This window comes from Nannobrachium achirus (genome assembly GCF_963921795.1).
Source record: "Nannobrachium achirus genome assembly, chromosome: 20".
In the NCBI taxonomy this organism is placed as follows: Eukaryota; Metazoa; Chordata; class Actinopteri; order Myctophiformes; family Myctophidae; genus Nannobrachium; species Nannobrachium achirus.
In genome coordinates this window covers 57,515,656-57,586,655 of record NC_137827.1, presented here as the reverse complement: position 1 = coordinate 57,586,655, position 71,000 = coordinate 57,515,656, and the positions used below count along the sequence as shown (strand labels likewise).

General features: G+C 41.5%; 1 protein-coding gene across 1 annotated transcript; it reads right to left on the bottom strand.

Annotated features, from left to right (window-relative positions):
* Positions 1-12,392: 12,392 nt before the first annotated feature.
* On the bottom strand, positions 12,393-15,473 carry LOC308305270 (2-oxoglutarate dehydrogenase complex component E1-like; the record flags this gene model as incomplete). The annotated part of the gene is made up of 1 exon (XM_080750034.1): positions 12,393-15,473. One exon carries the CDS (start codon positions 15,471-15,473, stop codon positions 12,393-12,395), a length of 3,081 nt encoding a protein of 1,026 aa, XP_080606160.1.
* Positions 15,474-71,000: the final 55,527 nt, after the last annotated feature.

The window sequence follows — 71,000 nt, the reverse complement described above, 5'->3', positions numbered from 1 at the left end:
GTCAGTTATGATTTGTGGCATTTTGTGCAAACGAGACGAGTCTTGGAATTGAAGGTGTAAGAAATTGCATGAGGTTTCAACAAAACCTCTTGGACTAGTAGCAAGACATTTTGTTGAGCAAAATGTCTTGCCCCCGAAAAAACTATTTGGGGATAAAAAAAAAAAACTTTATGTTTTACATTTAAAAACAACAAATGTGTAACAACTGCATAATATTGCGTTGTGCGACTTCAATAGCTAATCTATCTATTGATTGTGAACTCAGTGATGTCAAAGCGCAGCTACAGTGAATGCTTTTAAGGACTACATACTGTAGAATGTAGAGGAAGAGGCGTTCCATGCACACTTGTGCCACTATTTATTAACTGTAATATGCTCATCCCATGCAGCCTGGCAGAATGCTAGTGCGACTTTAGTTTGATTAACCCAATAATAACATCACTCCGTTCGTGCATAGGCCTACAGAACGTGTGTTGGCTCGACAGCATGGACCACCGCTCTGGCTCTCAGCCTGTAAGGACTTGGTTGCGAGCGCATCGCGCAGCTGAAAGCACTCAAACCAGAGTGGCACAGCCTCTCATGTCAGATAACCCAGACCCACTTTGGCAGTTGTTGTAACTAAACAGGGGAACTTACTCCAATATTTTTGGTTCATTCAGTTAAGAATGTACTATCCAAAACATGTGTTCACTGTCTGTTATATAATGCATTAATGATTGATGATTGAATATTGACTACATTGTTTAAATTTCTTCTGTCCAAATGAAAAGCACAATACAAGTAACATCATGTGAGACTCCTTATTTAAGCTTGATGAGCTATGTTGTGTTTTCTACACAATATTGAATATAATTGCACCCTTGTCATTTACTTTTAGCCTATGGATACAATTATACACACTTTCAACCCCACTGAAAACATCACGTGCACTGCAAGCGTATTGACACGCAAGCACGTGCGTGCACGCGCATTGACGTGTGTGCATGTGCATGCGTGGGGCGTCCCCCCACTTCCAAATGTAGCACTAGAACACTGGTGTGCCTTCAAAGTTTCTGGCCGATCAGTCCAGCGGTGCTTGTGGCATTTTGTGCAAAGCAGGCCCCTCCAGCAAACTTTGAAAGCCAGTTATAGTCAATTGTAATGGAATCAGAGAAATTTGACAGATACATCCTTTTGATCAAATTACTATAGAATATGGTGTTAAGATAATAAAAACCCCAAAGAATCAGTAAAGTTTCACACGCACACGGGATCCGGCACCTATTCGTTGACAAATTAAGCACAGATTATAACTAAAAGCCAAAGCGGTATAGCAATACCTTCACACATTTCATATAAACACACATTTCCAAATGCAGGAAGGCCTACATTTTAATTGCGACCGAAGGTCGCAGTCTACCATGAGAAATGTCCTTGCTTGTCTGTCAGTACAGGAAGTGAGCTTGTCCGTCTTTCAGTCAGTACAGGAAGTGATGTCACGGGACATCACCTCATCAAAAATCTAACCCTGGATATTCATACTGTCACTGTGACATCACACATATCACTGGCCAGATGGCAAAGGCATGGCCCATATCTGTGTGGCTGGTTCAGATAGGGATCTCCATGTATGGGCATACAATATATTGTATGTATATGGATACATTTTATTATTAATAAAGGATAACATAAAATAGAAAGTCCATATATATTGTAATTCCCAGAAACAAAATCTCTTTTATGCCCATATATGGAGATTTCTGATGTGATCAATCCCAGGCCGAAAATGTTAATATTAAGTCCATATAATGTATATGGATATATATTAATAAAGGATAAAATAAATAAAATGTCCATACAGTATGGGCATTCCCAGATGATTCCCTGTTAGGGTACCCCCTTATGCCCATATATGGAGATCCCCAGGCATCAAACCCAGGCCCTAACTCACCAAGGCCCTGCCTCCATATATGAGTAACTGGTCCCATATACATCACTGGCCAGATGGCCAAGAATTTACATGCGACCTCGCCCTAAACGCATGTCACCCTGAGGTGTCTTACTAGTCATAGGCTTGCCAAAGAATAAACTCAAATGATAAAATGTATGAATGCCACTATGTTTGGACACATTTAAGGGGAACACACACTGGACGCGGAGGCGGCGCGTCAAGAAGCCCCGTTATTTTCAATGAACTAACCCACACCCGTGCGGCTGCGCGCGTCAGACGCCTCGTCTGCTGCGCCGATACGGCGCTGTTCTATTTTTTCAGCGTTGCCGTGCGGTGAACATGTTCTCTCATGGTTCTCCCCACTGGGGGAAATGGATGTGATGTGTGGCAGCGCGCCGCATCCAGTTGGGGTTACCACGCAGCTCTTCACGTGCGTCGATACCACGCCACGACGCTGCACAGCCGTCCGCGTTCAGTGTGTGCTCCCCTTTAGCCTACACTTTAAGATAATATGGACCCCAGGAAGACTAGCGGTTGCCCAGGCGTCAGCTAATGGGGATCCATTCATTAAACAATAAGATCTTACTAAGATCATCTCACAATAGCTTCTCATGTTTCCTGAATGAATTTGAATGTGCACAATTCACATTGATACTCCATTAATTTACTTCTCCCACTTATACTGTAGTGATGCTTTTTGTCCTCATATGTAATATTGATTAAACTGTATCCAACTTGGATGACCGTTTGGTTCACATGTAATCCATATTTTTTGCAGGATTTCTTTTCCAGTCAAGGGATGACTGTGGACAGCCTTGTGTCCCCTAGAGGAACATGTCATTTGTCAGCTCCAGCACCTGGAAGATTACCAGTGACACTTCATTCAACTAGAGAATGATGCAATATCTCAGCTCTCGTTGCTAAAACAGGGTGGGAATAATTAGGCTAGAGAGAAAAAAATCGAAATAAATCAGAACCAATCCAAAGTCTTCAGGGCGGTTCTTCATACTTTGGTGGTGACATGATTGGTGTCTAAAGCAGTGGGTGTGGCTTTGTGTTCTCGCCGGTGTTCTTGCAGCCTCCTTGCATTCAGAAGTGTCCAGACGTATCTGTAGGCGGACATCTCTGAACGTCTGGCAACACCAGACTATACCCAGGTGGGAACCAATTAAACATGAGCTCCAGTGATGACACCTGGCCCAGGGGTGATGAAATAGTGGATCAACAGGTGCAATGTTGGAAAATAATTTTAAGGGCCACGAGTCCCTGGAGCTTGTTTCAAAACATGATAACATTAATTAACGAGGGGTGCTACTGTAGCTATTTTATGTCTGTTGTACAGAGTTCATAATACAGAGAGGGATGGTCAACAATACATCACATTTCTTGATACAAAATACCCTAAATGTAGATATATCAAAATAAACTACAGCATCGTAATGACTCAAAACGTTAAACATAACTTTTTCAAAATGGGAGCATCATACTTAAATCATTTGTGAATATTTATATTTATATTTACATGAACCAGACATAGTGTAGCCTCGGCCGGGAGGTGAACCCGGGATCCCAATAGCCGATGGCGTGTACGTTACCAGTCAGCCAAAGAGCCAGGCTCGCTAGCGAGCAGCAACGCACACACAGTATAGCCTACAGTCACGCGAGCAGCAACAAATACACCGGATAGCCTGTTCCTTGACCTAGTGGGAATGTGCGTGCACAATTTCACGCTGTCTGTGTTCATGATTGTCTCCACCAGCCGAAGGCATGGGGGAGAGTATGTTTTCCTCTCCGTCCGTGCGTCCGTCCGTGCGTCCGTCCGTCCGTGCGTCCGTGCGTCCTCGCAGTTTGTGAGCGCCAAATCTCAGTCGCCGTTGGCCCGGTCGCTGCCAAAGTGAGCACACACATTCCCTGGATGCCAATCTAGAACCTCTGCCCTAAATTTTTCAAATGGGCCTTTTCTAGCGCCAACTAGTGGCCGATGTTTGCTAAACACATTTCTGTGCACTACTCTTACAGATTTTGTCCAAAAATCCTACAAATCGGTAGGCAATATCTCGACAGTCATGTGATCGACACGGATCTGTCCGATTTTGCATATTCCATCCTGATTGGCTAAGATTGGCTTCCAAAGTTTGTGGGATTGAGCCGTTTTGAACAAAATGCCTCAAATCACAAACGCAAAGTGCAATTATCATGAAATCGCGCACACACGTTCCCACTAGGCCGAGGAAGAAATGCCACTTAATTTTTTTTTAATCAGCCTCATGGTGGCGCTATAACAGCCCGATTTGTGGTTTTACCTATAACTCCACCGATCAGTTTCAAACTTTGTAAGCGCACTCCCTAGAGGCTAAGGATAAACCTTTGCCCTGCATTTTTCACATCAGCCTTTTATAGCGCCACCTTTGGGCCGACTTATGTAAAACACATTTTTGGATATTACTCCTTGAGATTTTATCCAAAAATCATGCAAATCGGTACACAGTATCTCTATAGTCATGTGATCAAGTCCGATCCGTCTGATATTTCATATTCCATCCTGATTGGCTTATATTAGCTTCCAAAGTTTGCAGGATTGCTCCGTTTTTGAACAAAATGCCTCAAATCATCAACGCAGCTTGCGATTACCGTGACATTTGCCACACATATTCCCACTAGGTCAAGGAACAAATGCTACCTTTTTAACATTGTCCTGTTATAGCACCACCAGCAGGTAGACTTTAGCAAAACACATTTTTGGAACACAATGCTTGAAATCATGCATGCAGCGTCCGATTGCCATGAAAGATCTAAGGTGAAGAACATATGCCACCCTTTTTACATTGGCCTATTATACAGTAGCACCACCAGGACGCACGGCCTGGTGGAGACCTGTGCTCGTTTGAGATGTTTTTGGCCACTTTATCGCTGCTTGCAGCTATATTTATTAATATTATTATTTATTTTGTGTGCACTTCATAGGCATGTTAGATAAAGGTCCTTAGATTGAGTTTAGAATGTTTCATGTAAATTGCACAAAAAAAATCCCAGGATAAAAACTGGTTTAAGCGTTTTACAAACTGCTCAAAATGATATAGCGCCCGCCTTTGTCCAATTGGGGTAAGATTGGTTTCAGTGATATTTGGACTAACCCTCTACATTATTTCATAATGAAAATGTTACTGTGGGTCAGAGAGAGAGAGAGAGAGAGAGAGAGAGAGAGAGAGAGAGACAGACCTATTCCTGTGTGTGTGTGTGTGTGTGTGTGTGTGTGTGTGTGTGTGTGTGTGTGTGTGTGTGTGTGTGTGTGTGTGTGTGTGTGTGTGTGAGCAGCAACACGTGTAGGCAAGTTGCGTTAACAAGGCTTAACAAGCATCCTTTGTTCTCCCAGCTGGGTGAAAGACACGGCCATCAGTGGCCGTTGCAGTCAGTTGAGCAGCGGGGGGATTTGGGGGAGAGGAGTAAGGAGGATCTTTAGAGGCAGTATGACTTGCCTAACTTGAAACTCCTGGAATGTCCTGGGCCACATTGGACCGCTCCCCGGGCCGCAAACGGCCCGCAGGGTGCGAGTTTGAGAACCCTGTTTTAGAGGCAGAATAAAAATTTGCATATAACTGCAATATTCATTGAATTATTAAAAAAAATAATGTTTCAATTAAAAAGAAAATCCGATCAGACAGATCTTTAGATATTGGTCCAAAGTTGTGTAAAAGTTGTGTAAAAAACGTTAGGGGGATATCCTAGGGGGATATAGTTTTTCATATAATTCAAATTGGTGGGAGAGAAAAAGGTCAAAAGTCAGAGTGGCAAAGTTGTTCGGCCTGAGGAGACGCATATGTGTGTCCAGGTTCCATGGCTGTACATCAAATAGAGCATGAGCTATAGCTGTTCAAAGTTTGCACTTTCAAAGGCTTCCTACAGCGCCGCCCTTTGGCCTATTGTTTTCTCCGTTTGGCATATTGCCGAATTTCATAAAAAGCAACAGCACGGTCAAGCCAGGACAATAAAAGTGGCGGAAGAATAATAAGAAGAAGAGGTACAATCTCAATGGTGGCTTACAAGCCCCTTACAGGGCTTGGCCACTAATAATGGAAACACCAATATCAATGAGTGGCCTCAGCCACTTTGTGGCTTGGCCACTAATAAGTAATAATGACGTAGGAAAGAAAGAGAGTACAAAAGGCAAAAGAGCAAAGAGAATGAAAAAAGCATCCTCAGCTGTAGGGAGCTCTTTTGTCTTCTTGCTGCAGTTACAGTATATAATATAATATGTTTACATGCCAACATAAACAACATTGAAAGCCTCAGGCAGCAGCTGGGTCCATATCACTGATTTAACAGACCACAGGTTGTCCATACTCCATATCACTGATTAAAAGTAATATCTGCATGCATGCTTTTCTTATTTCTTTGTTTAACATCAGAATGTAATCACATGTGTTAAGCATCACTTAACAGCCTTTGATACAAAGCAACACCGTTTATGTTTCCACCGAGACTTGAACTGGGATTGCTGGGAGGTCAACTTGAGAAATCAACTTCAAAACCATCTACTAAGCTATAGTATTGTTTTATTTACAGTACCTGTGTGGATACTGTTGCAGAACCAGTCTATGTGCATGTGCATGTGCATGTGCATGTGCATGCACTCCACCACATAAATACACCTGGAATGCATTTAGTCACCCATCCACAGTCCGTTATAGTTTTTTTCTCTCACAACTCTGGGACGATGAAAGTTATACGTTAGAACAGTACTTCTCAAACTTTTTGCACCAAGTACCACCTCAGAAAATATTTGCCTCTCCAAGTACCACCATAATAACTGATGTTAAACTGCTACACGTACCCTATCCCACGTACCCCAACCAGTGTGAGACCAGTGTTAAACAGACTGACTGTGTGTCAGTGTGTGCGGCAGTGCGCTCAGCCGCTTACTGTGCTGTGTGCAGCAGCATGCATGTTATGTTTCCTGCCTCGGCAAGGGGATGTTTGTGATTGGTTGGCTTCGGCTGTCTGTGTAAGGAAAGGTTTGTGGTTGGATGGCCTTATCTGTACATTTAGGTCAAGCGTAAAAACATATGTTTTCATTGGCTGAGCGGTACATCCGGGGGAAATTTGATATCGTCAACAGTCCCAGTATCAGCCTTTTTCTTCCGGAGGGTACCACCGGTGGTACGCGTACCATAGTTTGACAACCACTGCGTTAGAACAAGCATTGGTGGATTGTGGTAGCATGCTTTTGCCATGCAGTTCAACTGGGTTCAGTTCTCAACCAATGCATCAACCCTTCTATTCTCTCAAGTCAAATTTTAATTTCCATCTTCAGTATGCTTTTTCGGTGACAGAGGTAAGTGGTTTGAAGTCATGATACAACTAGAAGGATGCAATTCTAGGAAAATGCAAGTGTGGTTGCTGTCCGTCCTTGTCCCTGTTATGCCCATATGGAGATCCCTGATGTCATTAATATTAAGCCCATATCTTGGAATAGAGCAGTGAAGTCTGACATCATTTACCCATCCTACCTGGTTCACGTTTTTTTCACCCATTCTGAATTCCTATAGCTTTTTTCATATCGCGTCATATAAGAACTGTGTTCCAAACATAAACAAATCATCTAAGCGGTTTGACTCAGATATGAAGAATCAACTGATGGTGAGAAAACGCTAATGTTACTGTCGCCGAATTAGTTACATTTTCGCGAGAAACAGGCTTTATCAAATATGAGTGAATGACTAATAAACCATACAGAGCCACCTCCCCGACAATATCGCGCCCTCCCCGACAATATCGCGCAAACCGTTTGTTTATTTTTGGACCACAATGCTTATATGAGACGATTTTAAGATGACCCATTGTTATTCTCCATAGAAAAATTAATTCCATGAACCGGGGGATGAGCGAGTCACATCCTGACTTCACTGCTCTATGCCCATAACATTAAGCCCATATCTTGGAATGCCCATATATGGACATACTGTGTCAGTCTCATATGGTCTATGACCTCAGACATCTATTATGTCAGTCATCTCCATATTTGGGAAATGTAAAATGTATGCATTTTCAAGCTTCAAGCTACAATGTTGTGATATGTGACAACATTGTGAGCTTGCTGACCTGATATAAAGTAACAAAACTCAGCCTATAGTTGCTTCTTTTGAGCTTATTTAAGACCTGGCCGCTTGTTTCTTTTGCAAAATCTGAAGTGAAATCTTGTTGAATGAAGCAGCACACATATTTGACAGGTTAAAAGTGATGAAAACATAATGTTACAGCACTTCATATACCATAAGTCGCAACAGTCCTCAACATGTACTGTATATCAATATAAAATTAGATGCTTAATTTTCTTTTTCCCATAAATCAACGGCCCTACTTGATCATACAACACAACAGTGTCACACAAAAGCATCAAAAGTAGCAGATACAAAAGCTCAAAATTTGGTGCGAAGCGGCGCATTTGGAGCTTGTAGATCTGCTGCTTTTACTATATATTTTATTTTATTTATTTCATTTATTTATTAATTTGGAATCCCGGGAAGTAACAGTTTAGGAGTTAGGACCCGGGGCGTCACAAGGGGGGGAAAGTGGGACTGAGTTCCTAGGGCCCAATGTTGAGGGGGCCTTGAAACCCCCTCCCCCTATGAAGAACGTTCATACGGCGGCCCACAGTGAATCCTTGCACCCAGGGCCCAGAATTTGTTGTTCCATCTATATTTGTCTGGGTTGACTATGTGTCTCCAACAGAAAAGAAAGTATACACCAAACTGTGGAATAAACTCCCTGTTGCAGCACCGTGGTCTGATGGTGCAGGTGCACTTACCGTAGCATCTGCCCACCCTCAATGACCATACATGTAATTTAGATAGCATTTTTTATGTTTTATTTATTTCTACAACCCATTGGTCTACCGGTTTTCTTAGATTAGCCTACTATTCCTTTGCATTTGATGTATTGATGTTTATGTATTACCTTGCTTAATTCTATTACCATGCAATGACCCACAACCACCACTAGTGGTCACTAAGGGCATGTTCAGACCAGGGTCCTTTGCTCCGCTTAAAAAGGACCATGGTCCTCTTTCTCCTTTGGTCCGGCTGGTGTGAACGTGCATGCGGACCATGGTCCTCTTGAAAATGCAGGACTCGGTCCCCTTCCAAACGGACCATGGTCCGGTTCTCTGCCGGTGTGAACGGAGCCGGACTTTATAGAGGACCAAACGTAGGTCTGATCAGCCTACAGTACATTCTGCATTGTGTTTTGTTCATTGAAGAATAATATGGAAAAAAGAATAAACGACTACTCGTGAAGCAATTGTAACATCGGCTACAAGAGACTACACTCATCAATCTTTGTTTTGCAGTTGTGAAGCTGGATTAATAATTAGTTCTAAAAGCATGAATTTCTTATGGGAATCATTATTGATATGACCCGACCGCTGATATTTCTTCATACAGCCTACAGTATAGGAATAGATTCCTTAGCACGGCTGTTATGTTTCAGGGCGAAATTAATCCTGTGGTTAGAAAGGACAGATCTGCAAGCTAGCATCCTGTTAGATATGTTCTTTTTAAGCATGCGCCACCACATATAGTCCTTGAGCAAGACTCTGAACCCCTAATTGCTCCCGGTGAGTAGGTTGGTGCCTTGCATGGTTTCCTCCGCCACCGGTGTATGAATGTGTGCGTGAATGGGTGAATGTAATGCACAATCTATGTAAAGCGCCTTGGATAAAAGCGCTATATAAATGAACCATTTACCATTTTACATATAAAGTTATGGCTCACACACATATAGCCTATGCTAGATTCAACATTTGGGACAATTGGGACTTGGGAGTAGGCCTATGCATTATTTTTTTGTTTTTATTTAGGTTATTTATTAATTTAGCTTCACATTTCCATCCTGATAAGGATAGGAAATATCTTTATGGACCCGTTGCTTGCTTGTAAAGAAAGAAAGAGACAGAGAGAGATTATTTGATGTGGAAACGGTGACGCTTATTATGTTTTTATTTGGCCACGCCTTCTTGGGCTATTTATTGTTAAATGAATCAAGTAGGCTTAATAGCTTATAGCCTATATATATATATATATATATATATATATATATGTATTTATTAATTTTATTTTATTTTTGCGAGAAAGAGAGAGAGAGAGAGTCGTCCATCGCTAATTGCTGCCTGGAATGCGTAAGTTTCGCTTCTTTAAAAAATCAAACCTCGGTTCAAAGTGAAGCGGTGAATTTTCATTCTATGTGTTCTAGAGCTATGACATCTGTGTTCTAGATCTATACATTCTATGTTCTAGATCTATACTTTCTATGTGCTTCAGTTCTATGTTTTTATTAATTCCGAATGTATGTATGATTTTATCTGAAGGGCCAAATTGTCATGTGAAGCTTGACCAATCCTCAATCCTGGACGCACGATACACACAAAGCCACTCCTTGGAAGCGGCTTTCACCGCTTCAAAAGCGGCTGTGATTAATAACACAACTTGAATTAGGCCGTGAAGTAATTTTCCATAGGAATCGCCTAGTCTGTCAATAGATCAACAGCCGCCTGTATGACCATGTGTCACTTGTTTACATATTTGGTTCTTTTAACAAAAGTCCCATGTGAACGCTAACCGGACCAAATTCAAAATGCAACAATGTAAACATTTGGTCCCTGATCCGGACTTTCTAAAGTCGGACTTTGGGTGTGAAAGTGGCCTAAGACACCAGACTATATCACCAAATCTCCCATGATCATGATGTGCTTTGTGTCGAGTCAGGCAGAGATAGTGAATCATATTTGCTGACAATATAGACATATTTAATGTAAAATAATAATACAACCGCTAAACCGATGCTCAATAAGGCCATTGAAAGAAGGGAAATTGTGGGTGTGGTTGCAGTTTTTACACTTTCCCATTCAAGTCAATGGGGTTACTATATAACAGTGAGAACCGAGAATGCTGCTTCCTCATTGGCTAAAAGTTTATCTAGAAAGAAATAATAAAGTTGCACTAGTACTAGTACTATAGTGTGTTGCCCTAATAAAATAAAAGAAAAAAGAAAACCTTGGTTCGAAGTGAAGCAGTGAATTTTTGTTCTATGTGTTCTAGAGCTATGAAATCTGTGTTCTACTTCTAGATCTATACATTCTGTGTTCTAGATCTATACTTTCTATGTGCTTTAGTTCTATATTTTTATTAATTCTGAATGAATTAATGATTTTATCTGGAGGGCCAAATTGTCATGTGAAGCTGGACCAATCCTCAATTCTGCATGCACGGGACATGTACGGGACAGACAAAGCCTGTTCATTCTGGACTGGAATGACCATATATGGACATGTACGGGACACACAAAGCCACTGCTTGGAAGCGGCTTTTCACTTCACTTTTCGCTTCAAAAATTGGAATACACAGAAGGCCTATTATCAGTGCTGCATCATTTGGTTGGCACGCGATTAATCCGAAAAAAGATCTGACGGGAATCACGTCCTCTAAAGTTATCTTTCCTCGAGACGTTAATTTCCCTCCGTGTGGAAGGCCTGGTGAAGCGAGGTTCAGTCGGTTTGTGGCAAAATGCTAACATTTTGACTGACTGAACCACAAGACTGGAAGTGCTGAACATGTGAACCAGGGACGTGCTGAGCCCCTGATTCAGCCCGGGAAAAAGAGTTGGAGAGGCCCTCATTGCACGCTATAGAGAGAGATCTCTCTCTATAGCGCTGCTGCTATTCAAAGATTTGCCATTTCAGATCATGACAAGTGACAAGCCAATAGGCCAATTACATGAGTTATATGTCGTCATTGTCGAGTGGAAACCTTGTATGTCCAAAACCATTTAAAAAATGATTTAAACGAGTGAAAACAGCCGATCTACAAGCACACAACGCCTCGCACCGCGAGGCGTTGTTGGCCGCCCAGCCCCCAAAATGGAACAAAGGCCGACATTTTATTTTTATTTTTGTCCTAATGGTCGGCCTGGACCGGCCAGGAATGAACCGGCCGTTCGGGAGTTGTCCCGCTTTTCCCAATGGCCAGCACGTCCCTGATGTGAACGATAACAAAGTGCCATGAATCACTCACTGCAAACGAATCATAATAATTCCCACTATTAGTTCTAGGATTCTAGGGTTGGGTTGAGGAACTGGAGGTACCGAATGCAATATTGACAAACCGGAATTGGTTCCGTCAACATCCGGAACTGGGTTTTATCACATTGTCAAAGCTGTACTTTACATCTGCTACAAGACGCGAAGCGACCGCAGGGTGCGGGGAAACAACAGACTTAAAAAAATAGTCAGTGTAAATCTGACTTTTATTTAAATGCACATTCACACACAATACAGAAATGCAACAGTATAAGTACAACTAAAACATGAAAACTTAAAAGCAAAGGCTCTTCAAAGCACACGTGAGGAGGAAAAAGGAACCGGAATCGTAAAAAAAATCTGTAAGGATCCAAACCCTAAACAGGAATGTCACTATTTTCCTGAGAAAGCTCCCAGGTTGAATGCCGTGTCTATGAAACGCTGCAACTCCTGGAGATGAGTTTGCTTATTACCAGTTGCTGGAGCTGCTGCTGGCCCTCGACCGGCATACCGCACTGGGCGGCTGTGGTCTATGGTGGTGCTGATGCGGGGCTTGATGTAGTCATAGTAACCCTGGTTTTTATGTTCCTCCTGACACCACACTAGCTCAGCGTTCGGAAAGCGATCCGCCTCTGCCTTCACCAAATCAAAGGGGAATGGCGAGAGTTGTTCAATGCGAACGACAGCCACCGTATCCTCCATGCCCCTGTTCTTGCGTTCTCTTGTCAATTCATAGTAGACTTTTCCGGTGCAGAAAATAATTCTCCGCACCTTGTCCGAGTTGGTAGATGCAGGTCCGGCATCTGGTATTACGCGCTGGAAGTTGGTACCTGGTAACATGTCATCAAAGCTGGACTTGGCCTCCGGGTGGCGCAAAAGAGACTTGGGAGTGAAAACAATCAGTGGCTTCCTGAAGGGTAGCAACACCTGCCTGCGGAGCATGTGAAAGTAGTTTGCGGGTGTAGAGCAGTTGACTACGATCCAGTTACAGTCGTACAGCTGGTGTATAGCAAAGTCCTTATCTGAAAGCTCCGGGGAAACATCAGGGTCATCACTGCACATCTGCAGAAACCTCTCAGGCCGGGCTGACGAGTGCTCTGGACCCATTCCCTCCATCCCGTGGGGAAGTAGCAATACAATTCCATTCTGTCTCGCCCACTTTGCCTGACCCGAACTAATGAACTGGTCAATGATACACTGAGCCGTGTTGTTAAAGTCCCCGAACTGAGCTTCCCACAAGACCAGGGCTTTAGGGTCCGCCATTGCGAAGCCCAGTTCAAAACCCAGTACTGCATATTCTGACAGAGAGCTGTTGCAAACGGTATAAGGAGCTTGGTTGGAGGAGATGTGGTTCAGCGGAATGCACATCTGCTTATCAACTTCCTGGTCATGGAGAACATGGTGTCGATGGCTGAAGGTGCCTCTCTCTACGTCCTGTCCACTGAGGCGTACATGGATTCCTTCTTTGAGCAAAGAACCAAAGGCCATGTATTCCCCAAGAGCCCAGTCACAGACACGCTGACTCAACATATCTGCACGTGCCTTCAAGATACGTACTAGACCTGCATGTATAGTAAATCCTTCAACCGGGACTGAGGAAGCGGCATTCCCAATATGAGAGAGGTCCTCCTCACTGATGCCTGTGGAGGGACAGCTCATACTCTTCGGCAGGCCATCTTTTGCAAAGAAATCAGACCAGGGTGAATCTAGCCAGTAGTTAATGCGCAGGATCTTCTCGTCTTTGGAGCGAGCATATGCCTCTTCGCAGATTTTGTCATATTTTGCAACCTCCTCCTCATATTCCTTTGCACTGACGACCCCTTCAGCAATGAGCTTATCAGAGAGTTTCTGTAGAACCCTTTTCTGCTTCTTGATTTGCTTATACATATGTGGCTGGGTGAACATAGGCTCGTCCATCTCATTGTGGCCATTACGCCTGTAGCAAACCAGATCTATGACCACATCTTTGTGGAAGGTGTTCCTCCACTCTGCTGCTACTTTACACACGTACATCACAGCCTCTGGATCATCTGCATTGACATGGAAGATGGGGGCGTTGACCACGCGGGCCACATCCGTAGGGTAAGGAGATGAACGTGCCACCCGTGGGTCTGTGGTGAACCCAATCTGGTTGTTGACCACCACATGTATGGTGCCATGTGTGGTATAGGAGGGCAGGTCTGACAGGTGGAAGGTCTCGTAAACAACACCCTGGCCTGCAAACGCGGCGTCCCCATGGAGCAGAATAGACATGACCTTCTTTCCCTCGTTGTCATTGCGATAGAACTGCTCAGCCTTGGTCTTTCCTTGCACAACCGGATCCACCGCTTCCAGGTGGGAGGGGTTAGCCATAAGCGACAGCGTGATTTCCCTATCAGTGGCATGGTTTATCCTCCTAAGGTACATCCCTAGGTGATATTTAACATCACCGGAACCCTCATCTGCAGCCTCCAGGTTGAGGTTGAACTGACAGAAGATCTGATCCAGGTCCATGCGGATTAGATTAGCTAACACGTTCAGCCTGCCTCTGTGGGGCATGCCCATGACGATACTCTCTACTCCACTCTCACTGGACTTGTCAACAATGGTTTTCAGAGCTGGGATCAGTGATTCACACCCTTCCAGACCAAAGCGCTTCTCCGATGACCACTTTCTCTGGAGGAACTCCTCGAATCTGGTGGACCGGATCGTCCTTGCCAAAAGTCGTCTCTTCTCTTCTGGACTGAACTGCATAACCCCCGGAGACTCAAACCTCTTCCGGATCCATTGGCACTGTTCCAAATTATTAATGAATGTGAACTCTGCTCCTATATGCTGGCAATAAGCATTCTCAAGGCGGCCTACTATCTCTCTGAGGGGCAAAGCACGCTCACTGCCACCGATAAATGTTGTTGTGGGTAGCTGGAACACCGTGTCCAAGTCTGACTCTTCCAGTCCGTAATGACCAATATTCTGTAAACCCACGGTACACGGGGCATCATCAAGGTTTACGCAACCGTTGCCCAGGGGGTCCAACCTTGCGATGTGGTGCCCACGTATCTGATATGCCCGTATAAGTGCTTGTACTGCTAGGTGATCCTTCACCAGCTTCTCCACGTTGGGTTGTGTCGCCACGAGACCCTGGGCATTATTGACCAATCCCTGAACAGTCCCACCCACCAGTGAGGGAGGACTCTGATAGGCTGCCCCAGGCGGTGCCCCGGCATTGACATTCCGGAAGAAAATATCCCACGACTTGTGCACACTTCTGGGATTCTCCAGCCACGCGTGGTACGTCTCCTCTACATAGTTGGAACTGGTGCCATTGAGAAAGGGCTCAGCGGCCACAGACGTATTTAGACGCCGCATGGGAGCCAACATCCTTGGGGTGCCTTCGACAACCAGCATTGGTCCAGGACGTTGTGAGAATCGGTGGGATGACTGAGCAGCTATAATTGGCCGTAGCCGGCCAACTGCTGTCCTAATCCCGTGCATTGTTCTGATATCACCAATAGTCCAGACCAGGGAGATGAAGGCAACAATAAGAACTTTCTAATCGGAGGTTCAGTCTTCAACACAATTGCTCTTTCGCCCCCTTCCCCACTCGTCCTCTGGGCTACTTGAACACAACGTTGTGTTTTGTAATCAGTTGGTGCTTAGGCCGACCTACTTGCCTTTGGAGACGCTGTTGCGTAAAAACCCCATTCTGTTCAGTATATCGATGTTCAACTGAGTGCATAACACTCTTTGCTCTTGGCTGTGAGGGCACTATTGTGATAGCTGGAGCAAATTAACACCTGGGTGCTGATCTGGTGTCCGTGAAGTCAGCTTTTAATCGGCCTTGAATCTTGCATCATCAACATATGACATCAGTCTTGCCAAAATGGAGCTCCAAAAGCTACAGACTGACATGATGTCATATTTATGACATCAGCGATCTCCAGAGACACAGATACAGAGATCCCCATATATGGGCAAAAGGGAAACAGACATTTAGATGGGTAAAATGAGTACTCTATGCCACCCGTTTCGAATGGTATCACGCCATAGGATGGCCGTTTATCATGTTTTATCAGCCCATAGGACTGGGACCAGTATAGCCATGCTTTGCCGACTGAATGTGTCAGCAGGCTTTCATCAGCCGTTCTTTGGGATGATAAACTCCCGTTCTACATAGTCTGGCCATACCACCGTTTTAAACCATGCCGTCTGCAGTTTATCATCCCATGTATCCTTTGATCAGACACGTGACGTCACCATAAGGTCCAATATTGCTCAGAAACATGGCGACCGATCGGATTAAAATGCTTCTTATAAAACAATACGTAAAATATGGTTAATTCTGCCTTAGCGGTCCATATTCTGACATCCGTGAGCCTTCAGTGAACACTTTATTTTAGAAATCTGGGCGTTAGTTAGTATAGTGTGTCAAGATGACATTTCCAGCGAGAAATGTGTATTTTAATGCCACAATCCCGTCCAGTGGTTATTTTTTTATTTTATTTTTTTTTTCACAAAAAAAGTATTGAGCTGTTGGCTATAATGACATCTACTACGGGCAGTGTACCTGTTTGATAGCTCAGTCAGCTAGAGCGCTTGGCCGCTGCGCCAGGGCTGGGGAACAATTGCCTACCTAGGGGGGGAAGGGGGAAAAAAATGGAAGGGGAGAGGGGGAGAAGGGGGAAGAAGGAAAAAAGAGGAGAAAGAGAGAAAGAAAGAGAAAACGAGCGTGGAAGGGATGAAAAATGCAACAGGCCAGTCTTCGTGTGCATCTCCCCAGTGATCTGTCCAAGTGGTTTATGAGTATATATGATAGATTCATGAAAATTGTGACTTTTGTCGATTTTAGGTATGGTTGCTGAGGATCCGAAGGTCGTGGGTTTGATTCCCACCTACGCCGGGTCAGGTGTCGATTCCCACCTACGCCATGCAAAAATAAAACTCAATGAATGAAAGAAACGTCCTCATTGTTTTAACCATCTCTAAATGGACCACAAAATCAATTTTCTCACCATCATCTACCTATTTGTACTATTGTATTACTACAATATAACATGTAGGCCTACGGTACATTGGCACATATTGACAGATGCCTGTTAAGTATAACCCTTGTGAGACTGTACTTCATTCATAGATGTATTGTACATCTATTTATATTCACTGGTGATAGATGTACACAGTATATATGCATTTATATATTCACTGTACATTTTATGTATTGTTATACTTATAATTATTATTATTTTATATAATTATATAACATAATAATTATTTTCTCTTATTCCAGGATCCACTGCAAATGCAGATCAGTATTTATTTCATCTTGGTTTGGAACAAATTCACTTAGAAGTACCTTGTATTTCATTCATTCTAACTAATGCTGCTGACATTTCTTTTAAAATCTTACTCTGTATGAGTTACAACAAACAAACATCAACAATATTATGACATCTGGACTTATTTCCAATGGGGATCAACAAAGTCAACCATTGAGGTAAAAGCATAACATATTTAATTAAGTAAAAAAATGCAACTGCATGAAAGGTAAATATAATTTTAATCTAAAAGATTCAAATACAACAGGGTATTAATCCCACATACAACATAAACATGGTGACAACAAATATATATGAATACATCATCACTCTTGGGTGGAAACCCTGTATGTCCAAAACGTTACTTATCACTTATTTCTTATCACTATTTAAAAAGTATCTAAAATAGTGACAATAACTGATCTACAAGCTGACAACACGTCAGCATCTTGTGGGCCTATAGATCTGCTAACATGGTGAAAATAGACGATCTACAAGCTGACAACACTTTGATGTGTTGTGGGCTTGTAGATCTGCTATTTTCACTACTTTTATGCAACACTCGTGTATGATAAAGTAGGGCATTCATTTACAATAAAATAAAAGGAATGGGACATGGTTTCTGCCCGACAGCGACAATATGTTGATGGCTCTGGTGGCATCACACTTTGCACAAGAATAATAAAACAAGTCTCAGCTACATCACAAATTTAAGTAAGGGAGAGGCAAACATCTGCTCATTTATTTTTTGTTGTCTGCTAGCCACTCCTCTTTTGATATGGTGTCTGTATTTTTGGGCAGTGTACAGTATTATGTCCTGTTTCCTGTGTTCTGAACTGGCCACTTTCTGCATGAATTTGCCTGCACTGTCCGCTTGTTGAATCTGGCCGTGGAGGCGCTTCGCCTTTGGTGAAGAGGTGCAGAGAGAACAGCTGAGGTCTGGGAGACAGCAAAGGAGAAATAGAGAGAAATATGTATAATCAATACAAATTCAGTGTCACACAGGTGACAGTTTATGTTTGCCTATGTGATAATACAGTATGCCCATCACACATCAGATCCCACCATGACGTTATCTTTTTAGCAGCCATCATGCAGGGGTCATCTATGTCTGTACACAGACATTTGTATGTGGCACAGATTTACACACTATTATAATGTTCTTATTTTGATCATAAGATCCAATTACAGAATGTCAAGTCTCCATACAGGTTTTCGTCAGAATATGTATGACACTGATATACTGGTTCTCAAATGTTTTATTTGCACAGACCCTTAACTCTGAGTGTCTTTATGGTTTTGATTGAATAGTTACTTTGTTAGCAGTTCACAAAGGAAAAGCACAGTACAGTTCAGAATCAGATACAATGTCTACTAATAGGATTTAAACCCAAGAAAGCACAATGGCTTGTTTACATGTAGGTCCTTTTGTACTAAATGTATAAGAGAAACACATAGATCTATAAACCACTAATTTGTTTGTTATGCTTTGTTGATGAGCCAAATGTAGTTTTCTCCTTTTCACTTTCATTAACATACTATATGACTCCTTATCTTAATGTTTCAATGACACTGACAATACCTTAAAAAGATATATACATATAATAATAGCCTAATATTGCAATAGCAGGACAGTAACTTAGCTATGTAATCCATAGGATAGGCCTATATTAAAATGTCTTTACAAATAAAGCATTAACTAGATAGTATTTGCCAGCCATGGATCAAATGAAAGACACCATCACCATGCCTATTGCCTACTTGAAGAATGTTATTGTATGTATGGTAATGAATTTCATGCAGATGACCAGACCATTACCATAGTCATTTGTAGAAGTCACGAAACTTACCTTGAGTGTTAGGATAACAAAGCCAGTGTCCAAGTGTCCATTGCATCCAAAGGTCTCTAAGTGACAATTGTTTGTTTTTAAACGTGACAACGTCGGACGCTGCATTAAGAGAATGTGGCTCACTTCACTCTACAGCTGTTCATAGCCCTCCCGTGTGGTTTCTATTTGCTGCTCTGTGCTCAGATCTCGTCTAGAGCCCGCCTACTGTATCCGGTAATGTGTAAGCCCACATTAAAGCAAGTAGCGTTTCCATATCCGCTCTGGCCCCAGACCGGAACAGCAACCCGAAAAGACGGCGCGTGATTGGTTGGAATCCCGCAAGGGACGGTGTGTTTTGATCGGGGAGGGAGGGGAGGGGAGGAGAAATGAAAAAGGAGTCCGGCGATTTTATTGGCAGACACATGGACGTGCGACGGGAGGCGCTTTGATTGGAAAGAAACCACCGCGGGGGAGATCTTCCATTGGCGACAATTGAACCCGCTCTCTTTTTATTTGGATGCGAGGAGCCCCGCGGTTGGCCAGTAAAGGAGGAAGCGAGGTAGGCGAGCGCTCGCCGGGTAGAACTGCAGACCCGTGTTCGACTCCCACCCAGCTTGCTCTTTGAATTTTGTTTTATTGGTTTTAATGTCATTCCAAACCATTATGAAGCAACAAATCGTACTTTAGTGTTAGTTAACGGTTGGTCATAATTATAGGTTAGGCTTAAGGCTTAATAACTTTAATTCTCATGGAATATCCAGTATTTTACCATATTGTAATAGGCCTACATTTTGCCTTATATTGTTTGTCTGCATGATAGTGTGTCATCATAACATTTCCAGTGGGAAATGTGTATTTTAACGCCACAGTCCCGTTCACAATCCTGTCACTGTCTCTCTTTTCTTATTTATTCTTATTTACTATAAGGGTAATAATAATAATAATAACAATAACCTAATTATATTATATAGCCTAATGTTAATAGCCTAATGTTGGTCAGCTCAATCAGCTTCAGTGCTTGATGCCCACGACGTGCCAAAACTGCCAACGCGTCGATCTCCCCGTGCCCACAACGACGCGTCGTACAGTAAACTATATTAATCTGTAGCTACTGTACAAGTCAAGGCTACTGTGGTGAAGAAAATACTTCATTTCCCGAAATGCAACGGGTTATCACGTGACCGGGAACAGGAAGCCCTTCCCCCACCCCCCTCTATGCTCTCTACGTGCTTTTGTGAGCAGCTGACTTGACGTTCAGCTGTGCTTTGAGTGCGTTAACCGGGAGTTAACGCAGAGTTTCTTTCTTGTCATTGATTACTGATCGCATACTTCACCACAGGTAAGACAAAAATTGTTTGATGTAGTTTAATCTACATATATGAATGTAAGACGGAAGTTTTTACTAAACTTTATTAAGGTTACATTAGTGCTAGTAGTAGTCCCCATTGGAAAATTAAGTAGGCCTAGGCCCACTCATGATGTTGATGGTTTTGATGAGTAAACATGAGTTTTATTAGCAGGTTAGCATTAAGTTTTACAGATAAATACCTCCCTTCACCAAGGTATTTTGCGTCAGTTTTACATTTACCCATTGGCTATGTTGGGGAAATCACGCTATTAAGTGTATTAAAAAAAGTTCTTATTATTTATTTGCATGGTTCACAAACCTTGTTGATACTTGTTGATAGACTTGCTTACTTCCCACATCAGTATTAAGTGTTTTTCAGTTGATCCCCAGCTAAATGATGGAGAATTGGTAACCAAATTGACAATTATAAATCCTTAACTCTTTGAGAGTCTAAAATGAAACCAAATGGACCCTTACAGGTCCATTTTGTTTTATTTCAACTTTTAATCTCCACGTATTCATGAAAAAGACTAGAATGTTCAATACCAATTGAAGCATGTAATTTGAGTATCTCTATTTTCTGTCTTAGGCCCAATGGAAGAAAAGGGTAAGCTCCTCAGCTACTGACACTACAAGAGTTGATGAACCCATTTAGAATGTCATTGTCAAGTGTGTAAATGGATAAGCATTACATTATAGTTTTATTGCATGTTACATTTTAATCTTGGCTTCCCCCCATTCTGTTCAAGTCATTATGTGAAAATCAGCATTTGAATGTCAATAGCATATACGTACAGGCTCACAGATCAATTTTCATTGAAGCTATTTGGTGTAAAGAGAGGGAAGGAAAGGAACATCTGTGGGACCCCAGTCATCTATAGGATATGAATTTATTTTCCATTACTGATTTGCTTTGTTTTTACTATTCCATTAGGGAAAAGAGCTCACATTTCTGCTGAGCAGAGGGAGGTACTGATGTCCTCCTTCAGTGAAGGAATGACTTCAACCTCCTCGCCTCTCGTGATTACAGTGGCTGAAGCCACCGGGCTTGAACCGGCTATCGTTAAAGTAAGTTTACTTTGATTTGGAATGTAAATACATATGTCATTTTATTACCTTGTAATATTAACTGTCTTGATGTCTGTTTATAATATTAACTGTCTTGATGTCTGTTTCTGTCTTTGTAGAATTGGATTGGGAATCACAAGAGGGCTCTAAATCCCTCTACATCCATGCCCACCAAAAAAGCAAAGATGAGAACCAGGGCGCTGACAGGATATAACCTGTTTTGTGCACAACAGTATCATGGCAACGGTGGGAGAATACGTCTAGTCTCTGACTCGGGTGTATTGCAGCCAGGGACGTGCTGGGCCCCTGATTCAGCCCGGGAAAAAAGAGTTGTAGAGGCCCTCATTGCGCGCTATAGAGAGATCTCTCTCTATAGCGCTGCTGCTACAAAGATTTGCCATTTCAGATCATGACAAGTGACAAGCCAGTGGGCCAATTACATGAATTAGGCCTATATTTCGTTGTTGTTGGGTGGAAACCTTGTATGTCCAAAACCGTTTGTTTTGTATTTATCATTTAAAAAATGATTTAAACTAGTGAAAACAGCCGATCTACAAGCACACAACGCCTCGCGGTGCGAGGCGTTGTGTGCTTGTAGATCTGCTGTTTTCACTACTTTTGTGCAAACAGTTTAATTTTTACTTTTGTGCAAACAGTTTAATTTTTTCCTAATGGCCTGGACCGGCCCGAGAATGAACCGTCCGTTCGGGAGTTGTCCCGCTTTTCCCAATGGCCAGCACGTCCCTGATTGCAGCATATTGCAAACCATGCCTGGAATTTCGTCATTTTAGGGGCAAGGCCACATGGCCTTTGGTGTTGTCAATTCTTTTAGGGCACAAAGGCCAAATGCCAGGGCAGGAAGGCCATCAAATAAAACAAGATTTTAGTCCATTGAAAGAATTTGTTGAATTTAAATATTAGGGATAATAACCTAATCTGCAGTGAAATAGATTAATGATGGTATTTACAATCTGGTCCATGCTCAGCCCTGCACCAATCAAAGTCACTGGATTGGTTTAAAGACATGACAAGAAAGAGACACCGGTGTCTATACTGTCTACATATTGACAAGAAAGAGACAGAGGAGAAAGTGGTACAGTGAGCTGTGGCATTAAGGCCACTGTGGCCTCAGGTCATGCCATTGATTTGAGGGGCACAAGGCCAAACTCAGGGGCAATGGCCTTCATGGCCTCCATGAAATTCCTGCCCTGTTGCAAACCATTTAAAAAACATATAAAGCTTGTGTCTGCCTTTCAGATATGATCAAAAATCTATTCAAGGCATGCTGCCTGTTCAAGAGCCTTTCTATACATAATGAACTACCTTGCCCTCTGTGTTATTTAAAAAAAAAAACGAAGATAGAACATCTTTCATTCATTCTCTTCTATTGCTGGGCAATATGGCCAAAATCAAATAACACCATAGCTTCACCAAATAATTATATACATTTTAATAGATTTTTATGTCATCATTGGTAATGAGAACATAAATGCATAAAATAAAATGGGCGAAAGCAAACAATATGGACAATTCAGCAGCTTTCAAAACCAGTAAAAGACAGACTTACAATGGTGGAAATAAGTATTGGATACACTGCAGATTTAGCAGGTTTTCCCACTTACAAAAAATGGAGAGGTCTGCAATTTTTTATCGTAGGTATACCTCAACTATGAGAGACATAATCTAAAAAGAAATTCCAGGAAATCACATTGTATGATTTTTAAATAATTAATTTGCATTTCATTGCAAGAAATAAGTATTCGATACTCATGCCAATCAGCAAGAATTCTGGCTCTCACAGAACTTTCAAATATTTTTTAAGCATTCCTCCTATTCGACACTCATTACCTGTATTAAATCATCCTATTGACCCATGTTTTTACATTGTTACCTGTATAAAAGACCCCTGTTCACACACTCAATCAATCAGACTCCAACTTTTCCACTAGGGCAAGACCAAAGAGCTGTCTAAGGACCCAGAGCAGTAAATGGTAAACCTGCACAAGGCTGGGTTGGGCTACAGGAAAATAGGCAAGAAGCTTAGTGAGAAGGCAACAACTGTAGGCACAATTAGTGGAGCATGGAAGAAGCTCAAGATGTCTATTAAGCTCCCTCTGTCTGGGGCTCCATGTAAGATCTCACCTCGTAGGGTATCAATGATCATGAGAAAGGTGAGGGATCAGACCAGAACTACTTGTGAGAACCTGGCCAATGACCTGAAGGGAGCTGGGACCACAGTCTGAAAGATTTCAATATCATTGGTAAGATACTATGCTGCATCGCCGCTATTGATTAAAATTCTGCAGTGGAGTGCAGTAAGGATACATGGCCCCATCCATCCTCCCCTCAATACAGTATCTTACTAATGGTAATCTTTCAGACTGTGGTCCCAGTTCTCTTCTCGTCAGGTCCTCCCGAGTACTTCTGGTCTGATCCCTCATCTTTCTCATGATCATTGATACCCCACAGAGCCCCAGACAGAGGGAGCTTGATAGACATCTTGAGCTTCTTCCATGCTCCAATAATTGTGCCTACAGTTGTTGCCTTCTCACTAAGCCGCTTGCCTATTGTCCTGTAGCCCATCCCAGCCTTGTGTAGGTCTACCATTTTCTGCCCTGGCTCTTTGGTCTTGCCCTAGTGGAAAAGTTGGAGTCTGATTGATTGAGTGTGTGAACAGGGGTCTTTTATACAGGTAACAACATAAAACGTTGGTCAATAGGATAAATTAATACTAACATGGCCATTTCGCGCTATATTACCGGTAGTCTAAAAGCGACACATTTTGCACAGATGTAGCCCAGGGCATGCTCTAATGATTTAACTAGGGCCCCCGAGTCGTCGATCCACAGCGGCCAAATCAAGTTGGGCTCCCATTGACTTTCTATACAGGAGGAAAATAAATACCCATTTTCTTGGGCCATTTATAGCCCAAGGAATTCTTTTTGTGCAAAACAAATGCTTGCACATCCTACTTAAAGCAGATCTTTTTTCTGGGTATTTTCCTCCTGTGTAGAAAGTCGATGGGAGCCCAACTTGATTTAGCCGCTGTGGTGACCCCGAAGGCCGCCGACTCGGGCACCCTAGCTAAATCATTAGAGCATACCCTGGGCTACATCTGTGCAAGATTTGTCACTTTTAGACTATAAAGTGTGAAATATAAAGGGGGGATTAGCGAGATTTGTTTAAAAAAAAAACACAATTTCTTGCAGAAACTTGGCAAATGAAAATATTTTGGTATTAACATATCTACTTTTTAGATTTGCATGAAACATTTGAATTTCAAGCAGGACTTGGAACTCGACCTGTGGTGAGTCAAAGTTGACTTTAATCTTAAGTAATCACGAGTAAACATGAGTCGTCATGCGGCATCATATGATGCAAAATGCATCATCATTCATGCTGAAATATTAAAATATCTCAAAACGCAGATTGAACACAAAAAATAACTCAGGATTGTGTTGATCTTGTCCCAAACGACAATAAAGTAAGATCTGGTTGTCCCAGTGGTGAACTTGCCCTTAAATGGAGTAAAGCTCTTTAATGTAATGAATGTGTCTTTATTGACAACATGAATATGAACATTATGGAAGCTCTTTAATGCAATGCTACCAGGACCAGTGGTGGAAGAAGTACTCACATTTTACTGGAGTAAAAGTACAAATACCTTTTACAAGTACAAGTTACAATTTAGACATTTACACTCTTATCCACAATGATAAAGAAACACTTACAGTACTCAAAAATATCAGATCTACAAGATCATAACATGATGCATTGCAACACATTATGAGCTTGTAGATTTGCTACTTTGGAAGAAACAACTTGTAAAATTGTGCTTAAATGGATAATGTTTTGTAATACTGTCAATCTACAAAGTAAATAATTAACTAAAGCACTTGGATTATTGTAACAGAGTAAAAAGTACAATATTTTCCTCTGAGATGTAATGGATTGTCTAATTTAATATTAATATGTATTTTGTCTGCAGACCCCCATCTGAGAAGATTTAGAGCCAGAGACCCTCATGAGAGAAGATTTGAGATTTTATATTAACACATTGACCACCATCTTAACATTCACTGTAGGCTCCCCTGCCATTTTGTTTAAGCATTTTCTTCATATAATATACCTTTTTCCTAAATTCCCTGTTTGCACGAAAATGTCATACAGTGCCTGAAATGAAAGAGGACATCCTCTAGTCTCTCCGAAAAATATTTTTTTGTATGTACGATTTTTATGTCATCATTGGTAATGAGAACATAAATGCATAAAATAAAATGGGCGAAAGCAAACAATATGGACAATTCAGCAGCTTTCAAAACCAGTAAAAGACAGACTTACAATGGTGGAAATAAGTATTGGATACACTGCAGATTTAGCAGGTTTTCCCACTTACAAAAAATGGAGAGGTCTGCAATTTTTTATCGTAGGTATACCTCAACTATGAGAGACATAATCTAAAAAGAAATTCCAGGAAATCACATTGTATGATTTTTAAATAATTAATTTGCATTTCATTGCAAGAAATAAGTATTCGATACTCATGCCAATCAGCAAGAATTCTGGCTCTCACAGAACTTTCAAATATTTTTTAAGCATTCCTCCTATTCGACACTCATTACCTGTATTAAATCATCCTATTGACCCATGTTTTTACATTGTTACCTGTATAAAAGACCCCTGTTCACACACTCAATCAATCAGACTCCAACTTTTCCACTAGGGCAAGACCAAAGAGCTGTCTAAGGACCCAGAGCAGTAAATGGTAAACCTGCACAAGGCTGGGTTGGGCTACAGGAAAATAGGCAAGAAGCTTAGTGAGAAGGCAACAACTGTAGGCACAATTAGTGGAGCATGGAAGAAGCTCAAGATGTCTATTAAGCTCCCTCTGTCTGGGGCTCCATGTAAGATCTCACCTCGTAGGGTATCAATGATCATGAGAAAGGTGAGGGATCAGACCAGAACTACTTGTGAGAACCTGGCCAATGACCTGAAGGGAGCTGGGACCACAGTCTGAAAGATTTCAATATCATTGGTAAGATACTATGCTGCATCGCCGCTATTGATTAAAATTCTGCAGTGGAGTGCAGTAAGGATACATGGCCCCATCCATCCTCCCCTCAATACAGTATCTTACTAATGGTAATCTTTCAGACTGTGGTCCCAGTTCTCTTCTCGTCAGGTCCTCCCGAGTACTTCTGGTCTGATCCCTCATCTTTCTCATGATCATTGATACCCCACAGAGCCCCAGACAGAGGGAGCTTGATAGACATCTTGAGCTTCTTCCATGCTCCAATAATTGTGCCTACAGTTGTTGCCTTCTCACTAAGCCGCTTGCCTATTGTCCTGTAGCCCATCCCAGCCTTGTGTAGGTCTACCATTTTCTGCCCTGGCTCTTTGGTCTTGCCCTAGTGGAAAAGTTGGAGTCTGATTGATTGAGTGTGTGAACAGGGGTCTTTTATACAGGTAACAACATAAAACGTTGGTCAATAGGATAAATTAATACTAACATGGCCATTTCGCGCTATATTACCGGTAGTCTAAAAGCGACACATTTTGCACAGATGTAGCCCAGGGCATGCTCTAATGATTTAACTAGGGCCCCCGAGTCGTCGATCCACAGCGGCCAAATCAAGTTGGGCTCCCATTGACTTTCTATACAGGAGGAAAATAAATACCCATTTTCTTGGGCCATTTATAGCCCAAGGAATTCTTTTTGTGCAAAACAAATGCTTGCACATCCTACTTAAAGCAGATCTTTTTTCTGGGTATTTTCCTCCTGTGTAGAAAGTCGATGGGAGCCCAACTTGATTTAGCCGCTGTGGTGACCCCGAAGGCCGCCGACTCGGGCACCCTAGCTAAATCATTAGAGCATACCCTGGGCTACATCTGTGCAAGATTTGTCACTTTTAGACTATAAAGTGTGAAATATAAAGGGGGGATTAGCGAGATTTGTTTAAAAAAAAAACACAATTTCTTGCAGAAACTTGGCAAATGAAAATATTTTGGTATTAACATATCTACTTTTTAGATTTGCATGAAACATTTGAATTTCAAGCAGGACTTGGAACTCGACCTGTGGTGAGTCAAAGTTGACTTTAATCTTAAGTAATCACGAGTAAACATGAGTCGTCATGCGGCATCATATGATGCAAAATGCATCATCATTCATGCTGAAATATTAAAATATCTCAAAACGCAGATTGAACACAAAAAATAACTCAGGATTGTGTTGATCTTGTCCCAAACGACAATAAAGTAAGATCTGGTTGTCCCAGTGGTGAACTTGCCCTTAAATGGAGTAAAGCTCTTTAATGTAATGAATGTGTCTTTATTGACAACATGAATATGAACATTATGGAAGCTCTTTAATGCAATGCTACCAGGACCAGTGGTGGAAGAAGTACTCACATTTTACTGGAGTAAAAGTACAAATACCTTTTACAAGTACAAGTTACAATTTAGACATTTACACTCTTATCCACAATGATAAAGAAACACTTACAGTACTCAAAAATATCAGATCTACAAGATCATAACATGATGCATTGCAACACATTATGAGCTTGTAGATTTGCTACTTTGGAAGAAACAACTTGTAAAATTGTGCTTAAATGGATAATGTTTTGTAATACTGTCAATCTACAAAGTAAATAATTAACTAAAGCACTTGGATTATTGTAACAGAGTAAAAAGTACAATATTTTCCTCTGAGATGTAATGGATTGTCTAATTTAATATTAATATGTATTTTGTCTGCAGACCCCCATCTGAGAAGATTTAGAGCCAGAGACCCTCATGAGAGAAGATTTGAGATTTTATATTAACACATTGACCACCATCTTAACATTCACTGTAGGCTCCCCTGCCATTTTGTTTAAGCATTTTCTTCATATAATATACCTTTTTCCTAAATTCCCTGTTTGCACGAAAATGTCATACAGTGCCTGAAATGAAAGAGGACATCCTCTAGTCTCTCCGAAAAATATTTTTTTGTATGTACGATGTAGCAATCTAGAGTTTTAGCCATTTCAAACCCCTTGTTTTTTCAAAATCCAGGTGGAAATTCAAAATAATTGGAGTTTTTGACCTTTTTGTGAAAAATCTATTTTCAAGCGAATAACTCACTTGATATTTGTCTTTATGGCTTCAGGCATTATCAGATAAGTGTACTAATGTAATTATGTAATAGGAATTCTTTTTAGAATTTTCTGTTTAGAAAAATGCAGAGAAAAATATTTTTATAGGCTATGTCTGACCAAAAAACAGCAAGTTCACATATTGATATACTGCTACAGTGTAGGCCTAGCAGTATTTTCAATATGTGAGTATTTTATAAGTCACTTGGGGGCGCTGTCTCTCTGTTTCTGTGTGTAAATGCTGGTTGCGCTCTGTACAGGTGCACACACACACATTGACATCAAAGGGGGCATGAGTCTTTAGAATAACTTCATCTAGAATGGATTGCTATGACATTTGTTCAACAAGGTGATCAGCAATCTCTCAACACGTCGCTCTGCGACACATTGAGAGCTTGTAGAGCTTGTAGATCTGCTATTTTCACATTCTAGCACATGTTAGAAAATGTCTCTCCCTGCCCCTCAAACATCCTCTGCTCGCCCTGCTCAACAGCAGATGCGCGTTGCTAGCTGACGAGGCTTCATTCGAGGCTTCATTGATCACTTGTTTTTTTTGGTGGAGCGGTGGGCCATGGACCCCCGCCTGGTTCCCTGAGAAGAAGTGTTGGCTGGAGACCAGGGGACCCCCTTTGTGAGACCCCATCGCCAGGGACCACTTGTCCCTGCAACTTACTGGATCGTGTGAACTTTATGTAACAAATGATCGGCGTTTATTGATTGATTTCAACGTTATGTAACAGTTGATTATCGTGTTCCCACTGCTCTGCGGAGGTCCGCGAAGCGTTGGGCCCACGGACCCCCTATTGGTTCCGTTAGAAAGGCGACCAGGGACCCCCCCTTTGCAAAGGACCGCCTGGCGCCCATGGCCTGCTTGTGGACTAACATACCATTACAAAACTAATATTATAGCCTGGATATATGGATTATTGCGACCGTAGGTCGCACTTACTACAGAAAGCTCCACCAGGTGTCCGTGCGTCAGTCCGTCACACGTCACACGTCACACTTTTGCCCTGCTCATATCTCCGCAACCGTTGCCCCGATCCATGCCAGATTTTGCACACACACTCCTTACCTGCCAAACTAAAACCTCCAAGGACCCCCGGAGCTCCAGGGACCCCCAGGTCCCTGGGGGACCCCCAGATGTAAAACATTTCCAAATGTGCAAAAATGACCAAATGACCACCCCAACGGGGCTGCTCAGGGGGAATTCCCGGGGACCACCGACTCCTTGTGCTCCAGAACGGATGCAAAAGTGGTGGCGCCCCCAGTGGAGGACCCCCTGCCACTGCAGCGCACATAAAATGCCGTAACTTGGGCAAGGAGCGACCGGGAGAGCCGGGGCCGGTACCTATTCGTCCGCCTCTGCGGCGCGGAGACCCCACCCCTCATTTCTCACATGGCCCTCTTCTAGCGCCACCTTCAGGCCGATTTTTGAAAGCACATTTTTGGACACTGCTCCTCCAATTTTTGCCCTAAAATCACGCAAATCGCTACACAGTATGTCTACACTCATGTCATCAACATGGATCCGTCCACATTTTTTGGGGACACTGCTCCCTACTCTTTGTGTATACATGTGACCTACGGTCGCTTATCTCCCGATTAGGGAGTCTTACTGGTAAACCATGGTGTGGATTCTAATCAACCATCAGCATTCTCAGGTATGTTTTAGAAGCATTTATATGGCGAATTGGCGATAATTGTGTGTTTTGTGTCTTGAGAGAGAGAGAGAGGCAGATCTCTATAGCACTGATAGCACTGTGCCTATATGTGCTGATCAGGGGGTCCAACAGGATAGTGGTCCGTGGACCAGCCAGCTAAGGGATGCACACACACACACACACACACACACACACACACACACACACACAAACACAGCTGTTCTCACACTTTTTTTTCTTCTCTTTTTTTTCCGGCTGCCAGCCTTGTGTGCTCAAATGTCACTTTGCCAGTTCACTGTGGGTTATGGGGAGATTTATACATTTGTATTGCAATTTATACATTATTACAGTCTTTTTTTCAAACACACTTACTTTGATGTGTGATATTTTTGGTTCCCTTTATGACAGAAGGCTCAAACTTTGTCACGGGCTGGGGAAGAGTGTAATTAAACATTACATTATATAAAAGCAAATTCTCGGGACTATCGGGCCTGGCGGGGAACGACATTGGCATTTTCTCAGGACTATCGGGAGGGGCGGTAAATGAGTTAATCCAGGTTAATTAATTAATTATTTTTAAATAGCAGATCTACAGATCATCTATTTCTGAATAGTAAGTGTAGAATAGTGGTTAAATGATGATGATGATGATGATGATGATGATGATGATGATGATGATTGCAGTAAAAGTATGTGTAAATGTTACTTAAACAGAGTATTGTAGTAAATGTAGTCAGTGAGTTTCCATCAGTGTCAGTAGCAGTGTTACATAGAATAGAGCAGAAAACCACTGAATGTGTTGTGATTGTCTGAGCAACAGTCATAGAGCCTGGAACCACCAGGTAACCTCATGTACACTGTGTCTCCCTGCTCCATCTCTACTATCACTGCATTAGATATGTATTCATAAAATGCATGATTATTGTATCCATAGTTATTAATGAGTTGCTGATTATTTTTATACATCCAGATCCCCACAGACTCTGATGATCCACCGTTACCAGCAGTAAATCTGAGGTAATAAACTCCTCTGATTGGAGCGCGAAAAATACCTGCAGTATAGGAAACACACACACACACACACACACACACACACACACACACACACACACACACACACACACACACACACACACACACATAAACATATACACACGAATATACACACACACACACACACACACACACACACACACACACACACACACACACACACACACACACACACACACACACACAGAAACATGCACACACACACACACACACACACACACACACACACACACACACACACACACACACACACACACACACACACACAGATCATGTTGACATTTTAATCACTGTTAACTACTTACAGATGTGCTTGAAATTATTCAATCCCCTCAGAACAGATTGTTCATTAGTGTAGCCACTGTTCCTTTGACATGGAACTTGTGAATGTGAACGATGCTCAAAACTGTACTTTCTGGAACATTCAGTGCCGTTTTCCTTTTTTGTACAAAGCAATAATCTCTTCTCTGAACCTTTCTGACCATTCCTTAGATTTAGCCATGTTTCTAACTGCTCTAATCACAGTCAACAAGTCAACACACTTCTAGTCAGGCCAGATTGCACATCTGATGCAACTATTTAAGCCCTTGATTAGACTATTGCAGTTGATTACAGATGTTTTCAGGTGTAATTAAAGGACAACTTTTTTTTTTACAGCAAGGGTTCATATTTTAGATTGTAATTAGAGAAAAGAAAAAGTGAGTGTTAAAATGTTTTCATTTGCTTTGTTCTATTGTTTTATCGTGTTTACCGTGTTAAAATGTGGGGCATGCGTACGCATGGGGGCATGCGTACAAGTGCCTAAATATGTCTTTTTAGACACAATAAGCCAGCAGTTTCTTTATTGCTATTTACAGTAACACCTCTAGCCCCCATAAGTTACATCCAACCATGAAAGGTTGCGTTGTATCTTGGGAATGGGCTTATTCTGTCTAAAAATTACATATTTAGCCACTTGTACGCATGCCCCCAACCACTGAAATAAGAATCTCTAAAACAATAGAAAGAAGTAAATTAAATAATTTTAGCACTCATCTTTTAAATTCTTTAATTACAATCTAAAATATGAACCCTTGTTGGAAAAAATTAAAGTTGTCCTTTAAGAGTTGAATAATTGAAAGTGAAAGTGGCGTTGAAAGTGGCATTTAGCATTGAATTTGGAAAACTAGAAAAGAAAATTTCGAAGAAATTTTAAGTGTGCCTGCAGCTCGCTAAGTGTGTGCAACCTTGTATGTGTTAACATTAGCATCTTTGTTAGCATTAGCATTTGTTAGCATTAGCATGTGTTAGCATTAGCAATATGGTTTCTTGTTTTTAAGAAATAGGCTCCTCCCACAAGTTCCGCAAGGCGATTACGTTGTCCCGTCGCTCCCGAGATCGTTTGTGTTTCGTTTTGAGAGGGTCGTTCCCCCTGAAAAACACGTTTTGGCATGAAACGGTTACGTTTTGCGCGTTTGTGGTGCCCCCTATGGGTCGAAGTGGAAATGCTTTTGGGTATATGTTCAGTATAGCGCCCCCCACTTGTGGTTAAAATTTGGTGTTGACTGGATGTTTCGTTTGTGATTTATGGCTACTTCTTACAAAACGGGCTCCTCCCGCTAACTTTGGAACCCTCTTACGGAAGAACGGTATGGACTATCAAAATATCGTTTAAATATGTTTATTGCATGAGTCCATAGATCGTGTGTATCGATTTTTGTGACATTTGGAGAAAATATGTAGGAAAAGGAGCAAAAAGTGTGTTTTGAAGAAAATTCAAAATGGCGGAGAATCTATCCTGACGCAAATGGGCGTGGCCTATATGGGGAGATGCGTGATGACCCAAGGAATCCAGGGAAAAAATATTTTAAATTTTCCGACCCACGGTTCAAGAGTTATAGGCCAAAACGTAAAGTGGACTGTTATAGCGCCACCATGAGGCCAACTGACGAAATTATTTTTTATTTAATCCTTGATATCATTATAAATCTCCTCTCCAAGTTTTGAAACTGTAGCCCCTATGGTTTGCGAGAGAAAAAATATTGAATGTGAGTTTTTGCGATTCCCATTATAAGTCAATGGGTAAAATTAATTCACTAATAAATTAATATCAATTAAACGATACAACTTTTCTCTTAGAAAAGTAATAGCACACCATTCCCGGCCGAGCCGCACGTTTTGATATATATATTGCGGCGGTGGCATAAATCGTGCGGCAGTTATTACGGCTCCAAATTTGCAAGAACGTTACTTACTTACTTACTTAAGTATGGGGGAGTACAATAAGTGTTTTGCCATTGCATGGCAGGCACACTTAATTAATTAATTAAGTATGGCGGATTACAATAAGTGTTTTGCCATTGCATGGCAGGCACACTTAACAACACACCAAATGTTACCTCTGTTGAGCTATTTACATTGTTCTTGTATGATTTATTTATTTCATTCAGTTGTCAGTTTAGCCAATAAACCAGATTTGCAGAGGGGGGTTGAATAATTCTGAGCACAACCGTAAAGGAGTAGTTCACCCAAATGCATTTGGGTCCCCATCCAGAATCAATGGGGGTACATTTATTGTTATCAAGTTACTGTCTTAAAAAATATTATTAACTCATAAGTCCGGTGATGCTCCTCAATGCCAGGTGAAAAGAAGATGGTGGCATGACGGATCGGGTATCGGAGGAGACCCGTTGTTGTCTTCACCCTGCCAATGACTACTATGGGGATTAGCAGGGATGGGTCTAACGTAGAGTATGGGAATGGGGGAATTGGCTTAACACTAAATTGGGAATATATGGAGGGGAGAAAATGTTTTCTTTTATTATCCTTTATGGGCAGAGTTTTTCTTTTTTATACTGAACTTCTACGTACCATGATGGCCTCAGATCTTGTGCTATTTTGTACAAATGATTATTGTGATGGGAATGGGACTTGGGGTGTCATCACTGTGTGTGTGTACCTGCCTCAATGTGACACTGTACCTTAATAAAAAAGATTTGAAAAGAAGTCTCCATGGCATGAGTAATTAATAGTTTTTTTTTTTTTTTACATTTGAAAAAATCTGATCTTTCAACACACTGCTTCGATTTTTTTCCACGCTTGAGAATTAAACAGATGAGAGAACGGTATAGGACCTTTACTTTTTGGACAGAATGTTCACAAAAGGTAAGAAACGTTCGTAAACGGCGGGGCTTTATGTTTTACTACAGACCAGCGTTAGCTTCGCATGAACGGCGACTCAGTGCGCCCGGCAAGCGACTCAGATCACGATGTAGGCTATACATCAAAAAATAAATCCTTCCAGAATACTGTCTTCTGCAAACCGATAACATTAGCGGGATGAAGTTAGTCACTGAGTGTGTTTACACACTACAACCAGATGCACCACGCTGTGGGGTGGTGTTCAAAGCGTTTAATTCAGAGCGCAATCTCTTCTCCCCCAAAAACCACGGATAATTCCTTCCAAAAGCAGCCTAGTTTAACATAAAATTAGCCATTTCATTACCTTAAAACAACTATCTTTTGACATGAAACCCTTGTTCAACATTCGAACTGTGTTGATATGAGAAAAAAAAAACGCAAAAACAAAATCGACTTTATTTTCTCACTGAAAATCGCCGACATTTGGACCATTTCACCAGAACTGGTCACATATATCATATTATTGATAATCTCAGTATTTATGTGATTTATGTGACTTTATTTTTTTATTTGTGTTTGTTTGTATTGTCGGGTAGAAACCTTGTCATTTTTATGTAAATGAATTGATATCCAATGTTAACAAGAACGATAAAAGCTCATATTTAACTATTTGTTAACACATTATTTATATCATTATAAAACATTTATTAAACTATTAATTATCACATTATTTATATCATTATAGGGCTGTGAAAATGTGCCAAAAATAGCATTCGAATATTCGGCCGAAAATCCACCGTTGATTCGAATAAATTCGAATATTCGAAAATATCGAATAATTCGAAGCATTCGCAATTCGAAGCTGTTTATTCTAATCTTTTTTTTTTTTTTTTTTTTAAGAAACCTTTTTCTTTAATTATTTATTTTATTTGCATTGTTATATTGCTGTTGGTGTACTGACATATTAACGTGTTTATTATTGTGATGTGTTATCTGCTTATTGTAAATCGCTTTGGATTAAAAGCATCTGCTAAAATGCCTAAACTGTAAACTGTAGAGACAGTCGCGGTCGTGCAGCCAGGTCCGCGTTGGTCAGGGACGTGCCGTGCAAAGAATGTTAAGAGAGGCAGGGGCTGACATTTCTAAAAGGGCATTTTGGCGGACAATTCTCTCTTAAAAGGGCAGGGGCTCAAGCCCCGTTTGATGTCTGTGTGCACGCAGCTGCCAGCATAGCATCGTCGTTGCGAAGCGTCACACTCACAGCAGCAGCCTGTGATGGAGTTGGAACAGCCACGACATGAAACGAGCAATTATAATCACACCAATGGAGTATGTTTTGGTTTGAAACAAATTAGGTAGTCTACAACTTCTACAAGAGTGTGACGGAGGGAGTTTTACCGTGGCTGCGTGCGGGGAGAATAACTCGTGAGAGAAGAAATCCATGCTTTGTGTTTTTCGGTGGAGAAGTCTCGTTGTCCGGCTTCCCGTCACTACCAAATGCGTCGCCCGTTTCAGATAGACTCGTTAATCATTCTGAATCAAGTTTAAAAGCACTGCAAGGCGAGTGCATCTCTCCACCGTCGGAATGGAGAGAGCTCCCCTCCCCTGCGCGGAGCGGACGACGGCCATGCAGTGACAGTGTGAATGGAAAGTTAAGCAGCTGGAGGTTTATTCTTCGCCGTATGACGGTGTTGCTAAATAGGCACCCTTAATGTACAAGCCCACAGCGTATTGGATCAGCGACGCATTGTGGACTTGTAGATCAGCCCACTTTTGCAGCAGCTAATGGAGACTTCTGCCTTGCGAGACCAGGGACCTTTTAACGTTCCATGCGCCCAGAATCTCGCGAGAAGTGCGGTAGATTTTTTTAAATTAAATATAAATTAATTCGAAGCTCAAGATTTTACTTTCGAATATTCTTTTATTGTTAACATTCGAACGAATATTCGAATAAAGAATATTCTTTCACACCCCTATATCATTATAAAACATTTATTAATTATCACATTATATCATTATGACAGCATATCATTGTTGTCGGGCAGAAACATCACATCTCCATATTTAGACTTTTTATGATTTTGTTAATCAATATCTTACTTCATCATACAAGAGTGTTGCACAAACATTGGGAAAATAGACCTTATTCACACCGCGGCCATCTTGGATCACATGACCACATGGGGTGGCAGCCTAAATTACAAACCATTGTAAACAATGGAGCGATGGTCCCAACATATGACTTCTATTCCACACATTTCTTTTGACCAAAGTGACAAATGGGCAGATGACAACATCAACATCCCTAAAAGGATGAAGTAGAAGAGATAACTGGATTGATTATATCCATGGTACTGCAGGCTGCCACCCCATGTGGTCATGTGATCCAACATGGCCATGGTGTGAATAAGGTCTATAGCAGATCTACAAGAACTTTTAGATTGTCTATTTTCACTATTTGAAATATATAATAATAAAAAAGGAATGGGAGCACGGGCTCTTCCACTTTTTCATCGCCACCACTATTTTTAAGAGAACATCAAGTCCTTCAGCACCTGAACGTATGTAAAGTCACTAACGTAGTATAATGACTATGCTGTGAAATAAGGTGGCTCTTAGTTATTTCTAGATGTCCATCTGTACCCCTCTGGACAAAGAAGTCTGTACATGACTTACTTTGTAGCAAAAGTCCTAAGTTCAGCTTTTGATTGAAGACTTTATTAGAAGTTTGCATAGGAAAAGGTACAGTTTTATGACGGTACAGTTCACTGGTACAAGGTCAACTAAAAGGAGATCCTAGAAAAGACTAAGCTTATTTCCACAGGAAATCAAATATCTCATATAACATTGAATGACAGACGGATAGAACACAGTACTATGCAGTAGATATAGTCAGGAAAAAGAAAAAAAGAAAGAATAAGCAAAAAACAGTAGGTATACAAAGAGGGGTAAGGGAAGGGTAGGGCTGGGCTAGGTTTGTTTTTACCAGTTGCGAACGGCTGCCGCCAGTAAGTGTTTTTTCAGGGAGATTTTAAAGGATGCTATGGATCCACACTCCTCTATGGCCTTTGGTAAGGCGTTCCACATATTGGTGGTATAGCAAAAGAACGAGTTTGACCCTTTGTTTGATTTGACTCTGGGTTGAACGTGATCTGTGGTGCTGCCTCTTGTAATTGTGAACATCCTTAACGTTTATAAAGTATTTTGACAGGTACATGGGTATCTGCGCTGTCAAGACAGATAGCTTTTCGTCTCTCAATCAGAACAGAGTGATTTACGGTGTCAAATGCCTTCTGGAGGTCCATCATGACCATGCCGCTATATTTGCCCAAATCCGCTTCGCGTTATTTGGTCAGTCAAATAGAGAAGGCATGTGTCAGTGGAATGGGATTTTCTGAATCCAGATTGGAACTCGTAAATCAGATTATTCTCATCGAGATATCTTGCAATCTGTTCGTAGACTATTTTCTCCATGCCTTTGGATATGGAGCTAAGAATGGAAACGGGCGGTAGTTTCCAGGGTCTAGTTTGCTACCTTTTTTATGCAGGGGGGTTACTTTTGCTAGTTTGAAGTCCTGGGGGACATAACCCTGTTCGATGGAAAAGTTAAGTATGTGTGTAATGATTGGAGCAATGGAGGCGGCTGAATCTCTGAGAAATCTAGTGGGAATTTGAGGTAGGGCGCTCAATTTTTTAAACACTTCATCAGTTGTCACCGTGGCAAGTTTAAAACTGTCTTTGCTAACCCCCAGTTTTTTGTAGAATGTTTTAACAAATGTTACACCATACTGCCCAGATGGGGCGACCAGTCTTTGGACCAGTGAATGGGCTGTGGATGGGTAGCCACTTCACATTTGTCAGAAATGAGAGCGGCGTCCATTTTGATGGTTATGTTGTGGCATATGGTTTTAGGTTTTAAGCCTAATTGGTTGTTAAGCAACTTCCATAGGTCACATGGTTTGTTTTTGTATTCGTCGATTTTGTCGTCGGATGTAGTTTTTTTGGCCGATCTAACTAGGGCGGTTGTCTGGTTTCTAAGTCTCTTCGCCTGAGCAGTAAAATGCTTGATGTGGATATTGAGGTCAGGGTTGAAGCTTCATAGGCTGTTTGTGCAGCAGGTAGAGAAACTACCGTGATCACAGTGTGAACCAATCTGCTCTCTACCTGACCTCCACCTCAGACACAACAGTAAAACCAGCAACGCCCCACAAGCCTTCATTCTGAAAGCAGGGGCCCGTTTCACGAAACCTAGATTAGGGATTAGGATTTTTTTTTACTGAAGTTAGGGTTAGGTGGAAGAACGCTGCGCTGGTCTTCGGTACCATGATTGGTCACCATCTAGGAATCGACGCTCGACTGCATGGTCTTTTCAAGAAAAACATGAATGCGCATTCAGCCTGGCTTTACAATACTGGTTCGACAAAGTCTCTCCTTCTCAGCCTGGCTTGGTGTTAGTGGAACAGAATAAACCAGGCTTTATGGAGGAGGAGTTTGTCAAGTCTGGATTGGTCTTAAATCCTCTACTTTAGTGAGATATCCCCCAGGTCACTGTAGATATTGTAATGTCTGGAACGGATGTTTCTATTTATTCACTTTCCCTGGTATGTGGTGGTTTTCATTGGACGGAGGTGTTTGGGAATGTTGTTGGGGTTGATATTGTTTAGATAGTTCAGGTGAACTGACACGGTTTTAAAGAGGAAAAGGTAGGAGGAGTTATTGTTGTGCTCCTCAAAGGACTGTTGTTGTTTTGTTTTGTTTTGGATTAGATAGGTAACTCCTTCATGCCTCCATTAGACTGTTCCAATAGGGATTAAACCGTGGAATTCATTTATTTTTAGTTATTCTCATCATTATACTTTTTTTTAAGTATATTGACACTGATCATAAAATAACCCAGATGACTATAGTATCAGATTTTGGTTCTTTGTGTATCTGAGGACAACAGCAACATGTAGCGGTTTAATACCTGCAAGCAGTGTCCTCAATTCTTCAATCTGGTTGTCACTTTCATTCAGCCCCGTGGACAGCTGAGCAAGGTTGGCTGAAATCAACACAGCATTGGTATTAGATCAGTCATAAGTCATACATAGAATACTCATGCAGTTTTCTTTGAGTGGGTAAGCTTTACATACAAGTAAATTACAGTATCAAAACTGTTTAAAGGTATTCAGTGATTGTATTACATTCAAATACAAATATAATTTGTACATTTTCCATTCATTCTCCTCACTAGAATGTGTGCTGACCATATAAGGACTTCCACCATGGCCCGTGTTACAAGCATAGCTAGATTCTGTTTTCAGAGGTGGCCAGCCAGTCCTCGACCAATCAGGGTAGAGTATGGCCGTAGTTATGTTATGATGTTTAGTTATGATGGTCAAAATTAAAGTTTCGAGAATCACAGTCGCTCTGAATTAAGAACGTCTGCTAAATGTCTAGATTGTAAACTACTGAACTCATAAAATGCCACAGTCTTGTCGTAAATAAGTATCATACATATCCTGAAGCTGGAGACGTAGGCCCACCGATATTCAGTGATTGGGTCTAATGATCAAAACGAGAACATTATAATGATGTAAAAAATCTGTAAAAACAATAAACATTTCCACGCTGTAAGGCCAGTAAGGGACAAGATGACCCCCGGCCACTTTCATTATCACTGAATACACCTTTAAATGATAAATAATAATAACATTGTCTTTGGCATTCAGTCTGGCGGCCAAATCTGAAAAATATAGTATAACAGAGAGACTTAGTGAAAAGACAAAAATCCCCCAAAAAACATACAATGTGTTTTCACACTTTAGACCAGGTTGATGTAATAAGGTATAGTTAACTTGTAATAAGTGCATGACAAAAGATTTCTTAACTAGTATTTCCAATAGATAAAAAAAAAAAATATGTTAACTGTCAGAAAGTCTATAATCTATAATCAGCCAATGAAATAGACAAATTAACTGGAATAGCAAACAGGTATGCCACCTTCCAAACTGAACACTTGGGACTAAAATATGCACAGAGCCTATAAAGGATTTATCAACCTTAAAGGTCAAATGACATTCTGTTTTTACCAATCATAACATTCTTTACTTCATGGTCCTATGTAGTTATAGCAACATATTTTGGCTAAATGCCTCAGTTTAGAGAAACACCTATTGCTTGTGTTATAGCGTTTTACTGTCTGCTCGCTTTTACTGTCTGTGTGTGTGTGTGGGTGCGCTGTGCACGGTCACAGCAACGACAGAGAGTGTCGGTAAAATGAGGGAGGTTCCACTTAGCTCTACCCTGGGGAGCAGTGCAATGTAGTCGGACACAGCCGACACAGAGTGTCGGTAAGAAGGAGGGAGGTTCCGCTGTGCGCAAATACATAGCGATTTTCATTATTTCACTAAAGCATGAACAGACTACTTGATATGAAGGATATTGATGTAAATAAGATATTTGAATGGATAAATGTATTTTATATGCCCATATTTACAATTAAAGGACAGTATAGTGTAAGAGGTCACTTCCTCAAAAATTGGGCTGTGGAGAAATAACTCTATTGAGCATTGGGAGAAATACAGACAGGGAGACTGGGAGAGAGGAGGAGGGGGGGTGAATAGACTGTCGACGTATGAGTCCAGTAGCCAATGAACTGCGCGTTTGAGACTCATTATGCAGAAACCGGCACAAACACACAGATAGCAGGAAAACCACTGCATGTCAAAAGTTGTGTTTTTTTGGTGTAATTGAGGCCAGGGAACATTAAAAAAAGCAAAAGAAACTCAAAAATTATTTTTGGATGTCATGTCCACTTTAAAGATGGGGTGCCATGATTATTGTTTCATTCTCAAAAAGCGCCGTTGTGCATTTGAAACTACATTGAAGTGCACATCATGGGGTGATCACTGCTTGCCTCCTGTGAATTGTTTTATGTTTATATTTAGTGGCCAAGGGCCACGAAGTGGCCAAAAGGCCACTTATTGATATTGGACTTCAGCACTATTATTATTATTATTCGCCACTTTTGCTCTAGCGGCTAGACCGTGCAGTCGCTTTTTACGAAACTCGGCAGTATGGCAGAGGACTATGCCAAACGGCTAAAATGCGAAGCTCGCAACAATCGGCCAAAGGGTGGCGCTGTAGGAAGCCTTTGAAAAATGCCAACTTTGAACTGGTGTAGCTCATGCCCTGTTTCAGGTACAGCAATGAAACCTGTATACACTTATGCGTCTCCTCATGCCGAACAACTGAATTATATGAAAAACAGTAAAAATGTATCTCCTCCTGGGATTTTCGCGTAACGTGCGCAAAACTTTTTTTACATGAACTTTGGACCAATACGGTCTGAGAAGTTAGGCGGATTTTCTTTAAAGCGAAACATTATTTTTTAATAATTCACTCAATGTTGCAGTTTTATGCAAATTATTCTTCTGCCTCTAAATCATACATGCAAAGTGACACGTTCATGGCATTTGGCAAATATGTAGAGGGTTAGTCCAAATATCACTGAAAGCAATCTTACTCCAATTGGCCAAAGGGGTGCGCTATACGAAGCGTTTGAAAACTCAAACTTTAAAGGGGCATAAGTCATGCCTCGTTTCGTTTGAAGACATGCAACTTGCTTACACGCGTGCCTTGACTCAAGCGGAAGACATCTGTGTCTTTGTTAAGTAAGCTCCGCCCTTAGATTTTCCGCCATTTTGAGCAGTTTGTAAAACACTTAAACCCGCTTTTATTCCGGAACTTTCGCGTCACGTGCACGGAACTTTTTTTACTTGAACTTTGGACCAATATCTAAAGATCTGTCAGATCGGATTTTTTTTAAATTGAAACATGCTTTTTTAATAATTCAATCAATATTGCGGTTTTATGCAAATTATTCTTCTGCCTCTAAAACATACATGCAAAGTAAAATTTTCATGATGAACTACTGTAGAGGATTAGTCCAAATATCACTGAAACCAATCTTACCCCAATTGGCCAAAGGGGGGCACTATATCATTTCGAAAGAAGGCGTCAAGTACATTACATGAAACTTTTTTTTTTTTTAAATGACAGGTCCATTATGTGAGACTGCTGTAGTGTAGTGGTCAGTGCCTGTGCCTGGTATACGGATGGTTGAGTGTTCAAACCCCACGTCAGGTTGAGTTGATGTTAACATCCTGGATGCCCATGGCATGTGCGTATGTCAAACTCTTTAATGTTGACACGTCTGATCTAACTCCAGATCACCTTCATGTTTAAAATGAGCCCTTCTCTACCGGACGTTTTTTTCTGTTCTGAGTAAAAGAAAATGTCAGAAATACTCAGATTACATTTACTCAGATTGATTTCACCCCAAGCCTCCAAAATATAAAAAAGAAATCAATAAAATCAAGGCACTCAGCCTACATAGAACCTTTTTTTTTAAACAAACATGGTTAACAGATCCTGTGGCTGCCTAGTGTAGTGGTCAGGGCATATGCCTTTCATGCAGAAGTTCGTTGGATCGAATCCCGCCTGGGGTTTATATAAGCATAAAACCATGACATTTGGTAGACTTTACAGTTTGGTTCCTTGAACAATGTCTGATATGGAGCCTTCCTAAAAATGTCCCCCAACCCCCCTTGATGCGTATTTTAATATTCGCCATTACTAAATAATGTATTTTGAAACAAGCATTATAATAAAAACTGTCATGTCTACACCTATGTTGTGATTTCCAAGGATTGCAATGATATCATGTACCAGCTCAGTGGCCTAGTGGTTTGAGTGTCTGCCCTGAGACTGGGAGATCTGGGTTCAAACCTGGGTCGCGTCATACCAAAGATTCTAAAAAATGGGACCCAGTGCCTCCCTGCTTGAAACTCAGCATCAAGGGTTGGATTGGGGGTAACTCCCTGGGACATACTAGCGTCATGTCCAGGGGGTGTACTTGTACATCAAGCTGCCTTACGCTACAGAAATAGGAGATAGGCTCCTGCCCTATGAGATTCATGGCCCGGCCGATTCATATGGTCTTCATAGCTCAGCAAGGCTTACTATGTACATCATCAAACTGTCCAGGTGCATAGTATCACAGTTTTTTATGTCTGTTGCATATAGTCTTTTGCATACATGTTGTGTAGAGGCCAATTTGTGCTTTTACCTATAACCACCGATTAGTGTAAAACTTTGTATGCACACTTCCCAGAGGCCAAGGAAAAACCTGTTCCCTGCATTTTTCACATCTGCCATTTATAGCGCCACCAGTGTGTAAAACACATTCTTCGATATTACTCCTTCAGATTTTATCCGAAAATCACACAAATCAGTACACAGTATCTCTACAGTGATGTGATCATGACGGATTTGTCAGATATCATATTCTATCTAATTGGCTAACATTGAATTCCAAGGTTTGCAGGATTGCTCCTTTTTGAACAAAATGTCTCAAACGCAGTGTGAGATTTCGCACACACATTCCCACTAGGCCAAGGAACAGATGCCACCCTTCTCACATTGGCCTGTTATAGCACCACCAGCGGGTCAATTTTTGCAAAACACATTTTTGGAACAACATGTCTCAAATCCCGCATGCAGCGTCCGATTGCCGTGAAATGCCCAAGAACACGTGGCACCCTTTTCACTTTGGCCTATTATCAGAGTCACCACTAGGCCAAAAAAAACAAACAAAAAACACCTGACCTGCCGGAGACCTGTTTGGAAGAACACTGCTTCCAGTTTTTCTTTGATTTGTTCTTTGCTTTCCCTTGATGCTTTTTTGCAATCCTGCTTTTTCTGCCTTGGCCACTTTATCGCTGCTTGCAGCTATATTTTTGTTTATTTTCAGTTTATTTCGTTGCTGAGTGAGGTCAGCAGACAAAGTGACGTGAGTGGCCTATTCACCGCCGTTGAAGAGCCATTTCGCCTACCCTCAATTCTGCTGTCAGACTGTCCATGTTTGCATGTTATCCCTTTGTCATTTGCCATGTCCATGTGCATATCATTTTGCATAACCTATATATTTTACAAACCTTTTTTTCACCATAAAGCATAGCAGCAGTATGATAGTCTTCCAAATCAAATGCTATGATGTATAGCATCGGGACATGACCTATTTGTGCAGTGCAAGTATCAATTAATTAATTATATTTGGACGCACCTGATTCCATTCACTGTAATCTGTATTGATGTAATTACTATGGAGTGCATAGGATAGCCGTGTGTAATGGTCACCGTTTGACAGGTAACAACAGCTGTCACAGTCACAATAATCATTAAATGACAAAGGGATAACATGCAAACATGGACAGTCTGACAGTAGAATTGAGGGTAGGTGAAATGTATGGCTCTTCAACGGCGGTGAATCGGCCAGACAGACTCTTCTCTATGGCAAAAGTGCCCGTGAAAGGACCAAATGCATTTTGGCGAATAGTGCTGGTGGTGACCTTATGGGAATTCCCAGATATGGGCTTAATAATTGATGGGCATAAAACGGATTCTATTAGTGTGGTTGTGCTAACAGGGCATCATCTGGGAATCAGATGTAGAGAGCAGGGATCTCCATATATGGCCATAAAAGGGACAAGGATGTAATTAATTTGCAAGTGTGACCCTGTCGCGGCAACCACACTGGTTAAACTTGTGGTTGGTTGTTTAAGTTGGCCTGGTTAAACTGACACAATATGTCCATACGGACAAGATATGCAGTTTTTTCATAGTAATACCTCAAAAACTGTGGTAGTAGTGCAGTAAAGTTTTGGGTTTATATACATAAAATTAATTACTACATTTCAGGCCCCTGAGCAACGTTTGTCCCATGTTTGGTGAGGATTGGATTAACGTTGCACATGCACCTTGTGTGCAATACTGGCGTTGCCTAGAGCAAATCAGAATCAACAGCCACACTAATAGTCAGGGAATATCTTCAGAGAAAAGGTCCAAACCTTGAATAAATGCCTTACCAAGAAATGTCCAATGTGTTTGTAAAGGTGTCTAGAAACACATCTCACAAAGACTGAAATTCCTAACCCTAACCCTGCTTGCCTCCTGTGAATTTTATTTACATTTTTTTGTTTATTTTCTGTTTATTTTATTGAGGATTGAGGTCAGCAGACAAAGCGATGTGAATGAGATGAAAACACCTGGGTGAAATCTGCCAATCTCAACAGGAAACATCGGTATGCTTGAAGTAGAATGTGAGGGGTCAAACTAGCTGTTTTTCATGATTCTGAATCCATTGCAAGCATTTGTTTTGCACAAAAAACATTCCTTGGGTGGATAACTGCCCCAACGAAACTGTGAAAAATGATGACTCATCACTAAGCCATAGGTTAGTTAGTTATTTAGTTACTTTCATTTATTGTCCACAGTGTGGAAATTTGTCTTTTGTCTCATATACATTTAGACAATAAAATTACAGATAAACAGCAACAGACACTTACACACAAAACAAAAAGAAGGACAACAGTGGCATATAAGGTGAAGAAACAGGCAGATCAACGAGACATGACATCATTCAATGCCTTAATGGCATTTGGAATTAATGATTTTTTTAAAATATTACGGCTACGGTGTGCCCAAGCTGTTCTATAGTGTCTACCAGAGGGAAGTAAATTGAACTCCCTATGGAGTGGGTGAGAGGGATCATTTATTATCTTGACAGCTTGACTTCATTGTAGATACAACTTAATTGTTTTTGTTTTTGATGCCAGATTTACTATTCTCTGCAGCTTAACGTTTAGCAGACTGAGTGAGGCAGTTCGCTCCAACCGGGATGCGAACCCCAGCCCCCAACTCAGCAGACGAGGAAGCAACCCGCTGCCCCAAGAAGGCTAGCCCACTTGGCGGAGCGAGTTACGGCCTGATCTCTTGCAGGGTCGTTACACTATGTTAATATTACCGTACCACATTGCCATGTTGAAGGTTAAGATTCCCTCTACCGTTTCCATAATTCGCTTGCTCACCCTGAAGGAGTTGAGCTTGCGTAAAAGGTGGAGACGTTGGTTACAGGATTTGAAAATAGTCAGTGTTGTCACTGAAGTTAAGATTGCTGTCAATTATAGTGCCTAGATATTTAAAGTTGTTTACTATCTCTACATCGTGTCCCTTAAATGTAAGGGACACGATTGTAAAGATTTGTGGGGCTGTTTTTAGCCCAAGGAATGTTGTTTGTGCAAAACAAATGCTTGCAATGGATTCAGAATCATGAAAGTCCCCTCCTCACATGCTACTTAATGCATATTTATTTGTGTGTGTTTTTTCCTGTATAGTTAAGTTAATGGGACCCCAACTTTCAGCATCTGTCACAGATTCTCCGAGGGAAACTGAATTTCTTTCTTTGTGAGATGTGTTTTAGACACATTTATAAACACATTGGTGAAGATTTGTATTTGGTAAGGAATTTATACAAGGTTTTCTTTTAAGATATTCCCTGACTATAACCAGTATATTGTCAGAGTTTTCTAACGATGAAAGTACAATACCTTCATTGTTTCTGTTCACTTCCGCCACTCGACGCTCACTTACATTCAGCCTCATTTCGACACTGGACAGCTGAGCTGAAATCAACAAAATATTAATCACTCATTAATAATCATGCAGTTTGATTGAAACACCAGTAGAGTTTACAGTTAATCTGATTTGAGATAAACACATTTTTTAATTCTCTGAATATTCATCCAACGTTTCACTCGGACCTTCATCAGGCAACATGCCTGATTTCATTCAAAGAATTCATTGAAGGAAAAAGTCAGGTGACAGGCAACATGCCTGATTAAAGTCTGAGTTGTATCAATACAATTTTGTAAGTGCAGACAGAGTGCATTCAAGTTCTTTACTCCAACACACCGGTCCCTCTCGTATTTGTGCAAAAGGACTTTTTTCTTCAATTAATTCTTTGAATCAAATCTGGGTGAGGGAGAGATTTACGTTGACACTGAATTCATGGTTAAAATAGACACACGCACACGCAGGGACACAAACTGTGGGAGTCCAACAGGGGTGTCCAAAGTGCGGCCCAGGGGGAAAGAGGCGTTCCGAGGACTCATTTTATAGGGCCCGCGGCTTCATTCCCAAATTGTATTATAAACGGTCCGCCAGCACCGTCAAATAAGAATATTTTCACAGAGTATAATTTGTCAGACCCCGGCCTATATGTTTCAGTCAATCAAATGAAGCTATAGATAAATTAACCAGAATGGCAAACAGGTATGCTACCTTCCTAACACTTCGGCCTAAAATATGCAAAGAGCCTGTAAAGTATTTATAAACCTTAATTAAACATTGTTCCCTCTTGAATATTGTAGTTTAAGTGTTAATATGTGAATGGTTAACAGCTAATAAATGCATAATGAGCTATGTTTAAGAATTTTAGCTTTTAGCAAACTATAAATAAATTAATACAGTAGCACTAAACGTGTGTGCGTGCGTGTGTGTGTGCCACTAAAACTGTGGGAGTAGTGCAGTCAAGTTTTGGGTTTACATATGCCAACTTGATAACTAGGGGTGTAACGATACATTTGACCAACGATACGATACGCATCACGATACATTGTTGACGATACGATACATGGGCAATATTGGTTCATTCGTGGCGATACGATTCGATTCAATGATTTAAAATTGATATAGCTATTTAGCAAGGTTTAGGGTTAGGGTTAACCCTAAATCTGTGTGAAATGTGTCAATAGAGCAGGTTTTTTAAGGGCAAAATCTATTATTATGGATATAAATAATTAAACACTTGTGATTCTTTCGCAAATACATGGACATTAAATTACAACACATATGGACAAACCCACACCTTGACATGAACTCAGAGATGGCCCCAGAAAACGATGGTTTAGTGAAAAGTGATGACTTCACTAATCACAGTTTAGTGGGCATTTTCTGGGGACATTTGTAGCCCAAGGAATGTTTTTTGTGCAAAACAAATGCTTGCAATGGATTACATAAACATATCTATGAAAGTCCCCTACTTTGACCCCTCACATGCTACTTAAAGCATATTTATTTGTGTATGTTTTTTCCTGTATAGTTAAGTTAATGGGACCCCAACTTTCAGCATCTGTCACAGATTCTCCTAGGGAAACTGAATTTCATTCTTTGTGAGATGTGTTTTTAGACACATTTATAAACACATTGGTGAAGATTTTTATTTGGTAAGGAATTTATTCAAGTTTATTTTTTAAGATATTCCCTGACTATAAAACCAGTATGTATTGTCAGAGTTTTCTAACGATGAAAGTACAATACCTTCATTGTTTCTGTTCACTTCCGCCACTCGACGCTCACTTACATTCAGCCTCATTTCGACACTGTTCAGTGTCTTAGACAATCTAGGGTCGCTGTCCTTCAGAATGACTGAGAAGTCCCCGCAGTCTAGGAATCTCTCCGCTGAGGACTCGGCAGCACAAATGAGGATCTTTACCAGGTTCACATCTTGACCTGCCAACACATTTAAAGCATACTTAGCGGTGGTTTAACCCCAACCAGCAATAGAGCAAAAAGCGCTGCTATTTACCTGCGAGAATCTGGCTTCTCAGCGCCTCGGGGATGGCGGACACCGGGGAGATGAACGATGTCCCCGCTGCTGGCGCTGCGACTGCGGTTCCCAGGGTTCTGCAAGGTATGAAGGGTGCCTCGCCGTCCCTCGGTTGAGCCCCGCCTGGCCCCGAACCTCCGGAAGACGGGCCGGCGCCGCCGGATTCCAGCGACTGGATCCGCTGATTCATCCCCGACAAGGTGTTCTTTATATCCGTCAGCGCCAGGAGCACTTCCATGCCTGCAACGCGGCTCCCGGAGCCTCCCTCGCGACTTCCGCCGGCAGGAACCGGAGCGCTGCCGCTTGCTGCGCCGCTCTTCTTCTTTTTTTGGTGGGGCCTGGGTCTCCGCCTTTGCCGGCCTTTTCCCTTTGCCTTTCCCCTTCCCCGCCGAGGAATCCTCAAGGGCGGCCTTGCGCGCTGCAACCATGAACTGATACAGCCCTTCATGGCTGAGCCCCACCGGGGGTGACACGTTGTTGGCATATAGCTTGTCCAAAATCTTGTGCATCGGCCATTCTGACGGGTTCAGTGGCTGGTTCAGCCTGGCACTTCTACGAGGGGTAGGCGGTTCCTCCAGCTGAGCCGGCGGGACCCCGGAATCTGGGATCACTTCGGCTTCTTCCCCCTCACCCTGGGACTCCTCCTGCTCCGACTGGGAGCTACCCGACATGGTGAGTAGATTAAGTAATAATAAAGTAATAGACAAAAAGAAAGTGAACCTCATTGATCTGGTGATCGGTGACCACGCAGGCTGGCTTAGCCTCGTAGCAGCTCCTAGGTAGCACAACAAACGGTTTGTAGCAAGTAGCAATTCTAGCAGCGACCTCCGTAGCAGCAGCGTGTTAGCAACTGTTCTATGACAGTGACTACTCTCCTAATGTATCCTGGGTAGGGGGGCCGGGGCGCTCGCCCCCGCCCCCTGAGGCGCGCTGTCAACCCCTAGCTCCTCCCCCCGAAATGGCTACGTCATAAATTCCTGCGCTAAATTTAGTGATGATATCTTCTACATAGTACTGTGTTCAGTCTCTCTGTCATTCAATGGTAGCCTATATGAGTTAAAAAAGGACTTCAATTGAAACAGCTTTTTTGTACCAGTGAACTGTACTGTCATGAAACACTAACTTTTCCTATGCAAACTTCGAATAAAGTCAATCGCCAGAAGTGGGGATGTGTCTAACAAGGAGTTCAAGTTGAATGGTCTTCTACATCTATTCTAAATTTTGAGCTTTGGTTTTGGAGGTGGCATAGCTGAATGGTTAGGGAGCCCGCCTGAGGAACCAGAGCCCCTGGTGGTGCACACGCTCCTTGTGGGCAGTGAATCAGCTGGGTTGGGCTGAGAACACTGAGTTTTCCCCTCGGGGGAAGTAGGTAACTATTAGGTTCACGCAAAGTAGAAATTAAAATGACCCCAGTGTTTTAAAGAGATGGGTTGTTCATTGTACAGCTGTGTCTCCCATTGTTTCAAACACCCAGCAGGATTGTTATGGCAATTTGCGCAACGCAATAATGTCCATGTTACTCAGTACCAGCCCCATGGGGGGGCCCGGCCCCCCCAAATTGCCCTTTGGGCCCCCCCCAGTTCAGATTGGGCAGTAGTACCCCAGAACACCATTATTTTAATATCTTTTACAGGTTTTAAATATAGGTTATTTTTATGTTCTTTGTGATTATTATAAAATATATACATCTTCAAATTAATTAATAGAAAATATTGAAAATGCAATAATAAAAGATTCATAGAACCGCCCCTGCACGATTCATAGAACCGCCACTGCACGGTGTGCACCGCACCGAGTCGGGTTTGTTTTGCTGTAGCACATGACGCGCGACGCATGCGTCATTACCTGTGTTGTTTGTTGTGGAGGGGAATTCAACTATTTTCAGTGAGAGCAGAGAAGTGAGAACAGAGAATCATGGACATAAGAAACTGGCTCAAAAAGCCACAAAAGTCTACAGCTGACCCAGCCCTGGTAGTGAAACTATGCCGGTTGTTCCAGCAGCAGGTAGACCTTTTTCCCCTTCTCTTCTCCCTTTCCCTTCCGTGGAGATGGCGACTGGCGAGCCTATTCATTAATGCTCAATAGGTTGTTGTCGTTGGTGATTACTTTTAGCCTTGTTTTTCAACTTTCCTCCCGCCGTGGAGATGGTGACTTAATACTACAGTATTAGGATAATGTTAACCTATAGTAGCCGAAACTAGCCGATTATGGACACTCTTGTGATGATGTCTGAGTGAATGCCTGTGCAGTGCTTTCCCCCTCCCGCCGTGGAGATGTTTTACATTATTAAAACTGTAGTATATTCAGGGGTTCTGACTTGTCCACCTTTCTCCAGCAGTGATTATGAGGCAAAACAAAAAGGAGGCAAACAATAATCCTCGTTTCACCCGTCACAGATCGGGCTGTATGGGTTTATTACACAGATTATAACAAGTAGGTTGCTGTCAGCAGTCACGGGCTAGTTGACCAAGGATCGTTGTGTGGACCACGGATCGTTGACAAGGAGCCCCGATTCTCTCTGTTGAACCCCTTTTATACTAGCCTGGCGGGGCCCGACGTCATACTGCGTTCACTCACTCATTCCTTCCACAGTATAACGTCTGGACTTCCGTTGATTGGCAGCGAGTATACCGATTATTCTGTGATTTGGGCCAATCAGTGACTACTTCCTCACTATGCTTCCGCACAACAAACGTAGTCTTCCTGACAACAAGTGAAAAGATTTCCCTGATTGGTCCATGTGTAGACGGTGACGTAGATGCATGCTGCAGGCTGCAGCATTTTCAAAACAACAATGGCTGCCCTCGCGATGCAAAAAGTGTAACAGTTAACGCTCTAACCATAAAACAACCAATAAGTGCAGTTATTTCAGAGTTGGAATCAATTACAACAATTAAAAAGCAACACGGAGGATGCGCTAGTGGAGTTTATCGGCCGAAAAGACGTGTTTGTTTGCCGTTCTTCCGACTGGCTGAGAGATGGTGATTGGTTAGAGGAGTCTGTCTGTCAAGGCAAGTACTCCCGCCCACTTTTCAAGCTGCCAATAGGCCAAAGGCCAGACGTTATACTGTGGAAGGAATGAACACAGATAATAACGTCGGGCTCCGCCAGGCTACTTTTATACCCCCCCAGTCTAATGTGTGTCTTTGTACGTGCATGTTCACCGTGCGCGTGTTAGAGCGCCACCAAGTCTAGAAAATGTGTACATATAGGTGACATGCGTTCTTCACAGATTAGCATATATGGAAGGAATGACCGGTAGACCCCGGCCAGCTGCTCACCTTCTGACCCTAGTTCATTAGTCAGTATCAATGTTACGCGCGTTTAGTGCGTCCGACGTGCGTGGACTAAGGTTGTGTATATGATGTCTTTGTTTTGACCTCCACACGCACGGCCTCACAATGTATGTGCGTTGTGGTGCCTAAGCATTTTTGGGGACCTGAGGGTACAGAGGAGGCTCCTTTTTAAGGTCCTGAGACGGACAGCTGTGTGACCAGAGGAGATGCATCAGTCATACTACAGGACTTCAAGCCCACTGGGCTGTCACCCTTAATGAGCAGGGTGTACATTACGTACAGAATATCCTCTTACCAATACACTCTCATTTCCATAGCAACGTATGGCAGTATTCTGCATTTCCCCCCTTGAGCGAACGATAGGAGCTCACCCTTGGTAGTCCTACCGCCACCTAGTGAGGAAACGCGAATTTACACCCAGACCCCTAACTCCTCACACAGCTGGTCACCTCCAGGAGCCCTTATGCCTAATCAAACGGAGCCCAACAGAGAGGAGCAACTGCCTCAACTTAAAATTCCGTTAAATACGTTACAGTAGCAGTGATTATAGTGATCCAGAGCCTATGCCTATATTATATTCAAGCCTTGCGATTTTGGATCCTATGCAAAACATAAAACAGAAATACATCACACATCTGGGGTATAACTAAAATAAAGAAATAACACCTTATATATCGAATAGTGGAAAGCATGCACATCGGCGACGCTTAACCGCAAACAATCCTCATCCACTATCATGGCTACAAATGGCTAAAAAAAACTTCTAATCTAAAGAACGCGCAAAAACCTTCGCCCAGGGGCTACCATACCATGTGGTGCATGTGGTGCAGGTGACACATGCAGTGTTGTGGGAAAGGTCGAAGTTAAGAGCATTGGGAATGAGTGCAAAGAATGGATCAGACAGGAAAATGGTATCAGTAAGAAGTTTGTCTGCCTAGTGAGTATGTGTGGAGGCCAAAGGGGATGAAAGGAGAGCTGGAGGTACAGTCAGTGGTATTCAGGAACCGACGCCTCTCTCCATCCCATATGTCCCCGCGCTCATGGAGATGAATATCTATGTAGTTATCTGCGTACGTGCTATCGATCAGTACCTCATCCTTCACAACAAGGTACTCCTCAGGAAGGGAAGAAGAAGAGAGTTCCTCTACCGCCCTCATCTTGATTGCATGAATGGCAATGGTTCTGACTATGCTTTTTGCCACAACGGGATGGATCGAGGTGATGCAGCATTAACGAATGAGGGCCAACATAAACACAATCACTAACATGGTGATTCATGTTTGGGTAGAGTATGAGTCCCACCCCCCTAGGCGGTTTGTTTCATCATTTCAAGAGCCGACCTTCTGCCCAGCCGAAACTGAACAGGTTGACAGTCCGCATCCTTTTGGCTAGAGGAAATGACATTTTCTTGCAGAGAAAACTGTCCATATCTACCGGAAGATGATTGTCCACAGTGTCCTTTGTGTGCTCGCCTGGCTTCATCGCTTTGTTGCAGTGTTCTTTGTGGGCTGGTTGCGTCTTGGTTGACAAACTACCCTGCCTTGGTAACTCACTCATGAAATGCTCGATTACAAACTACCAGTAGGTTAAAAGTTGGCACTAAAACTACAAGCTCGCTGATGTCAACATCAATGACCCCATTGATAATAAGGGCCAGTGTGGTGGTTTTAGGCTGAGGTGCAGACCTGCAGCGCAGATCTATGAGTTCAAACCTGTTCAACCATGGTTCCAGATTCCTTGGTTGACGTTCCACCTCTGGAGGTGGTGGCCAGCTCAGACTCAGCGAGTCCCCCTCAGCATGAATTAGCTACCATCAGGTCCGTGACTAGAACGTGAGAGAGCAAGGGCGTCCCCTTTCCTCCCCACGATCTCACTTACTGAGGCAGCAGGAGATTGATTTCAGTCCTCACCAGTACCTTCCAACAAGCTGCTTCCTATGCCAACTTAAGACATCAGACTCAAAATGCAACTACGATGTTCAGTTCCATATGTGTTAATGCCATTCATGCGCCTAGAAAGTTATAACATAGCTGCGCCCCCCTTGTTAGATGATCGATTGTCTTACAAAATGATATACTGTCTGTATAATCAAATTATCGATCTCATTCTAAATCTAAATATCTCTATACTGGTGTATGAGACGTCAAGAGGTATCAGTAATATATATATATATATATATATATATACACACACATACTCTTTTTTTTTTTTTTTTTTTTTTTATATATATATTTTTTTGTTATCCCATTGACTTCAAATATTTGTATTTTATTTATTCTAAAAATATTATTTATAATCCCATGGCGCTCGAGCGCTGTCCACGTATGTCTATACATTAGTACTATAATCGTGTTCATTATGTCTATACATTAGTACTATAGTCGTGTTCATTAGTGTCACATTTGTCTCTACATGTCCTTTTATCCATTATTTAATTGGTGTAACAAAATAGTAACTGGATCGAATGATTAAGTTCAATTTACCATGATCGACCATGATCGACCGTATCCATGCACCCGCCAATGCAACATACCATACCGTACAGCATTGTATCATATCATATCGTTTTACCATGCAGATAATTGGTAGCAGATTGTTTTGTAATGCAAATAATTGATTGTATAAAAAGTATTTGCCAGCATTTAGCAATTTCAAGAGCTAAGATTGCGATAACTGTGTTCATGTCAAAGTACGGGTTTATCTTATGTGTATCATATCGTCAACCATGTTATCGTGACACATAGCATATCGCTATTAAATATCATATATCTCTAACATACAGTATCGTTACACCCCTATTATTAGTATAATTTAATGATGTGATCTATTCATATGTTAACGGACCTGTCTCTCATCCTCTATCAATGTTGTTCCCCCCCCCCTTGTGGGAGATGTAAAAACCTCTCCCACAATTGTCTTTATATTCACTACTGTATAGTTAGGTGCAAGGGTAGGGTTGTCTATATTCAATACACACATTCCCCCATGGGCCATACACCTTCATTCATCACTTTCATTCACCCACCCATTCAGCCATCACCCACAATTATACAGGCATCCGCACTCAATCAATTCTTTCACTCAAGGCATGTAAACCTTCTCATTGAACCCCATGGCTCCTCTGCCTACCCGAAAACTTGCTATCACTAAACTCCTCCCTGGTCTTCAGGTGTCGACGGCCAGGCGAACAAGCTGGTTGTTCCTCCCGGCACCCGGAATGCCGGATGCACCTAACCATATACTCACCACAAAAATTAAAAACAGTTCGGTAGACCTAGGTCCAGCCGCTTTGCCTACTTCAATGCGTTGATTTCCATGCCACACAATCACACACTAAAAAATCGATTGCAAAATACTACTGTATGCCTATTAAGCCTCAAATGGATTCGGGCCAGACTGAACCTGTCGGTTATGCGGAGCCGCAGTCCATGTTCTGTAGATTTCACAGGTCCAGGTCCGTTCATCGTCCACCCAGACGGTCTCTGTGTCTGTGTCTTTGGGCATGACTGGGGATGGCCTGAACGCAGGTTTTTGGCTCTGATCTCCAGTGAGGTGACCTCACTGGTAGCTCCCATGGCCCACGTGTGCTCAAACAGAAGAAAACAGAAAAGAAAAAATCATCAGCATTAATTCTTCACACCTTCAAACCATAATCTCCACAATACAATGAATGTGTAAACAAAACTGGAGAGAAACAAAGTGTCAGGGAAGTAAGATGACCCCCTGCAGGACCTCTGAAAATAACACCTTCTGCTACTGTGTGGGTAACCATCACGGACCTCTGAATGTGTTTATGCCAGTGCTGGGACCCACACACTAATATGTTTTTAATCGCGATCAGGGACTCTAGATCTACAAGCTCCTGTAGATCGGCTGTTTTTTAGTTTTATTTTCTTAAAGGACAAGGTTTCCCCCACGACAGTAGCACCCTGTGGTCCCGTTGGCTCATTCTTACCTACCCCGCATGTACCCATCATATGAGTGTGTACGTTAGCGTAAGGCGTTACAATGACTTGTATGTACCATCTTGTACATGTATGGACATAACCAGACCATAAATGTAGGCCTGCTTAGGCCTAGTACTTTGCTTGCATTGTAATCCCAAACGCAACAAAATGGAGCGTGTAACAACAAATTAATTATGTGGATGCATATTAACCATAAGTAAGAATATGTAGTTTTTGATCCACTTTGATATACCTCAATCTCAGCATGAAAATAGTCAAAAGTAGAATAGATGGAGGCGTGGCAATCCCCAGAGACCGCAAGTAAGACCCAGTGGTGAAAGTGATTAAGTAATATCGAATCGCCAAGAAATGTATTAATGTGTGTAAATATGAGCGGTACAGACCCACAGCATGCTGCTGATATATGTAACTTGCATAATAATCATCACAACAGTTCTACACACACAACAGTGGGGTTGAACAGACATATATCAGAGGATCTCCGGGATGGCAAGTACATCCAACGACAGTGCCACAAAACATGTGCTAAGGCTCATATGCTTTTAAGAAAGTTTGTTCTGTAAATGTCAAATGTGCACTGTTCATCAGACGTAACTCCCCTGCAAAGGCTTAGAGTGGCATATGATGATGTCATGAGGTTACTCCTCCGTATTCCTAGGTGGCACAGTGCCAGTTTACTTCTGTTGGTGTACCCACTTGGGAAGCACTGTGAAGGAAATAATGTATCCATTCCCTGCATCGATCCTTCTTAAAGTTAAAGTAATGTATGTGACATCACAGAACAGACACAAAAGAACCGCTTGGGTAATCAGGACCATTGTTCTCTGGTCACACCTTTGAGAGCCACACTCTTTTCAGATTCTAATGAGCTAATGTTAACCCTCACCCTCACTTCAACTGTTCTCTGTCTCACAGTTGAGAGCTCAACTGGGGCCCCCTGATGGCCATGTTGGTTAAAAAATAAAATAATAATAATAATCTCATGAGGCCCCCAGGCTGTGAGGGGGCCCCAGGCGGCTGCCTATTTTGCCTGTATGGTAAGCACGGCCCTGATGGCGAGCCTATTCATTAATGCTCAATAGGTTGTTTGTTGGTGATTACTTTTAGCCTTGTTTTTCAACTTTCCTCCCGCCGTGGAGATGGTGACTTAATACTACAGTATTAGGATAATGTTAACCTATAGTAGCCGAAACTAGCCGATTATGGACACACTCTTGTGATGATGTCTGAGTGAATGCCTGTGCAGTGCTTTCCCCCTCCCGCCGTGGAGATGTTTTACATTATTAAAACAATGACTCATGGGCGTTGATTTTTCTCTATTCAATGGGGTGCCTACATTTGCATTTCTATGGGATTAAGGTGTGAAAATCACCAAGTAGCAGGAATGTGGATGAGTGCAGTAGGCTAGGTGAGGACATAGCCTACTGTATGTCATGTATGTCATGTTATAGCATAGTTTAAAGTTAAACTGGGAGCTGATCAGCTCTTTTCCGACCAGTCCAGCGCAGACTGAGTGAGAGCTTGATTGAATTATTGAAATGATCTTGTTTGCGCAGTGGAATTATATCATGAATTATCTGGAAGCATGTGTGTAAAGATTCTAGTTGTATAAACATCTTAAATGGCTTTTAAAGGCATACTCTTATGAGATTTGACCTTATGGATTGAAATATGCTAATATTTGGCTATTTGCTGGGTTATTGAATGCATGCAAATATCTATGACCATTATTTTAATGATTCCTCTCCTGCCAGAGATGTTGTTGGCAACTGTGTTGCTGTTTATTGTATAGGTGAGCATTTATATATATATATATATATATATATATATATATATATATATATATATATATAGTGCCCACCCTGGAAAAATTAAGGCCCCCCTGCTTATTATTTCCTGGGGCCGGCTCTGGGGGGGGGGGGGGGGGACACGACTACTGGGGGGGTCTCCGCTCTGACTGGGGGGACCCCTGGGATCCTGGGGGGAGACGGGTCCCATGTATGTTGTAGATTGTAGATTGTCTTATGTCTATCATTTTTTGGACTACATTTTTACTAGATTTAGTCATAACTTTATTCATCATAGCTTAGATTGTTTTATCAGTAATAATGTCCAACATCTGAGGCCAACTCTCTTCACCAAAAATAGCTGATCTACCAGCCCACAATACATCACAACGTGACGCGTTGTGAGCTTGTAGATCGTCTATTTTTGGTGAACCTAAAAGTACGTCTAAATAGTACTTAAACATCAGTGTCAGTAGCAGTGTTACATAGAATAGAGCAGAAAACCACTGAATGAGTTGTGAGTGTATAGGCTCTGATCATAGAGCCTGAAGCCAGGTAACCTCATGTCTACTGTGTCTCCCTGCTCCATCTCTACTACCAGTCCATTAGATATGTATTCAAACTGTCCATGATTATTGAATCCCCAGTTACCAATGAGGTGCTGATTATTTTTATACATCCAGATCTCCACAACCTCTGATCCAATGTTAGCAGCAGTGAATCTGAAGTAATAAACTCCTCTGACTGGAGCACGAAAAATACCTGAAAAGAGAGAGAGAGAGAGAGAGAGAGAGAGAGAGAGAGAGAGAGAGAGCGTGACACACACACACACACACACACACACGCACGCACGCACACACGCACACACACACACACACACACACACACACACACACACACACACACACACACACACACCATGTTGACATTATAAAAAATATAGAGCTGTTAAAAACGTAAGCTCTATATTTTTTCAAAAACTTTAAAAAAAGCTGATCTACAAGCTCACAACAAGTCACATTATAGCAATATAGCACATGATTGAGCTAGCATAAACTTAATCACCACCTACCTGTAGATGGATTGTAGGCGTTGCCGATGTTAGTGATGACTCTCTCATAAACCACAGTGGTCATAGAACTAAATGGTCCAACATATCCATTATCACCTCTCAATGCTGCAGAGAAGGCCACCTTCGGTTGGTCTGTCAACACAAGAGCATTATGACATTATTTATATGATTATAACAGCATTTATTATACTATTGATTATCACATTATTTGTATAGTTATAAAAGGATAATTATGCTATTAATTATCACATTATTTATATATCATATTATTAATAATCTCATTATTTATATGATTATAACATTTATTGTCAGTTTGTTGTTGTTGAAAATGTCACGGTTTGGTACTGGAGGTATAGGACTCAAGCGCAGAACTGTCAGAGGCAGAACAGTGAACTTGCAAGGATATTTATTGAAGAAACGAAGGCAAACAGGAAAAGGGGAAAAACTAAACTGGGAAACTAAGGGCAAAAATACGATGCATAAAACACTAGGTTTAAAGACTAGAAGTTCTACAGAACAATACAAAGGTGAAGACAAGGTAAAACACAAACTTACGATGACGAACCGACAAGGAACTGAACAAATGGGAGTATAAATACACAAGACTAAACTAGACACAGGTGGAACCAAACATACAATCAACACTAGGATTAGCCCTATTCACGGCCCGCCCACTCAGCAAATTTCTCAGCAACTTCCTGGTGCTGACGTCAATTTAGAAGGAGAAACTATAACAGAAATAGCTGGACTTAAAGCCAACAAATCATTATTTCGAACGGTAAAGTAAATTATACTGCTTTGTGCCTTTTACTATCCAACCTACTATCTTGTGTTCTTGATCATGCTAGCCGTATTTTATACTTTACTATTCGGAAATTGCATTACATTTGCAATTTCTGTGTTAACTCTATGGGCTTTTAGCAGGGTTTTACCCTTCAAAACGTGACTTCAGCATCAGGGGGATGCTGAGTGGGCGGGCTGTGAATAGGGCTAATTGGCTGGGGCAAAAACAGGACACAGGAGGAGAACATAACTAATCAACAGTAGGTGAGACAAGGCAGGAGACAATACATGGGCAGACAGGAAACGGTACCACAAAATAAAATGCAAAACCAAAAGCACAACATTGAAACCAAAATACAAGAACAGATACAGAAAGGCGACAAGGCCTAAAGTCCCAAACTAAAATACAAGGGCAACACCTCAAAGTTCAAAAACTAAAATCCAGACTGACAAGAAAGTACAGTGTGATTGGCAAAAGCAAAACTTCTTCAGTCTTGACAAGAAAAACTTAGTGGAAGCTTCTACAGAGAAGCTGAAGCCTTCTGTCCACATAGTCTTAAAGAGACAGTACATTCAGTGTCCAGTGTATGCGAGGAATCTCATTACGTGGCATGGCTCCAAGGGACTGCGAGGAGCAGACTGAGTCTTTGCATGTATTGTGTATGATAATATTGAGAAAGTGTCTGTGGCATGGCTCCACACGGCCACGAAGGACCGCGAGAGCGAACTGTGACAGTAAATGAATGCCTTATACTTCATCGTACAAGAGTTTTGCTCAAAAGTAGTAGGCCCGCATGGAATACAAAACACTGATGCTGACCTTCAAAGCAGCCAAAGGTATGGCTCCTCCATACCTTCAAAACCTGATCAACCCCTACACCCCCACCCGTGCACTTAGATCAGGCAACACAGGGATGCTGACAGAACCCCTCGACAGTTTGCCCTCCCAAGCTGTGGAATAAACTCCCTGTCGCACTTAGAACAACGGACTCACTCGCTAGCTTTCGCCGTGGACTGAAGACTCACCTTTTCAGACTCCACCAAAACCCTTAGCACTACTGGAAAATCAATGTCCATACATGAAGCTAGTTAGCATTTGTTTTTTAGTTTTTTTTTAGAAAACTTTTTTATTATTTTATTTTTCTTTACAGATTATATTGTTTTTCTAGATAGATATTCATTTGCATTTGTTATATTGCTGTTGATGTTCTGACATTTGTTTATTATTGTGATATTTTATCTGCTTATTGTAAGTCACTTTGGATTAAAAGCGTCTGCTAAATGCCTAAACTGTAAACTGTAATAAAGCCAAGCAGGGCCTTGGCGAGTCAGGGTCTGGGTTTGTATTTGGAAATTTTATTTATTTTATCCTTTATTAATCTATATCCATATACATTTATGGACTTAATAATAATATTAACGTTTTCGGCCTGGGATTGATGACATCCCACTGAGCAATAGGCGTCTGTCGTATCTATCAAATTCATGCAGTTTTAACTTAATTCAGCACTACGTGTTTCAAGTTTCCATTGTCCAACGTGTGGCCCTTCACTCACTTTATCAAAGTCAGTACGGCCCCCTGGAAAGAGATGTTATATCCTGCTATAAAGGATTTATCAACCCCCCCCCCCCCCCCCCCCAAAAAAAAAGAAAAAAAAGAAGAAAAAAAATGATGATCAGGTATCATGATTATACAAGGAGGAAGATCTTTTCCAAAAAAGTGTACAGAAAGAGTTACAATTAGGGTCTTACGTGGCCACACACACCAGTTCATTAAGTATTCCTGGTTGTCATGGTGGGTGGTGACCCAGCTGAAGTTAGCCACACCCACAGTGTTGGGTGAATGGTAAAAGGGGAGGAGATGATTATATGATGTCATTTAATCACTGCTCATAATAACCAAACCAGGGGTCTAATGAAGTACTATCAACCTCCTAGACACATGAAAAACCAGAAAAAGTACAAAACGATGGCACCGCCTCTTCAATACAACATTGTTCCCACTTTAGACCAGAATGGTTAACCGCTAATAAATGCATAATGAACTATGTTTAATGATTGTAGCTTTTAGCAAACTCTAAATAAAAGTCATGCAGGACGGAATTCACACAGGACGGAATTCATGTGCAAGTGTGATTCGAGTTGTGGTTGGTTGTTTAAGTTGTACTGGTTAAACTGACACAATATGTCCATATATGGGCATTCCCAGATATGGGCTTTATATTGATGGCATAAAAGGGATTCTATTGTATGGGTGGTTGTCAGGCGCAGATTCGTCAAAAACATATTCGCCAAAATGCATTTGGTCCTTTTGCCAGGCACTTTCGCTGTGGAGAAGAGTTTTTTTACCTACCGGTACCTGTCTGACCTATTCACCGCCGTTGAAGAGCCATTTCGCCTACCCTGAATTCTGCTGTCAGACTGTCCATGTTTGCATATTATTCATTTGTCATTTGCCATGTCCATGTCCATGTGCATATCATTTTGCTTAACCTATATATTTTACAAACCTTTTTTCACTATAAAGCATAGCAGCAGTATGATAGTCTTCCAAATCAAATGCTATGATGTATAGCATTGGGACATGACCTATTTGTGCAGTGCAAGTATCAATTAATTAATTACATTTGGACGCACCTGATTCCAATAGCTCTAATCTGTATTGATGTAATTACTATGGAGTGCATAGGATAGCCGTGTGTAATGGTCACCGTTTGACAGCCTACACCAGCTGTCACAGTCACTATAATAATTAAATGACAAAGGGATAACATGCAAACATGGACAGTATGACAGCAGAATTGAGGGTAGGTGAAATGGCTCTTCAAAGGCGGTGAATCGGCCAGACAGACTCTTCTCTATGGCGAAAGTCCCCGTGAAAGGGCCAAATGCATTTTGGCGAATAGTGCTGGTGGTAACCTTATGGGAATTCCCAGATATAGGCTTAATATTCATGGGCATAAAAGGGATTCTATTAGTGTGGTTGCGCTAACAGGGCATCATCTGAGAATCAGATGTAGAGAGCAGGGATCTCCATATATGGGCATAAAAGGGACAAGGACGTAATTCATTTGCAAGTGTGACCCTGTCGTGGCAACCATACTGGTTAAACTTGTGGTTGGTTGTTTAAGTTGGCCTGGTTAAACTGACACGATATGTCATACGGACAAGATATGCCGGTTTTTCATAGTTATACCACAACAACTGTGGTAGTAGTGCAGTAAAGTTTTGGGTTTATATACATAAAATGAATTACTACATTTCAGGCCCTTGAGCAATGGTTGTCCCATGTTTGTGAGGATCGGATTAATGTTGCACCTGCACCTTGTGTGCAATACTGGCGTTGCCTAGAGCCAATCAGAATCAACAGCCACACTAATAGTCAGGGAATATCTTCAGAGAAAAGGTCCAAACCTTGAATAAATGCCTTACCAAGAAATGTCCAATGTGTTTGTAAAGGTGTCTAGAAACACATCTCACAAAGACTGAAATTCCTAACCCTAACCCTGCTTGCCTACTGTGAATTGTTTTATTTTTATTTTTTTGTTTATTTTCTTTTTTTATTTCATTGATGAGTGAGGTCAGCAGACAAAGTGATGTGAGTGAGATGAAAACACCTGGGTGAAATCTGCCAATCTCAACAAGAAACATCTGTATGCTTGAAGTAGAATTTGAGGGGTCAAACTAGGTGTTTTTCATGATTCTGAATCCATTGCAAGCATTTGTTTTGCACGAAAAACATTCCTTGGGTGGAAAACTGCCCCCACGAAACTGTGAAAAGTGATGACTCATCACTAAGCCATAGGTTAGTTAGTTAGTTAGTTTCATTTATTGTCCACAGTGTGGAAATTTGTCTTTTGTCTCATATACATTTAGACAACATAAGAAATGACAGATAAACAGCAACAAACACTTACACACAAAACATCTTAAGGCAACAAGAAGGACAACAGTGGCATATAAGGTGAAGAAACAGGCAGATCAACGAGACATAACATCATTCAATGCCTTAATGGCATTTGGAATTAATGATTTTTTTAAAATATCACGGCTACGGTTAGGGATGGAGCCCGAAAACCGGGTCCATTACAAACCCGGTTCTGAATTTATCGAGACCCGAGTATCAATAAGCTTTTGGTTTGTCGAGCCTGTTATCGGGTAAGCGTCACGTCATGGGCCGCTATAGCGGCCGGGCCGGGAGGTAGACCTACATTGCGTCATTGTCATTGACAGTTATGTGCTTTGGAAGTGCATGCGTTCCGCGGAACAACGGTGGAACGCGTGAAACACTAAAAAGTTTGGTTACCTTTTTGAAAAGACAAGGGGAGAGCTAAATACAATGGGCTATATGCAGCACGGTTGTTACATCATGCTCGGGAGGGAACACTTCGACAATGCAGACAGAGCCAGGTCCACAGTGCATCACATAAGACCCAAGTGCAATCAATAACTTTGCATGTCTGCGACGAGTTAAAACAACTCCTACGTGACATCGGCTGTTGCAGCAGCGCGACAACCGTTCTCTTCCACCCAAAGTATGTGGTGACAGTGGTGCTTGAATATATGAATGATTCCATCGATAATAATCCGTTTGGGACACTCAAAATAACTGCCATAGAGTTATAATGTATCGTTCCGTGCGAATGAATCCGTAGCGTTGCCACTTGCCAGCATGACTTCTTCTCAGTCTACCGAAAATAGCGGATCTACAAGATCACAAGGCGGTGCGAGCAGACGCGGTGTGAGCTTGTTGATTGGGTATTTTTTTGTTGCGTGACACCGTCGTACCATGCGTTATAAATTACACTTTTAAAGAGACAGTACACATTTCGTTTCTTCAAATATTTTCCAAAAATAAAAAGGTTGACTTGCCTTCTGTCTGTTAAAGTACTGTATTTGAAGGCCCTATTCAAATGTAGTGCATATATAGATTTTTGTTGATAATGGAAAAATGCATTTACTGTAAAAAAAAAAAAAGAAAAAAAGAAAAGATACATGGAAATGTTAAGCCTATAGTTTATATTATACCTATACAATTTATAGTATAGTTTTACAGTAGGCTATTATTATTAATTAATGAATAGTACTGTAAAACTATATATATATAATATATAGTCTATATAGTCTATATAGTTTAAGCTTCAGAATTGATAGTGTCTCATCATGTCTTTTCACAAAATAACAGAAAATGCTCAATAGTGGGCTCGATAAAAGCCCGGCTCGATAAGCATGATCGATAAGGTGCTCATTATCAATAAAAATTAACAAGCTCCATCCCTAGCTACGGTGTGCCCAAGCTGTTCTATAGTGTCTAACAGAGGGAAGTAAATCGAACTCCCTATGGAGTGGGTGAGAGGGGTCATTTATTATCTTGACAGCTTTTTTCTTAAGCACTTCATTGTAGATACAACTTAATTGTTTTTGTTTTTTCCCTATGATTTTTGATGCCAGATTTACTATTCTCTGCAGCTTGCCTCTACATTGTAAATTAAAATTACCGTACCACCTTGCCATGTTGAAGGTTAAGATTCCCTCTATGAGGTTCTTATAAACCGTTTCCATAATGTGCTTGCTCACCCTGAAGGAGTTGAGCTTGCGTAAAAGGTGGATACGTTGGTTACAGGATTTGAAAATACAGTCAGTGTTGTCACTGAAGTTAAGGTTGCTGTCAATTATAGTGCCTAGATATTTAAAGTTGTTTACTATCTCTACATTGTAAAGGTTTGTGGGTCTGTTTTTAGCCCAAGGAATGTTTTTTTGTGCAAAACAAATGCTTGCAATGGATTCAGAATCAAGAAAGTCCCCTACTTTGACTCCTCACATGCTACTTAAAGCATATTTATTTGTGTGTGTTTTTTCCTGTATAGTTAAGTTAATGGGACCCCAACTTTCAGCATCTGTCACAGATTCTCCTAGGGAAACTGAATTTTATTCTTTGTGAGATGTGTTTTTAGACACATTTATAAACACATCGGTGAAGATTTTTATTTGGTAAGGAATTTATTCAAGTTTTTTTTTAAGATATTCCCTGACTATAAAACCAGTATGTATTGTCAGAGTTTTCTAACGATGAAAGTACAATAGCCTACCTTCATTGTTTCTGTTCAGTTCCGCCACTCGACGCTCACTTACATTCAGCCTCATTTCGACGCTGGACAGCTGAGCTGAAATCAACAAAATAACATTATATAATCACTCATTAATACTAATGCAGTTTGATTAAAATACCAGTAGAGTTTACAGTTAATCTGATTTGAGATAAACATATTTTTGAATTATCTGAATATTCATCCAACGTTTCACTCGGACCTTCATCAGGCAACATGCCTGAAGTGAGTTATGGAAAATATTCAAAATGGCCGGCTAAACTGTTGACCGTTGACTCAAAAGACACCAAAAGAATCCCCAAAAAGCATAAGATTTGGCACACATGTCCCTTGGGTCATCCTTAAAATATTCTAGAAGGGGTGCCCAAAAGAAATCTTAAAAGGAAGTGAGTTAGGGACAAAAGTCAAAATGGCCGCCTAAACTGTTGACTGACTCATACGACACCAAATGAATCTCCAAGAAGCATAACATTTGGCACAAATGTCCCTTGGCCCATCCTAAAACATCCTAGAAGGGGTGCCCAAAAAGAAATCTTAAACGGGAAGTGAATTCTAGACAAGATTCAAAATGGCCACCTAAACTGTTGACCGTTGAAAATGTCCACCTACAGTGTTGGCTATTGACTCAAAAACCTATAGAATCTCATAGAGGCATACACTTTGGCACATATGTCCCTTGGTTCAACCTAAGACATCCTAGAAGGGGTGCCCAAAGAAATCTGAAACAGGAAGTGAGTTATTGACAAAATTGAAAATGGCCGCCTACAGTATTGACAATTGACTCAAAAGGCAACTAAAGATCTCATTAAAGCATACAGTTTGGCACACGTCCCTTGGATCATCCTAAAACATCCTAGAATGGGTGCCCAAAATAATCTGAAACAACTAAACAAAATGGAAAATGACCACCTAAAGCAGTTGACACAAAAGAAAACAAAGTTGGTTCCCTCCTTTCCCTATGTAAAGCAACAGGGGTTATTTATTTGTATGGTTAATCCTTTTGAAGTGGTTAGCCAAGAATCAAACAATTTTACAGTGCTTGAAATATACTCCTGTGTTCTGCATGACAAGACAACTGATATTATGAAAATGGAAGGACCTGTTTGCTCATAATTGTCTCTCAATGGAAACCATTCCTCCCACACAGGTTGCACTGCCACAACATTGAAATTGAGCAGTTTACAAATCTGGCTTTTGGTCCAGAAATATGAAATCTCCTGAAAAAATATGGATGGATTAAAGTCACTGATTCATGAACACCTTCATGGACACAGTTGCTAGAGGCTGCCAAAGACAGTGGAGAACTCCAATGTGGCTGTAAAGCGTAGCCCCTCTGTTCGAGAAAGTGTAGATGCTGGGATGCTGGGTTATCTTGTACAGCATTATGTCAATGTTATAGTTAGTAAACACTAATTGCGACCGTAAGGTCGCAGTTTAGTATGAAAACCTCCACCGGCCGTCCGTCGGTCACACGTGCGGTCGACCGCACGTCACACGTGCGGTCGACGTGTGATGAGGTCACGATGAGTCATCTATGCCCAAATATAGATTTCTAGGTCAGATGGCCCATAGAGTTTGTGATGTCAAACCTAGCAACCCAATATAAACAAACCTGATGTCAGACCTGAAGTATCCTTTTATACCCATATATGGAGATACAGAGATCTCCATATATGGGCATATTAGAAAGCCCATATATGGGCATATACGGATGACATCAGGGATATCCATATATGGGCATAAAAGGGACAAGGGCTTACAGTTAAGAGATCTCCATATATGGGTATATCAGAAAGCCCATATATGTTCATATACTGATGACATCAGGAATATCCATATATGGGCATAAAAGGGACAAGGACTTACAGTTAAGAGATCTCCATATATGGGCATAAAGGGACAAGGACTGTTACAGTAGATATAGAGATGTCCATATATGGGCATAAATGAACAAGGACTGACAAACACTGAGATCTCCATATAACCTATGGGAATATAAGGGACGAGGACTGTCAGCTTGTAGACCTATTTTCTAAATATTGTTGTACATTAAAAACTTGAAATGGGTCGTTCTGCATAGTACTTGGGATTTGTTGATGTAAATGTTCACATAGAGTGTAATAATTGGTAAAACAAACTTTTGGCCTATTTGTGGAGATAAGCGACCAACGGTCGCTTATCTCCCGATTAGGGAGTCTTACTGGTCACAAAAAACAGTAATGATCTAGAAGAAAAGATAGAGTGAAGAGTCACACGTCACACGTCACACCTTTGTTTGTGTACGGTGTGATGTCATACTGATGTCAGCAGTGTGATGTCATACTGATGTCAGCAGCTATGTCTCTATATATGGAGTTATATGTTGTTCGTGTCCAACTATGGGGCTTGTGAGGTCAGACTTAGTGAGATTCGTCGGTTATCTCCATATATGGAGGGAGAACCAGCTTATGAGCCGATGAGTTGTGTCAGAGTCGAGATCCTGCTTGCATCTAATCTGTCGGTAGATAATGCCGGTCTAATATAAGGGTCATTTGTGTACGGTGTGATGTCATACTGATGTCAGCAGTGTGATGTCATACTGATGTCAGCAGCTATGTCTCTATATATGGAGTTATATGTTGTTCGTGTCCAGGGTTGTTAGGGTTACTTTTAATAAGGAATCCCCTACAGTTACAAGTTACTTGCAAAGAAAATGTAGTCAGTAACGTAATCTGATTATCACAATTTAAAAAGTAACTACTAGTTACTTTCAGTTACTTTTGGATTACTGTTTAGCAAAACTCTCTAATTAAATAAAACAAGTTTTACCATTGATAACTAGACAAGAATATTGAGCCAATGAAATTAGGAAAAGGACAACAGAATCTTACTTGAGCGAAGTGGCAGTACTTTACACTGATGCAACTTGATTATTTTATTGTTTGGCGTTATAACTTATTTGTAAAATTGATGAGGGCAAAGGGGAGAATGTAATCCAGCATGTAACCCCCATCATTCAGATCCGTTACTGTAATCCAGATTACTCATTTTAAAATGTAACCTGAGACTTTACAAGTTACCTGTTTTTTGTAATCTGATTACGTAATCCCGTTACATGTAATCCGTTACTTAACAACCCTGTTCGTGTCCAAATATGGGGCTTGTGAGGTCAGACTTAGTGAGATTCGTCGGTTATATTTGTGGAGATAAGCGACCAACGGTCGCTTATCTCCCGATTAGGGAGTCTTACTGGTACATAATCATGCAGTTTTGTTTGAGTGGGTAAGCTTTATATAAAGTCAATTACATTATCTATAAATGATTCATCAACCTTAATAAAACATTGTTCCCACTTTAGACCAGATAGATTCAAAACTTGTAGTTTAAATGATAAAATGTGAATCGTTAACCGCTAATAAATGCACAATGAATGAGCCATGTTTAAGGATTTTAGCTTTTAGCAAACTATAAAATAATTAATATAGTAGCACTAAATGTGCATGCGTGCATGCGTCTGTGTACCACTAAAACTGTGGGAGAAGAGCAGTAAAGTCTTGGGTTTATATACTGTACATGACCAGTAAAGCCCGGATCAGAGTCTACGGTGGAGAGCTATCCACCGCAAATTTGAGGTGGAAAGCTTTCCACCTCAAGTCAGAAAATAAGTGCAGGCCATCATAGTACGCCACGGTAGCCTGGCTCCAGCCAATAGACCCGCCCACTCTCTGAGTGAACTGCATCTCTTGGTCTGGATATGTCATATGTCGAGTCTCTTGATTCGGTTCAAAGCCGTATCTTGGCGAACTGACCAATGAATTCAAAGCAAGACGGAAAAAAATCTACAGAAACAGTGGAGGGAGGGGTGGCTGCGTGGCTCACCAGAGTTCTTAATTGCTCCCTTTGAACTTCAAAAGGACTCCGAACTGCAGGCATTGATTGAGCCATACAAGTGTCGAGTAGCTCGTTAGTGATTCTCTCTAATCAGTGAAACATCAAAGACACTGACCTGTTGGGTGCATGTCATTGAGGGGAGGGGGAGGAGGGATTGTTTTGTGTGCAAAAGTCAAACACAACCCTCCCACCAGATCGCTTGTGATTGGGAATTTCAAATTTTAAATCCCCTCCCCTTTGAAATCTCAACACAATGGCTCAGGCTCAGACTCTTAAGCTCCAGCGCAGAGTCTGAAATCAGGCTAACGCCACGGTGGAGTCCTATTCACCGTGACTGACTAGTCTAGATTGACCAATCAGTGAAAGGGGTGTAGAGCCTGTCTGTCTGAGAGATGTGTTGGGACTCGCGGTGGAAAGCTCTCCACCGCGAGGAATGATGTAACGTTGTAGTTTCATGACTCAAAAAGACTCGAAAAGACTATCCACCGCGGACCCGACTATGATCCGGGCTTAAGACTCCCTAATCGGGAGATACGTGACCGTCAGGTCCGCTAGTAAATGCAAAATGAGACATGTTTAAGGAAAATCCAAACCTTGAATAAATTCATTAACAAGACATTTCTTAACCAATGTGTTTAAAGGTGTCTAGTAACACATCTCACAAAGACTGAAATTCAGTTTCCCTAGGAAAATCCGTGACAGCTGCTGAAAGTTGGGGTCCCATTAACTTAACTATACAGGTTATCAAAATAAATAACGTTGTTTCCTGTTGAAATTGGCACATTTCCTGGGGCAAGCTGCCCAGATCACATGTCACACGTGTCTCCTTATTTTTTTCACTCTCAAAAAGCGCCTGCAATGTAGCATTTGAAACTACATTGCAGTGCACATCATGGGGTGATCACTGCTTGCCTCCTGTGAATTGTTTTATTTTTATTTTTGTTTATTTTCTGTTTATTTCGTTGATGGGTGAGGTCCACAGACAAAGTGACGTGAGTGAGATGAAAACACCTGGGTGAAATCTGCCAATCTCAACAGGAAACATTGGTATGCTTGAATTAGAATGTGAGGGGTCAAACTAGGTGTTTTTCATGATTCTGAATCCATTGCAA